This window comes from Nipponia nippon, unplaced genomic scaffold, assembly GCF_047370975.1.
Source record: "Nipponia nippon isolate SJK-2023a ecotype South Korea unplaced genomic scaffold, ASM4737097v1 scaffold_7, whole genome shotgun sequence".
Lineage (NCBI taxonomy): Eukaryota > Metazoa > Chordata > Aves > Pelecaniformes > Threskiornithidae > Nipponia > Nipponia nippon.
Window position 1 is genome coordinate 34725308 of NW_028262391.1, and position 72089 is coordinate 34797396.

General features: G+C 40.3%; 1 long non-coding RNA gene across 1 annotated transcript; it reads left to right on the plus strand.

Moving 5' to 3' along the window:
* The first annotated feature begins 23850 nt into the window (after positions 1–23850).
* Positions 23851–53137, plus strand: LOC148050997 (uncharacterized). The gene is made up of 3 exons (XR_015700727.1): positions 23851–23953; positions 34943–35078; positions 51326–53137. It is a non-coding gene; the product is annotated as an uncharacterized LOC148050997 (long non-coding RNA).
* Positions 53138–72089: the final 18952 nt, after the last annotated feature.

Here is a 72089-nt window from a genome sequence, read left to right on the forward strand (position 1 = left end):
AAGAACTGAAAGAGTAACCTAGATCTCTTTTCTCTTTCCTCAATAATCACTCTACAAGATATTTTGTCTATGTATGTAGACACTACCTCTGGATTAGCTACAGAAAATGAACACAGTTATAACTACAACTACAGCCTTTATGTATTTGTGGAAAAAATTAATTTCAGTGTTGCATATAGCTTCCATATTAGGTAAGATATTTATTTGATTTATCCGTTAATTTCTCTCTCCTAAGTCATAAAAAGCTCCTCTCCAGTTACCATGTTTGTTTCAGGTTAGAACCACTCCATATTGAAAATTTTAAACCATCTACTTTATGAGTAAGATGCCAGATTTGATTTTTAAATGCCTCCTTTCATGCATTAATAGGAACTGTATGGCAGAAACCACACAGTCCAAGATGGCAAATGCCTCTTCTGAGGACATACTTCAGTAATAACAGTAAAGAGGGAATCCTGATGTCTTGTGAGCTGTAAGCTACATATCTCGGTAGATCTGACTATAGTAAGAGACACATGAGCATGTATTAACATGCTGTTTTTATCAAAGGATTTTTCTGTTTTCAGAAAATTATTTTTTAAATGATTCAGGAGCGCTCAGCAGTTTCAGGATTAGACTTCAGATGGTGACCTGGGTAATTTGCTGACAGAGTAGTCATCCCTCCAGAAATGCACTGTAGTGATTCCTACTGTCACTAATTCCAAAATTTTATCAAAAGCTGATGATTTCCTGGTGGTTCCAGAGAAATATGTTAGGCAGAGTGTCAGTGGGCACAGTCCATGGGAGAATGATAGATTAATTCTTAGTGGGGTTTCATGTTTTAAATTGAAACCTGTAGCTAGACTGAAGAAATAAATAATCATCAGGACAATTAAGATCTCAAAAAAGCAGCTGATCATTACAGAGTCAGCTGGCAGTAACTGGGTGCAGTGGGATGTGTGTCTCCAAGTAAACTATTGCAGTATGTGTATATAACCTCTTCTTGTATTTGTTACTTCTTCCAGGTTCTCTGCTGTCAGTGTGTATCTTCAAGTTTAGGAAGCAAAACAACAGTTTGGTTAAGGTAGATGGACTTGAATTGATTTTAGCAGAGTCCTTCAAAAAGAAATAACAGATTAAAATTGTCAGAAAGAGCCAATGTGGTGTTCTCAGAGTGTTTCATTCAGAACTTCTAAGCGAGTGGAAAACCTGAAGCTCAGGTGGTGGAGAAGTTTGCCTGGGCTTCAGGAAAGGTGCCCATGGGACTATCCCAGGTCCAGTTTATCCAGGCCTTTGGGTCCTTTTCAGTTTGCCAGGCTTGCCTTGTGACTCAATCCCCTTTGCGTGGGTCCTGTTCTGTAATTTCTCCTGGACCATCATTCCAGTGCCCTTCTTTCTTCCTGTCTGAGGACCAGGAAACCAAAGACCTAACAGAAGAAAGCACAGGACTGGACTAAAAGAGGGATTTTGGTGCATTTTGCTACATGTCTGATTTGTAGGGCACTGCGGTAGAAAGTAGCAAGGCGACCAGCATGGTGCCAGACTGAAGTCCCACTGAACCTGAGGTGCGTATGTATCATTTGTCTACTCGCTGCTCTTTCTTAGTGGTACCTCTGCTGAAGATGGACCATCTATGCAAGTAATAGTATTAATATACTAAGGGACTACCTTCTTTCTGGTGTTTGGCACTGGTGAGACACTAAGCTCCAAGTACCTGCCCTTTGGTGCTTAGAACAGAAATAGTGGGTGTCTGCTGCAGTTGACTGATGGAGACGTGCCCCTGTAGGAACAGAGAAAGGCATAATACTAGCAGTTTATCTGTTTTAGTAAAGTTGTCTCCAGGAAACAATTATTAGTCACAGCAGTCCCCATTTGAGTTTAAAAGGATTAATAACTTCAGGGAGAACTCATTTATATTGCAGGCAAGTGAGCTCATCTAAGACATGTATCTTGAAGGGTTGATCCTAACAGAACGCAAGGCTTAAACATCCACATCATTTATTATCTGGATATGCTCTCTGCCTGCTCAGCGGCTGGCTCAGACTCCAGTGATCCAGTTCACCATATCTGACCACCACATGAGGGAGTCTTTAAACTGTTGGAAATCAGTGTGTGTGCATGCGTGGAGGGGTGAGAGGGGGACGATGTACAAAAGGTCAACAGTTGGTACCAGATGTGATTTTCAGCATTTAAGGTAGCAATTATATTTTTGCTTTTGTTTCTCTCATCCCTTCTGTTTTGGGAAGTTAGGTCCTAAGGATGTGAAGTTCCGTTGACACATGGATTTCATTTGTTAGCTTGCTACTAAATTAGAAATGAATTTTAAGTAAATCTCTTACTCTCAGCAAAGCATTTTCCATTGCATTTGTTCATTATGCTTCTGCCTAAACCAGAAATTCCTGCTTGTGTCCTCAGCTGGTGTTAATTGGCATCACAAAGCTTCTGTTGGGTGAATTAGTTCAACGGAAATACGCTGAACTACTTTGGGCAAAACCCAAGGCCAAGTTTACATGTGTCACCAGGACAAATTTCTTTGTGCCTTCTTAACACAGCCAGATAGTCTAGAGAAGGTTTAAAATGCAGACTACTTTGATAAATTTATCCCTTGTCCCTACATGTTTTCCCAATGTAATTCCTACCTATTTTAACTATTTTGATTCCAAGCATCTGGTAGGATAAAGTGACATCTGGTGAGTTCTTGTAACTTGAATTTGAAGCGTTCTGATTACTCATTGCTGTTGAACATTCTGCTAGCTAGTTAGTTCAGAAATCATAAAGCCTTTGTGAATTTGGTTAGAAACTAATTTCAAACACTTCTGTTTGAAGTTGGTCATTGCCCGCTTGTCACCCCTGAATTTCAGACAGAGAATAGATATAATAAAAGAAATACGTATTTTAGGTACGTCCATTTAGAGACTGATTATAGTAAGTAGCATATGCCTGACGTATTAACTGTTAAGGTCACTAACTGAAATATGCCTTCAGTGAAAATTATGTCAGTAAAATGGAAAGTATAGTGCTTTCACTAAAAATGGCGTAGTTTAATAATGTGAGGGATGTGAATGGGGAAATAGTCCTAAATTGCCATAAATGGAGCACAATATAAGGCAATTCCTTATGGTGAAACTGAAAATACTCAGAGAAATAGTTTCTATATGAGAACAATTAATTAACAATAGAGATCATAAATTGGACAACTGGTGTGGTATATTGTGAAAGTCTGTATTGATAATATTTTTCAGAATGAGTCTGAGGAACTCCCTTCTAGCTTATAGGGCTGTTGAATTTAAAGGAAATCAGGATGGTCTATTGGTCAAGATAAGCTGCTCGAGGAAGGAAAAGCTCAAGTGAGGAGATGGCTCGGGTGTCCTCAAGGGCCTTGCTTGTTACCTCCAACAGGGCTGGCTGCCCACACCACCTGCGGTTTGTGGAGAGAAAACAAAGTTCAAACTGCTCCTCAGCAGTGAGGGGAGAAAAAGTGTCAAGCTTTCAGCTGCAGAGGAGTAAGAGGAAACCTTTATTTTGGAAAATGAGTCAAGGTGATTTTGAGTAAGGATTTTTTAGTTTTGAGTGATCAATATTCTCTGAGGACAGTGCATCTGTAAAGGGCACAGAAAACCTGGGTTGTTTCCGATGAAAACCCAAGCACCCTGCTTAGAACATAAAGAAGTGCATCAGTTTGTATTATTTCAAAGAAAAACATCATGACTATCAGTATCTGATTTTTTACTTCTCCTTTTTCTCCCTTTTCACATATTGACTCTTCCCCTTATTTTCAAGCATCCAGTTCCACAGTTATTTACAGATGAGGTTATCACTTACCGTTAGTTTGCCCAGTTGGTTGCAATGTATGAAAACCACCTAGCTATTTTGTGTTCATTTGTATTTCACTTTGTGAAATGTCATCTGGCCAATGACTTCTCTGTTTGAAAATGAACTGGGTCTTGTGGATAAAATATGCAGAACTAATTTGCCTTTAAAAGAAACTCCAGATCACTGGTGGCTCAGCAGAAGAATGAGGTCTCAATACTTTGGTATTTGCTTAAGCTTGGTAAACTCAGCATGATCATAACTAGCCCTGGGGACAGATCCTGCCATCTGTATTGATGTTGGCTTGCATCGTATTTTGTCAATGGGCCCGTTGATCTTAATGAGGCACCTTGCAGTGAAAGATGTGAGTAAGCATGATGGGATCTAGCCCCTGGCTAGTAAGGTAGCCACTACTACACACATAGCAAAAGCTAAGTTGACGTGATGGTGTGATCAGCTCCTAAGCCCCATAGTACAGAGCTATGGGATTTCTGCTTTTCAAATTTCAGAGACAGACCCTAAGGAGTACCTCACTGAGTGACCCATTTCTCAGATTCTGAAAGAGGCACATTACTTACAAACAGTGCCACGCCAAAGCCTGACTATTCCCCACCGTTGTTCTATTTGTATTCATGGGAGATCCCTTTGCTGTAACAACCGGCAAGTGCGATCCTGAACATGTCAGAATAATAGTTCTGCTTGCTTTGCTGCTGCTGCCATGCAGCCGCTTGTTGATAGGCACTGTACATCTCACTTGTCATTATAATGTTAGTATTCAGACACCAAGGGGCCTTAATTAATGACTTTGAAGATCTGGTCTTTTATAATTCATGACAGAACTTTAATTAAAATCAAATATATAGCAGTTGAACTAGCAAAGGATTTAAAGTGCACCATCTTTGATGGAGACAGTGATTCCCTCTGACCACTAGTGCTGTACGCTGAATGCAAATTTGATTCATTACAGCAGATTCAGAGAACAGAATGGGCTTTTTTTGAAACAGAGACTCTGGAAAAATGGTAAGGCCAAGGGGCCTGCAGTCATTTGATTCCCCCTCCTACCCCCTTTTCTCCTTCTAAAATCCTCATGTATTTAAAATGTCTGTATTGGTAGGAAAAAAAAGAGGACAGAAATTTGTATGATGCTTACACGCTCATTTATTATTTGTAGAGATGGGGTATTAAAATGCTGTGTATGGATCAGGTAGCCACTCCAGAACTCTTGTCAAGGTAGTAGGAGAATTCTTACTTCACATAAAGGGAAACTGAGGCAGTGCTTTCACTCAGACAACGTAGGGGAAATTAATGTATTTTTGAAGAGTTCAGCCTGGTGCAGCGATCAATTACATCTCTTTCTGGCCTATGTTATGATAACTGGACTTAAGCAAATATGTAGCAGAATACATTGCTGTAGATTAAATCTGTTGTGCCAGGGAACGTGATTTTCTTATGGCAGTCGAATTTTTTTCAGTTTATTTGGTCTTACTGTACGCCTTGATTCACCTGAATTTCTTATCAAATATGTTTTTTATCTAGGGGGTTTATACTGCTATCCCATTACTGCAGTGACTTCCATGAAGTTCTTTGAATGCACTTCCTAGTCTTGCTGGTTCCTCTGCCTTCTCAGGATAAAAATTCAGAGGACATTTGTGGCTTTGCTCTTACAACTGTGGGTTGTATTTTAAGGTTTGTCATCTGGTTTGGTCTGCTAAAGGATGGGTCTGCCTTTCTGTGGGATTGGCTGATTGTTCAGGGTTGCTAAGTTTCCCCATCCTATGTGTGGAGGCCAATCTATGATCTTACCATCAGAAACAAACAAACAAAACAAACCAACAAGAATAACTACCTGCTACATATACAAAAGCTAATAAATTAAACAAAATTTACAGTTTAATAGAACTAAGGGAAATTGGTCAATAAGTCACATCAAGATCTTTCAAAAAAATTGCCTTGAGAGGGAAATGAATAATGGAAAAAATTACATTTGAATAAATTAGTCACTGCAAGCTGGCAAAAATTCAGAAATGTCTTATTTACTAGCTATAGAAATGGTTTAACAGTAGGAAAATACGATATACAATTTTTCAGCAGTTGCTGAAAAATGTGTTTGATAAATTTTGAACATCATTCAACCATCTGTAGTTACCATCTTTACCTTTACAGTGGCAATAATTTCTTAGTTATAAATATAAAAATATAAATATAACATAACTTCCCTGGAAAGGAGACATTACTTGATTTCTTCAGTGGTTGCTCTTGCTAAGGTTGCAAAAAGTTTGTTGGTTGTATATTACTAACTTTTCACATCGTAATTCAACCAACTGCTAAAAACTGCAATTTGTAAACTGTTAAAATTGAATTCCTGGCAATAACCATGGGGGAGTTTTATCTGGAGTTTTGGAGGTTTTTTTCTTTTGTTTTTATCGTCAATTTACTACAGTAAACTGTTACTCATATTTGATTATTTAAGGCTGTTTCTCTGATAGATGTATTTGTATATGAGTCTTAATAGCACTGGGCTGTTACTGCACGTCCATCCCTTGCTAGTAAATGTCATCTAATTGCAGACTCTCCTCTGGTTGAACAGTATTTCGTGGCATCATACTAGAAAAGCTTTGGATTATTTTCAAGCTCAGATGTGCAGAAGTATGTTCAGTGTCTATAACAAGATTATTCAGACAGTTACCGGGACTGTACATGTAGCAAGAGCTGTTTGAGCAGGCTGTTAAGTAAATCAGGCTCTCAGCTTTTATTTAGCGACTTCCTTTCTTGTATAATTAGGTATCAAGGTCAGCTTCTTTTCCTTTAACAAGGTCATTGGTCCATCACAGAGATCTCGGGAACAGAATCACAACCTCAAGGATGCCAAAGAGGAGAAAAAGCTAAGGGCACCATGGGAATCCCAAAGGGGAGAAGTGAGGGAAGTCTACCAGCCCTCAGTGGTTAGGCAGGGGTATTGAGTTCAAAGGAAACCTCCATTAGAGTGAAAACCTGAACCAGCAACACCACCTGCCTGTCCTTTAGTGGTCTGTGTTAGTTGTTAATGGGAATGACTGAATAAAGGCAGCATTTTAATGGTCAGTGAGAATGTTTCTATAAAGGGATTAAATTCCAACTTTTTGTCTTTCAACATTTTTATTACACTTCCTGTGCTTTTTATGAGCCGTTAATGTCTTTCATACTTGACCATTATTAATACAGGGCAAATAAATGGCTAAACTACTTCCAAAGGCAACTTGATGGGCCATACAGTATATCTACATTGTCCTGTCAGGAAAACTGATTCTAGGGCCATTGGCACAAGTTTTATACTGGGTTTTGTTCCTGATTTTAAGATGGTGTTAAATAATATTACTACTGCTGCACACAAAATCTGGATCACATATTTTTTGCCCTGTTTCAAAGAATAAAGTGCTTAAGGTTTTACACGCAAATCTAAATGGAGATTTACTTTGGTTTTATTTCTGGATTTCCTTTTCTCCCCTCTGCTGTGATGTAATAGAGAAAGGTTTGAATTAGGAAGTACGATCATAAGCAAATCAATACATGTTTTTTGATAATAAAAGCAAAAATAAAAGTAAAATAAGCAGTGGGAACTTCTGTGTACAATGATGGATTGAAAGGCATTACTGAAAACATGCCATCTTCTATGGTGCAGCAGCATCTGTACAGTATTACAGTTTCATTTATTTTATTTTTTTAGCATTACCATCTGTGATGGAGTCATTTTTCTGTTCCAGGAAGGGACATACTTTAAAATGCAGAAAGTCCTCTTGGTTTCAGCTCTTCATATTGAGAGTCTTTGCAGCCTCAACAGTCATTGTTAATTATCTTTTTCTGCTTGAACTCCTGAGTAGCTTTGGGAATGGCAGTCCACATGTACCTGCTGTTTACGAACAGAGAGGGCCTGGTGGGCGATGTGGTGGTCGGAGGCTGTCTTGGGCTCAGTGACCATGACATGATAGAGTTTTCAATTCTTGGAGAAGTAAGGAAGGGGGTCAGCAAAACCGCTACCCTGAACTTTAGAAGGGCAGACTTTGGATTGTTTAGGAGTCTGGTTAACAGAGTCCCTTGGGAGGCAGTCCTGAAGGGCAAAGGAGTCCAGGAAGGCTGGATGTTATTCAAGAAGGAAATCTCAAAGGCACAGGAGCAGGCTGTTCCCAAGTGCCATAAGTCGAGCAGGCAGGGGAGAAGACCGGCCTGGCTGATCAGAGAGCTTTGGCTGGAACTCAAGAAAAAAAGGAGAGCTTACCACCTTTGGAAGAAGGGGCGGGTGACTCAGGAGGACTACAAGGATGTTGTAAGGTTATGCAGGGAGAAGATTAGAAAGGCGAAGGCCCAGCTAGAACTTAAAACTGGCCACCGCTGTTAAAGATAACAAAAAATGTTTTTACAAATATATCAGTGACAAAAGGAGGGCCAGGGAGAATCTCCTCCTTTGTTGGATGCGGAGGGAAACTTTGCCACGAAGGATGAGGAGAAGGCTGAAGTACTTAATGTCTTCTTTGCCTCAGTCTTTAATAGTCAGACTGGTCATCCTTGGGGTTTTCAGGCCCCTGAGCTGGGAGATGGAGATAGGATGCAGAAGGAAGCCCCAGTTGTTGAAGAGGTGGCAGTCAATGACCTGCTCCTCCACCTGGATGCTCACAAGTCCATGAGGCCAGACGGGATCCACCCAAGGATACAGAGGGAGCTGGCAGAGGAGCTTGCCAAGCCACTCTCCATCATTTATCAGCAGTCCTGGTCAGCTGGGGAGGTCCTGGATGACTGAAAGTTAGCAAATGTGACGCCCCTCTACAAGAAGGGTCGGAAGGAGGATCCAGGGAACTACAGGCCTGTCAGCCTGACCTCGGTGCCAGGAAAGGTCATGGAACAGACCATCTTGAGTGCCATTATGTGGCACATGTGGGACAACTGGGGGATCAGGCTCAGCCAGCATGGGTTTATGAAAGGGAGGTCCTGCTTCACTAACCTGGTCTCCTTCTATGACAAGTTGACCTGCTTAGTGGATGAGGGGAAGGCTGTGGATGTTGTCTACTTGGACTTTAGTAAGGCCTTTGACACAGTCTCCCACAACATTCTCCTGGAGAAGCTGGCTGCTCACAGCTTGGATAAGTGCACTCTGCGCTGAGTTAAAAACTGGCTGGACGGCCGAGCCCAGAGAGTGGTGGTGAATGGAGTCAAATCCAGTTGGCGGCCGGTCACGAGTGGTGTTCCCCAGGGCTCAGCGTTGGGGCCGGTCCTATTCAATATCTTCATTGATGATCTGGATGAGGGGATTGAGTGCACCCTCAGTAAGTTTGCAGATGACACCAAGCTGGGTGGAAGTGTCGATCTGCTGGAGGGTAGGAAGACCCTACAGAGGGACCTGGACAGGCTGGATCATTGGGCCGGGGCCAACTGCATGACATTCAACAAGGCTCAGTGCCGAGTCCTGCACTTCGGTCACAACAACCCCATGCAACGCTACAGGCTGGGGGAGGAGTGGCTGGAGAGCTGCCTGGCGGAAAAGGACCTGGGGGTGTTGGTTGACAGCTGCCTGAACACGAGCCAGCAGTGTGCTCAGGCGGCCAAGAGGGCCAATGGCCTCCTGGCTTGTATCAGGAATAGTGTGGCCAGCAGGACCAGGGAGGTGATCGTCCTCTTGTACTCAGCACTGGTGAGGCCGCACCTCGAGTACTGTGTACAGTTTTAGGCCCCTCCCTACAAGGAGGACATCGAGGTGCTGGAGCGTGTCCAAAGAAGGGCAACGAAGCTGGCAAAGGGTCTAGAGCACAAGTCTTATGAGGAGCAGCTGAGGGAGCTGGGGTTGTTTAGCCTGGAGAAGAGGAGGCTGAGGGGAGACCTTATTGCTCCCTACAACTACCTGAAAGGAGGTTGTAGCGAGGTGGGGGTTGGTCTCTTCTCCCTAGTAACGAGTGATAGGACGAGAGGAAATGTCCTCAAGCTGCGCCAGGGGAAGTTTAGTTGGATATTAGAAAAACTTCTTCACCGAAAGGGTGGTCAGGCATTGGAACAGGCCACCCAGGGAAGTGGTTGAGTCTCCATCCCTGGAGGTATTTAAAAGATGGGTAGACGTGGTGCTGGAGGACATGGTTTAGTGGTGGACTTTGCAGCGATAGGTTAACGGTTGGACTTAATGATCTTAAGGGTCTTTTCCAACCTTAATGATTCTATGATTCTATGATTCTGTATCACCTGAGACGAAACATGATGTTTTACCCGGAACACTGGTTACATTCTAGGCACTGCTTTACTGAGCTTTTGTACACTCCTCTGGTGCTTGTGCCTGCAGTCTACAAATCTCTCTCAGTTAATTTGCAAATGACAAATCTGTAACCTTAAAAAAACAACTTTCTGTGTTCCCAAGGGGGAGGTAGGACATTTAGGCTTCTTTGGGGAATGAAATAAGTGATTTACATTTATTTTGGTCTACAGAGATCTCATAAATTAAGACAAGAAGCTTTTTCACACTCTTGGTCCAAGATCCAGTCCTCCATCTCCACTCCTTTCTGAACATAGTGACACTCAGCATTTGCTACTGCCAATTGTGTATAAGTTAATCTTTACCGTATTTCTAAAAGAACTGACCCAATACCTTTCCTGATGACAGAATTTAGGTTTTGCTTGCCTTAATAATACCTGAGTTTGGGGGAAGGAAGGCTCTTCAGGTGTCCCAGCTATTCAAATGCTTTATTTGGTTTTGCATTGTGTGTCCATTGGAGATTTTTACACATTAGCTCTTCCGGTTTTCTGCTCCAGACAGAACAGGCCCAGATTTCCCTCCCAGAATTCACCATTTGTGTGTAAGTTCCTCATTAATTCTATCTTACTATGACTTACCTGTAGACTGTTCTGTGCTAGCCTATTTCATAGGTACATTAGCTTGTATGCACAGAAACTTCCATTTTCATTTGTTTCCCTTCAGTTCATGAGGCTCTTTAAGGATCCCTGATACTGTGTGTAGACCTGGGGCTATGGTTGCTTGGCTTGTCATATCTCAAGATTTCAAAGTCTTGATATGAAAAAAAAAAAAGAAAGAAAGATCATCCTCAGCCTTCTGGATTTAATTCTGATCAAGGAAACCTTTTTATATTGAAGTCAGATGAAATCCTAATAATCCATAATGTTGCAGATTACAAACTGCAGCCCTCATCACAGCGAGTCTCTGACCTAATACAATGTCTCAGGAAAACCAGTCTTGAGTGAGTGCTGTTTATATTACTTTCTGGTTTATTGCAGATATCATGAGAACTGATTCATAGCAATCATTTGTTACTAATGTGAATATACAGATGTGAATGAATGAAATATGCATGGATATAGCTCATGTCACTGCATGTACTCTAGAGGAATTAATGAATTTACACCTCATAGGTTGCAACAAAACTCTTTATACTCTGGATCAATTTTTTGATTGAGTAAGAAATATAACTACTACTGATGTGTAAAACAGGAATACAGCAGAAACAGCCAGAGACACTGTTGGTGTATTAGATTCTCTTAGTTTTAGGAAATGCACCACACTTGATATATCTGCAAAAGAAAACCCGGTCCCTGTAAGGATGGTGAAGGGAAGAATCTGTCTGTTCCCTCAGACTTCTTAGACCTGCAGTTATTGCTGCTTTCCCCTCCAAAGTCAGAGCAAGATGTAGCAGGGGATATTGCAGCTCTAGAGGAAGAGTCAAAACTATGATGGGAAATTTGTTTGGGTTTTTTTGTTGGTTTTTTTTTTTAAACCTGTGTGTACAGATACTACACCACGTCCATTTTGCTGGGATGGCAACCAAATTATTGATAGTTTCTTCAAGATTTGGAAGAGAACTGTTTTCAAATTACAGGGTTCAACTGCCAATTGCTGCTTATTCTTGCAGAAACTTTTATGGCCTCCATTTGACAAAGCAGTTGAGCACTTGTTTTTACTCAATAGTCATGTGAAACAAAAAAGATTAGTCTTGTGGTTAAATGCTGAATTGGAATGTGTTTGCTTGAAGAAAATTAAATGCATTTATGTAAATTCTATACTGTCAAGTTCTAATGGGCTGAAGTTCAGTCAAAAGTATAGCTCTACTCATAAACAGTACGAAGAGGAAAGCAGGCGTAATAGCAAGAAGAATATTTAATACTTCCAAAGCACCTTTCACCCAATGAGTTCACATTGCTGTGTGCATAAAAATGATCAACATTTCAACACCTCTGTGAACTAAGCTGAATATCTCCTTTCTCAGATGGGAAAGTCAAAACACAAAGACTTTGAATGATTTATCTGCATGAATTGGTAGCAGAGCTAAGAATCAAATCTTGGCTTGACTCAGTCTGCCATGGTATTATTGCTCATCCCAACTATTCAGTCATTTATACTACATAGAAGTGACAAGCTCTGTCATTCAGCTGGATAAAAATAATTTAAAAATATGATTTCAGTACAGCTCTTACTCGCCATTCTCCAAGTTCCCTGTATAAGAAGTTTGCCTTTTTCTCTCCCATGACACCAAGCCTTGGATTTAAATTTTACTGCATTCGTTCTGCTTTTCACTTCCACCAAACAGTAAGTTTGGTCTGGCCAAGTCAACTTGTCCAGTGTTAGTACACTGCTATAATAAAAGTGTGAATAGGCAAGGCTATGTGGAAAAATCATTCCCCTCTTACTGGCATATAATACTAATCGTGAAGTCTGTTACTCGCTTCTTATTCCAAGAGCTATGCAGCAATGTATATTTAGAAGATGTGTAATATACTCCCGTGAAGCATGGGCAGAACCTTTTATCATACAACCCAGCAATGCTTCTCTCTCTCCCAGCCCCTGCGGGCTAAAGGTGCTGCCTCTCCTCTCTCCCTGTTGTGAGTCATAAGAATGGATTTTTTTACAGTCCTTTTTGTGTAGAATATACTGCTGAAAATAATTTTGTTCTCATTATGTAGTAAACTGGAATTCTAGATCCTAAGGAAAATTGCATAACTAAGAACCTTAACATTTTAAGTTCTTGACAAAAAACTTTGTGTTTTGACCGAGAGCTTTTCAAGTGTGGTAAAACAAATAGCTGGTGTTTTACTCCTGAAAGTTTTGATGGTGGACTCTTCCTCTTGTAGACCTTGGAAGGTTGGCCATTCACTTCACTGGGGAGCAGGACAGGGTTCCTTACTTTAAAGACCTTTAATTGCTTTAAGGTTTAAGATTTCTATTGTATGGAAGCCAGATGTTTTTCTTAGTCCAGCTGTCTCACACAATGCCCACATCCATATCCTACTTCTAGTTTACATGCTGCAAGTAACTTCCTAAATGCCATTACAGTGAGGGAAATGACTATAAAACAATGGGACTCACCCCCTAGACCTGCTCCCCATATGTCTGACGTATCTGCTTACTTAAGGGAAATGAACTCTTATCATTGCTAACAATTAAGAGACTATAGTTGTGGGAAAGCGAGCTGGTTTTCTGCTCTGTCTGGCACATTAACAGCATCACTCTCAGCTAAATTTCAGTTACCAGGTTTTTATTATTGGTGATGATACTTAGGATCAGACTCCTGATTGCAGGTTGCGTGTGCAGAGCTGCCAGCATGGAGAAAAAAAAAAAAGGAGAAAACAAAATCACTTGCTTTGTAAATTGAGTAGACTTTGCCTGGAAGACACTGAGAGACATTAACGGTTCATTAAAGCACATTTTCATCATTTTTAAGTTCAAACAAAGTTTGGAGAGGGGGGAAGAGCTGTTCATGGTGTTTGTAGAAAAAATGTGTCAAGTTGTGAGACATATCATGAGGGATTGTGGGTCTTTCTTTTTAAAAGGTGTGACATGCTCTTACTCCGTTACCTGTTTTATGATGTGTTTCTCCTCCAGCACTTCAGCCTCACCCCATCATCTGGTTGCACACACCCACTTTTCTTTCTGCCCTTCCAGCACACTCTCCAGAGGCATAGCTTGCGCTTGACATTCAGTATAAAACTCACTGCAATGGCATTTCTGAGTCCCATCATGGTCGTGCTGTTTCTACTTCTGGTTACTTTACTACAAAAAACTTTTGTGACCAGCACTTTTTTTAATTCAGTTTTTTTATTGTTGTCAAGGTCATAGTACAAAATAATTCAGACATTAATTAGTTGTTTCTGCAAATTTGGTCAGAACGTTTAGCACCAACTGTAATAATGAAATCCAAGCTGTTGTGATTTAACCACTGGGTTATTGGTGATTTAAGTCAAAGACACTTGCTAAATGGTTGTTAAGGTGAGTCAGGTGCCTCCCATCCCATGATTTAGCCACATCCCACTTCTAAGTAATGTGCACCCACTGTTTCATTCAGATGCGATATTTCCAAAATTACCTCTCTTCTTCCTCAAATGTGTATGTTCCTTGGAGGCTCCAGCCCGCAGGAAGCAGACACTGCTGCATGCTTTGCATTAATACCTCTCCTAAGTCTGAAAACATGGAACCAAATGAACTTTGAGGGGAGTTGAGCCATTCCCAGATTCTGGATATGCCAGGAAATATCTGCTGTGTCTTCGCTCTTCAGCACAGCTTTAATATACAGAGCTGGAGTTGGAAGGTTTGGGTTTTGGTTTTTTTTCTGCCTGGTAATGCAAACCAGTTGTCAGCACCCTTTAGCCAGCAAGTTCAGCTGAGATTACGGTGGCAGAGAAGCCAAGCCTGGTGAAATCTGTCCCAGAGTGTAATACTGTCACCCTAATTTGTGCCTATTAATATCTGGAGCACAGGAAATGTTGCATATTTTACTGGAGATCACTGCCTGTTCTTTCCTGCACTTTCAGTAGTTGAGTGAACAAGACATGGGGATGACAGTAGTGTGACAGGCAACAAAGGCAGGTTGGGAAGTGATCCCAGCTATGCATGTGTAGATATGAACAAAAGAGAGCGGAATGTGAAAACCCAAATTTTTTAACCTACCCATAACAATAACAAAGGAAAAAAACACAAACAATGGTTCTAGATGTTTCAAACACGACTCAGCGTAGTTGGGGTGTGATTAGGATAATATCAGTTGCCTTTTGGTTTGGTCTTACTAGCAATATTTGGGAAGGAACTAAATACTTAGTCAACAGGATGATAAAATATCCACTGTACTCATGTGGCTTGTTTGACTTGCAAGAGGTGATTTTTCTCCCTTCGTAAACTGGGGAGCTACCAGCTCCAGTATTGCTGTGTGGAGTGGTGAGTGTTGGTAATCTCTCAGGAGGTTGGTAACCCCTCTCAAACTGGACGCTGCAGAGTTGCAGTCCCCCTAAGATCACAATTTTATGGATTCTGTGACTTGAATGTGGTGTTGTATCCTCACTGTGGTAGGCAAAAAGCAGGCAAATAGGCAGGTCTTTATCCCTTTTATGAAGCCTAGACTTGCAATCTCAGACCAATTTGACTCCGTCTTCTGGGTCACCCGCGGTGAACAGCACAAAGCTGCATGCCCTTCTGACTCTTACCCCAGCACGTCTCCTGTGGCTGCTGCTGTCTTGTTGCCTTTTGAGACCAGTGCTGAGGGTCCCACTGCCACCCCTCCAGTTCTTTGACATCACCTTTTTAAGGCTTGCTTTTCAAAAGTCCCCAAAATATTTATAACTAGAAAGCTGTTTTTTGTATGTTTGTCTGAGGATGCCTGTGGGAACACAGTGGATATGTCATTAATCCTGGAGAAAGTTTGAAATGCAGCTTTGACTCCTGGTAAAGGCATGTTGGATTGGATAGCATTAGGTTATGTTTCAGTGGAATAGAGAGCACAGCATAAAAACACTTCTTAAAGATGTGCAAAAAGAAAGTTGTCACTCTTAGTGCTTTCATTTCTCCTCTAGGAAGTACACGTGATACTGAAAGGGCTGTACCATGTGGGTTTGCTCATTAAATAGTGTGTTCAGTTCCTTTGCAATGGACAGCGTTACAAGAGAAAGGTGAACTCTGAGCATCTTCTCTCTAATGCATGATATTCAGGAAAAAATACAGTACCCTACTAGTCAGCCTGGTGTCTGTAGCAGCTTCAGGTGGAAAGCAGCTGACAAAATGTCAGTTGATACAATAACGGATAGTTTCCTGTGGACTACCAACTCTTTGACAAGTATCAAAATTCTTCCTTTAATGAGACATGAGATTACTGACTGTATGACTTGTTTTGTTATCAGTATTAGAATACTGCCATGCTTCATTTATGAGTATTTGCATAAATCAACACATCTCATTCTTTAATAGGATGTACAATGCTAAGATCTTAACTTAGGCTAGAGTTTCTTCTTGCCTCATATTTTGTGGAGCGCATGGACTTGATTTCTAAATTTTTAATTCTAACACATCTTATTAAACGTGCAGGCATAGAGAAGCACCACCAGTCAAAGACATCATTATTATATGCATGGAGGGTTATCTTCTGCCTTTCTACCCTCATCATTCATTAATGATGCACAGAGGCTTGTCATTTGTCTTTTCAATTCTTTGACTTTATTTTATTGCTCATATTTTATGACACATGGAGAGCTCTGTAGCAAGCATTCATCATCAGCCTTACATATCTATGGAAATACCATCTCTGTTAGGCCAGAAAAAGTACCTTTTGTTCTCTTTGTATTTTGCTTATGAACTTAGTCTAACGTCACTTTCTTATTGACGCTGTTTCTTTCAGTCTTCAGTTTTCTAAGAAAACTACTAACACAGCTCTGCTGTATGCTGAAAAAGAAGCTAACCCCTACAGCCTCACCTTTATCTCATTTCATAGCTGCTCATATACCCAACTGCACACCAGGTATATTCATTTGAACCTCAGTTGTAACTCCCGTTTACCGTTCAGATAGTGACTTTAAATGTGATTAAGATGCTGCTTAGTCTTTGTAAAACTGCCAGATAGAAATCTCTTCTGCCAACTATGTTGGGTGTGTGTCTTTGCAAGGCAAGCCGTGGTCCACTGGGAACAGTGGGAGACTATTAAAGCAGCTCTGACTTCTACATGTCACTTTGGAAAGCCCCCCAAGATACTCTGATCATAGAGTGTTTGGAGTGTTTTAAGTTTTTCAAGCTCAGTTTAAAGAGCTTAATCAAACTTTCTGACACAACTGGCACACATTAACATTTTTCAGCTGTAAACACACAAAACCAGGAATTTCTAATTGCCAGTAATTAAAGTGTGTGTTGGTTTTGAAATGTTTTCCTATTTTGAAGAAGTCTGAAGTGGTACAGCTCCCCAGTGACGTTCCCAAGGAGACAGAGGCCTGCCTGAGGCTGCCTTGCTGACTCTCAAAAGGTAATAGGGGAAAAAACTGGGCTGTGTACTCATCTTGCATAAACATTCGAGCTGGGACTACTGTTGTGTGTGTTCATAGCAAAAATTTAGTTGGATGACTCCTTTTTATTAAAAAATTAATTAGCTCACCATGCAAAATATCACTCACAGCCTGATATGACATTTAAAAGTATCCTGGTGTGCATCGTTTTTTTGCTGAAATGGTTGAAGAGCTCAGAAAGACAAACCCATACTGTCCTAGCAGAATGTGGGTGGCTTCCATTGCTTTATTAAAAACATTTACGAATGAAATGTTCTTTGGACTAGAGCTAACCCTGAATTACTCTGAAAGGATCCAGAGACCTACCAGTTAGGGGCCAAGTTATACAAATTTCCTCTGAGCTCTTTCAAGCCCAGAGGAGGCAGTCCTTCTCTGATGCTTCAGTGCTTTATCCAAATGCTGAGTGTGGGAAACGGGGGAAAGGTCTCCTGGGGAATATGATATACTAGCACTGTCTCAGCTTCCTCTGGAGCATCTGGGGCTAATGACTGCTAAGAGGAACTTGATAGGGGGCATAGCCTAATCTAATATGGTAATTCCTAGATTTTCATGATAGCGTGATGCTTGACAAAAGCCATTGCTGCTTTTCTCTGTCCATGCACTCACAGAAGATTCTTGCATAATCTAGCTCGAAAAAAGAGCAGAGCTGCTGAGCCAGGGCTTGGCAGTCCATTCTCTAGGGATGCACTTGCAAGTGTTTCTGCTTCTGAGAGTGGTATTTCTGGTGGCCACATCACAATTCGGTTTTCAAGCGCTTGTCTTTTATTATCTCTCACAGGGTTTCATGATCTTCCTGTCTCTTCTAGTCAGTTCAAAAATACAGTAAGAGCAGCCTTTTTTGTGGTACACTGGCACTTCTGTTTTCAGTTTCAGCTGTAGTGAGGAAGCCCAGAAGGAAAAATGCCCCTTTCTTTTTTTTTTTTTTTTTTTTTTTTTTGAGGAGGAGGAGGTTAACCATTTGGAGCCTGAATTGGTTCAGCAACTGCAGAATGGGGTGATGTTTCTTACTCTATCTGAAGATTCAAATTGAAAAAGTTAGACATAATCTAAAGTTTCTGCACTTACACCAACATGAAATGAATTAAAAAGATTTAATATTTAGGTCTTTAAAGTGTGTTCCATTGCAGTGCTAGCAATCCAGTAACACAAGCAGGACCTTCTTCTACAGGTTCACCAGTCAGTAAGTGCAGACTCCTTTGGATTGCTGTCATGCATGTGCAGAGAATGGGTGCGCCCATGAGAAAATGTTAGGCAAGGGGCACTGTGGAGCCATCTGAATTTGATTCTTTATCTGCCATCTTTTATTTCTGCTTCTGCTCCAGGCCAAAGAATTACGCTTATGATACAGCAGAAGTGCTATAGTTAACATGTACCAAGACTATGATTGCTTTCACTGTAAATGTCATGTTTCCTGTGGATACATATCTGTGCCAATGAAATGAGTAAATATATTAATTACATTAAAAATGTATCTGACATCCTGACAAATGGAAGAGAGTAGCTTACCAAGAAGATTAGGTTTATAACTAAGTACTTAGAGGGAAAGTGTGTTGGGGAATTAAATTAAAACTGCTAAATTCCAGTCACTTCATTATTCTAAGCCATTCAGTAAGTATGTGTTCTCCAGAGCATCCGTTTCCTGCTAGCTACGCACAGTCACCTATCAAGAGGAAAGACATTAAACTGAGTGCATTTCCATGCAGCACGGATTGGAAAAGAACAAGAATCAGAAGCTTAACAAAGCATTTATTGCCTAATAGAGAAGAATCGATGCACAACTTTTATTTTATTGATTTGTATGTTATTTTGCATTCTTCAAACAAGGGAGCATGGGGTTACAGGTTTTGACAATACCGGATCAGCTCTGCTCTGCTAGTGGAGGACATACGTTCTGCAGTACTTTGGGTCACTGTGATAAAGTGACTCAGGTGTTAGCAATTCTGCTACTTCCTTTGGAAGACTGTTTCACAGCTGAATAAACATTACTACAGGAGTTCTTCCTGCTGCGCTTTCATTCAGAGGAGAAGTGGGAAGGAGCGTGGTCCCCCTCATTCTGTAGGGCAAAATCATACAGGGATCTTTGGGAAACAACCTGAAGGTGTTTGGAGGGGAAAAGGAGAAGGTCTAAATGTGTGGGAGAGAAAATGTGTACTGAGGATTTATGCTTTTAAAACTAAACCAGACGGTAGTAGAATGAAAGTAAAATGTCCATTCTAATGAAGGCAGCTGCAGAATATCAGAGAGGTGGCAATTATGGGATGGTGACGTTTTCATTTATACTTCTGCTTCCAGAAGATCCCACTTATAGGCAGAATCCGTTGAGTGGCAACACTAAGTACTCAGCTTGCAGTCAAGCAAATTGCTTTTTAAACAATAAAATCTTGGAAGACCAGGACTCTAAATGTCCTGCCTGGAGCTTTTCCATGGCATTTTTCAAATTCCAACTCTGACACTTGAAAGTCCAGACCAGAGTTCCCCCATGAGCCTTCCCGAAACCCACAGAGTAATTTTACAGGGATTTACTCAGGACGCAGCTGTGCACCTGCCCCCAGCTCTGTATGGGCAGGTTTTAGCTTTGGGGCTGGAAGCAAGTCCCTGAGAGTCTGAGCATATTGCTAGAAATACGGGATTACATGGTCTTGGTAAAAGTTGTTTGCAACAAGGATCCAGGGGGTGTCTGCCCTGCTTCTCTTGTATCCCAGGGTAATGAAAATTTTTCCACTTAGAGTATTTTAATGAGCATAATTACACACACTTGCTGTACGTAGTTTGTAATGTTCTGACTTCTCATCTCATGTTTGCAAAGCCACAAATCAGTGTGCTATTTTTAGATGGAGACACTTTCTCGGATTCATACAGAGTATAAATATTTATAAGAATATGGAGCCCAAATAATTCAAGAATGTTAAATTCATCTGAATACTTCCAACACATGGGTGAAGTTAGTTGGCAAGTAACAAAGGTGAAAGTTAATTTCTCCATTCTCTTACAGCAGAATTTGCTGAAGTTACAGTTAATATATATTTTCCAGACTTGTATTTACTCAAAGATCATCTATACTAATGGCAGAAAAAGAGACATTCTAAAGATTTGGCATTATAATCTGTTTTGTGTCCTCTCTGTCAACCAATGCAAGATAATTTTCTCTCTGCAGACAGCAAGTGCTAACGAAGGCATCACGAATGTCTGAAATGATAATAAGATCTATCAAAGTTTGTTAGAGCCAACTGTGAGTGACTTTCAGACACTTGTACAGTACACATCACCTGGAGCCGTGTGTAACTGAAAAGCATCAATGCTTCCACTCTGGAGGTATCTGAGTCAGGTTTTCTTCTGAAAAGGTTCCTTGCTGAAGTGTCAGGAGAAAGGAACCATGCTAAGTGTTATCAGACTTGGTAAGTGTGCATGGGATTGTGAAAAGAAGGAAAGAAGGTGAAAGAAGGAAATTGCAACTCACTCTCCTTGTTCCAAACTTAAAATTAATCCAAGACAAACAAGACCTTTACTCACACTGACAGCAGAAGTACTTATGGGAGTCTCATACATATGCTGTACATAGTGAAGAGAACACATTTGGAGGGCAGCTAGTGCTGCCCCTCAGTTTTGCAAGCTCTCTTGTGACCCAAATACTACATTAGTAACTCTGTGCTTCCTTTGACTGCGTACAGTCAGTGTGCCAAATACCACATCACTCAACCATGAGAAGAAGATCCAAGAGTGATGGCTGTTATAACTGCCAAGTAGGCTGTGTTTTCTCAGGTGCTTGAATTGCTCATTAAGAGCACATGTGGTGATGAAAACTCATGCTACAGGTCTGTGAGCTCTTACGAACACGAAAGATTATGAACTACCTCAAAATAAGGGTGTCAAGGTGAGCTGACTAACTATATATCATTCACTTGCATTAAGCAGTTCATGTTCACAGCCCACAGATGAGGTAGGAAATGTTAATGTCAATGAATATGCATACAGTCATGGTGAATAATGCCAGATCTGATCCTACCTCTAGTACGAAACTTACTGAGTTCACAGATCAATCAGTTGCTGTCAAAGTGGTCCAAAGGCATCCTCCAGCTCTGGCAGCCGCTGAACCACTGACTCTTAGAAGCTCGCCAAGTTTACACAAGGAACAATCATGCTATGCACTTCTTGTCTCTTGTGTTCTCCTCTAGACATGTACTCTTGACCCCAGGGACAGCCACACCAGAGCTAGATGGGACTTTTTCTTTGAACTATCGTGGCCTTTCTTATGTTCTTAAGCTAAAGGCACCCACTAAACTTAACTTTAGGTCCACGAAGGGATGCGAATACAAGGGTTGAGAAACAGGAAATGCCTCTTTGTGTGAACTTGGGAATGTTTTTGTGTGTGTCCCAGAGAATTTCATTGGGAGTGACACCAATTTGGAGAGAGATTCAGTTTCTCAGACTTAGCAGAAAACCACCACAGTAGTCTTTTTAGATCAAGATCATTTTCTGCTGTACCAATCAGTAAATTGGAAGCAGACCTGAAAGGATAGGTATTCTACACTATATTGGTTCAAGAGAAGCATTCTGCACTAACCGGGCCCCTTCAGGCTGGCTTACAGGGTCAGCCTTACACAGGGCACTCTGAGATTTCCAGTCTGTAGAGCTTCCTCAGCCACACTGCAGTAGGGGGGTGTTGTACAGCATCTGCATCCAACTCTTCTGCATTCACTAGAGTGGGTCCAAGCGGCAAAAGAAGAGATCAACTCGTAGTTTTTGGACATGCCAACAGTTGTTAAGAAGGATCTTTTTGTTCTACGGAAACCTAAAGGACAGTCCAACATCACCCCGAACAGCTGGCCAAAATTTAATGTTTGGATTTTGAGCTCCTCAAAGCATGGACTTTATGTCTGCATTTATCTGCAAAATGCCTTTCAGCACCCTATTAAAAAATGCAAACATTTATAGCTCCTAGCCATTCTGTTTGTGCTTGTCTAACCACGAACAGAACATTGCTCTCTCATCCCTCATTCTCATCCTTATTCTTATCCTTTCTCAACTTCTCATTCAGACATGGAGGAGCGATGGGCTTTTCAGGTCTTCTGTGGTAAGAAACATTCTTTCTGGCTCTTCTATTCTGCTGTATAAGCTCAGTGAAATTAATGGATAGGGCCATGTAGCATGGGCAAGAAATGAATGAAACAAAGGCCCGGCGTACTGCTTGGAACTGGCTGTGAGAGAAAAGCAAGCAGATGAACTCTAGGTATGCAGCAGAATGATGATCCCACTAGGTATTCTGCTGTCGGGAACTATCTGGGATGCAACATCAAAGAGGAAAAGGAGCAGTCACCACAAACAGATGATTATAAAGTTGTTTTATAACTGCCTAGCATAGCTTTTAGTAAATTAGTGTGAGAGATCCTTTTCTTTAATGCTTGGTGACACACGCACAAAACCCCCAGCACATCTGATTTCTAAGGCTTCAAATGATGGCATGTATTTCTCTGCCATCCAGAACATAAATAAATATGAAAATGCCTCTTTATCTAATACTGATTATGGTCTCAGTTCTGAGGAATATGGAGGAGATTAAAGCCTGATGCTTCTGTGTACAGCCTAAGGCACTCTCACAGTGGGAGGACAGTGGTCCCCTTGTTCCGTGTACTGTTCCAAATTCCATAAATGTCTCTGTTGCTGCTGTCACCTGCTACCATGTAAAGATCAGTCTAGTTCTCTGCATCAACTTTGCTAAGTGCTTGTTCTTATTAGCCTGAACAGTGACAATTTGTTATTACAGGCTGCTCTGGGACATTTCCCTCTCCAGTAGTACACTGTTTGCCAAATCTACATGTTATTGCATTTGTCTGTGCAGTGCAGACTGCTTGTGAGGATAAAGCTAGATTTTTAAACTCGAACACTTTGTAGCTGTAGGCCAAATTCCGTTCTCAGTTACATCTGATCAGATCAAGGCTAGCTTTTAGTCATGTCAGACAAATATCCCCACTCCTTCATTTACATCAGGATAATTGTAGGCAGAATTGATCACTCAGCCTTGGATGTTTTTTGGTTATTGAAATGTAACAAAACATATTTTCTGTTAGTTTTATTTGCAGAGTTTTATATAAACATTAAAGCCATCTAGGTGTTTTGAGCATCATTAAAGTCACTTAAGAAAACAATAAAGTTATTTTCCAGGTAAAGGATAGCAGGGCCATTTGATGGAGCTAACCAAATACTTCTGGAGTCACTTCTATCATAGGAAGCCTAGGGCAGCTGCATTCCTAAGTAATGAGTTTTGGATAGGTGCATGAAACTGGACCACTGAACCTCACAGAGGCATACGGAGGCTTTATTATCTCTGAGAGCACTCTGTTGTGGCATCTGCTATGCATCCTTAGTAATCACTGGGGAGGGAGATGCACTTAAAATCTCTGTGCCTTCTTTTGTTACCTAGTTCTCTGGAGAAATAGAACAATTCTCTTACAAAGCAACAAAGCATTGTTTTTTAAGCAAGCAAGACATTTGTGAACCAAATAGGATCAAGAACTGAACCGCACAAATTACTTCAGTTCCTGGCCATCGCTATGGTCGCTGATAGGCTTCTGACCTACAGCCGTGCAGTTCTCTCAGAGGGACCATCATTCCCTAAATGATTTGCTGCATTAGGTCTCCATAAGTAAATGCATCTACAGAGATGTCCTCAGCTGGTGTCACTCAAAATAAGCTCCATTAAAGTCAAAGGGAATTGAAGTCACCTGAGCTGCCTAGATCTGCAGCAGCTGAAAATCTAAGTGATAATCTGTATTTCAAATGGATCTAAGGTTTCTTTTTTCTCGCTCCAACAAGGTTACTTTTACTTAGGAGGAGTTAGTCTTTATAAATGTTGGAGTGCATCGGAGTCTTTGTTGAAAGCGTTATGTGCTACAAAGTAAGTTTTACTCAATAATGGATGTTTTTTAGTGTCAGTTTCCCTGTGTTTCAAAACCAACGTGAGTGATGTAGAATTTTTCAGAGTGGATTTACTCTCCTCATTCTTTTCTCCCATTAGAGAACAAAAGACTTTTACAAATTTCTGTTACAAAATTCTATTTCAAACAGAAATACTCTCCATTTTTTGTTTAAATATGTAGCTAGTTCTTCTGTGGCTAATTGAAAAAAGGTTTTGTTTATATTTGGGAACATGTTAGTATCAATATTATGTATTGAAAAATGTTATGAAAATGAAGCTACCTGACATACCTTCACTGAAGGCAGCAGCCCTGTGATAGTTTATGCTAGTTAAAATTCCAGTCTCAAACGTGTCCGGCAAGCACAGGAATTAACTAACTAGGTATTCTTCCTTTAAATAAGATGTAATAAGCTTTATGGATCAACATTATAAAACTAGTAGACAGCTAGTTACTAGTTTCAGGCTACTGAATAATAAAACATGTTTGGGACTTAAAGGAATTTTGTAGTAATTTTCTCTCTCTCTCTCTCAAAAAGAAGTATTTTTTTGTGGGTCACATTTGTAGGTATCTTGTATCTTTCTCTTACCTAGCAGGTCATAGACAAAACCGTGATACTGGAGAAGAGGCCAGGAACCGCACATTTCTGGGTCTACATGCTTTTGGGATGTCTTGATGATAAACTGTTGGCAACCTTAAACAGACCTCAGAAAGTAAAGAAAAACTTCTGACATGGCAACTTGAAAATTTGCAGGATTTTTTCACTAGGTTAATCAAATGTTTTGAGGTGTGCAAGTCTGGTTAAGGATAAATCATGATTGTGCTATTTCTTTAACACACTTAGAATTGAGCCTGGGCTGATTATTATTATTATTAGATATTGCAGTTCTGCCAGGAGACCCTGGAGGTACTGTAGACACTGTATCTGGACTTTCCAACATTTAAGAACAAAAGAAAACAAATGTGTGGGATGGAATGTTTCCTAATGAAATATAATGTCTCAAGTATTTTGTTTCGTTTAAAAATTGTGTCTTATAGTGGGGATTGATGTAATCTCAACACAAAGTTGTTCAGACTTTAGTCAAAGCAGCTGATTCTGAACCCCTGTGTTTTGATTAGCAGCTATTCCTCATTCCCTCTAGGCAGTTTATTTGGGTTACTTCTAATTGCGAAGAGTATCAACACTAGGCTGCTTATGTGGGCAACATAAAAGATACTATGATGAGGGTTTTTTTTAATTTAATTTTTTCAATACTTCCAGCCTTAATGTAGACTCCTCTGCCTTTAGCCTGTTGGGCCTTTAGGAGCCAGTTTGGCTTTTCAGACTCAGGTCTCTGCTGAGAGAACGTTGTAATAAATTACTTCAGGATTTTGGGAAACACAAATTTGAATGTATATTTCTTAATGGCTGTAAGGGATGAAATTCTCAAACTGAAATGGACATTGCTAGGTGTGCACAACGGAGAGAATTCCTGACTGTATTTTCAGTTTTACTATATATGTGTAAGGGAAGACATGCTTATTTGTGAAGCCAACTTTACCTAAACTACTGTCGGTAACTGTGTATCTGCAGCCGTGGAGCTGAAATGAGTATTTTGTGTCAGCTCAGTTTGAAAACCAGAAAGTTTTGAGAGTACTTCTGGCATTGTCTTGGGAATTGTCTTGAAAGTTATTGTGTACTATTACATTTGCAGTTTACAGTGTATAAGTATTAATCTCTGCGAAACCTGGGGTGTGGATTTCTGTGCAGATGTAGAACATTGCTTAGTTTAACTGTGAACGAATTGAAGAGTATTTTTTGTGTGGTTTGATAGTGGATGCAATGTGCATTAAGAGAACTAGAATGTGATGCACAGCTCGCTCGTTTACACTACCATTTAAAATGGTTTTGCCTGAATCCAGAAGTTATGAAACTTGGTTGACGGAGAGGGAGAGAATTCGGGAATCTGAATTTTCAAAGTTCTGAAAGTTGACAATTGCAAACAGTTTTCTGAGTCTGAAGAAAATTCTTTATTTTGGTCTTTCGAGGCAATAAAACATCCCATCTTGTAGCTGTGGAGTCGATCAGTAGATTTTGGTTGGTTTTGGTTTTGTTCATGCTCCCCCCACCCCCTCCCCATGCCTCAAGATCATCCAGGGCTGAAGTGTACCTGGAACTACACAGTTTATGTGGGTCACCTGTATCTCGTACCTGAACAAATCTGGTATGCTCCAGCACAGAGGGTTTATATTCTTCAGACAAAAAGCAAGGAAAAAAAAATCCCAACTCTTCTACAATGGTTTTCTATATTTAGATTTTTTTTTTTTTTTAATTTATTTTGGAAAGTTAATTGTGGCCTTTTGGGCATATAGGTGAATGCCAGTACAGTTTGGGAAAGTTAACCCACTCAGTCCATCAAAGCCCTTGACGTGACCTTTGTGGTTTTTTGCATCTTCTTTTATTGCTGTTGCTGGGCCAGTAATAGTAGTTGGTTTTAGATTTTAGATACTAGTCTGTGCAATTTCTGTTGTCGGTACCTTACAATTTTTTGCCTTTTCCATGTGAATCCATTTAGATTTGCACATAAATTATGCTGCTGTTGTGCATTATAGTGCAGTTTTATTACTGATCTGCATGTTAGAGGAGTTTAAGTGGCCATGATGTGCTGTGACAGGTTTTGTAGACTACTTTTTTTTTTTTTTTTTAAAAAGGAAGATCCTATATTCAAAAAGGAAAAGAGGGGAGGGGGGGGAGAAGAAAGGTTAATATGTCAAATGGCCATATCCATTAAGAAAGTCTGGGTAATTCATTGCAAGTGAAACTAAACTCTAGGTTATAGCTGCCCACATACACAATCAGAGGAAGGAAAGCCGATAGATTAACTTGACCCTAATAGCTCACCAGAAATTTAAGCCCTTCTGAGTTCATAACATGAAGATGTCCTCCAGGCTCTGGTTAATGCAGGTGATTGCTGTGCCATGGCCTGCGAAGCAGTTTCTGGCCTTACACCAGCTGCAGGTAGGAGGTGACAGCATTTCTCCCCTGCAGTTGCGCTTTGCTTTTTGGGGTGGGAGGGTTAAGACAGTATTTCATTGGGAAGGGATGTCCTGGTGGGAAGCTGCTTTCAAGCAATGTGCGACAAATGTCTAGCTAAATAAATTGCTGTACGCTTGTTAAAATTGCAAAGCAATTTAATGCACCTCCGCAAAGCTTGGAAAGTGTTAAAAATTTATATTCTCAACAGCAACAAAAAGAAGTGTGAAGGAAATTAAATGGCACTTTTCCATGGCTGTTCACATGTGAAGGGGATAGAGGAATTGAGATGTCTTATAATACCTGTATATTTTCAGTAATTGGCCAGTACAGCTACAACTCTCTCTTCTCTGAAATTTAGGTCAGTGCCTGACGGTTCAGGGTCCTGTAACGGACACCCTACACTGTGGCTCTGTTTAACATCAAATCCAAACACTGTGATTTAGGCCTGTCTTTGGGCTTCTGGAGTTTGTTATTCCAGCCCATCAGACAATTCAAGTCAGATGGGACTTTTTCTGGTGTAAAACTAGTATGGGATAGAGGGATTTAGTTTATCTGCAGGATTATTTTATATGTAGCCTTGACTTTAAAGACAGGGCATCTTTAAATATTTTACTACAATGCAGAGGAAAATATTTGGCATAGTGACTATAATGGAAGTCAAAACTTAAAGGGCTCTGTACCCAAGTGTTGTCTTGTTACACAGTAGTCGATGCAACTTCTGTGCCTCTGTTTCAAAAAACTATTAAAGCAGATATAAGGGCATTTTAAACTTAAGGTACTTCATGGTATAAACTGAGCAGCTCAAAAAGGGATGCTGTTGAGCATGAAGAAACACTGCAGAGTACGATGCTCACCATGGGAACCAGTACTTTGAAATCCTAAGCTGAAAGACATCATATAGCCACAGAGTTGTTTTAGTAAATATTTATGATCCAAAGTTGTTTTCTGTTTGGGTATTTTCCCCCAGACCTTCAAAGAGCCTTTCTGTATATTTATTTTCTCTTTAAAAGCAAAAAGCCTTTGTGTGTGTTTGTTTTTTGTTTAAAAGGGAAAAAAATAAAAGCAAAATAAAGCATGTTTGAAATGCTGTAAAACAGCAGTTTCTCCTTTGCTCTTGTTGTGATGGTTGGTTTCTGTTCCATAAGCCTCTTGATACCAAATGCAGGCAGACGGGTAAGTGCTGAATGAGAGGAAGAAATAGTGCTAGGGCTTTGCTGTTTGACTTGGAGCTCCCTACTAGCGTGGCACAGAAAAACTACGGCTTGGCAGGTCTGTACAGTGTTATTTAACACATCATAAATGCTCTAAAGCGCCCTTCCTAAGGTCAGGTATCTGCAGTCCGCTCCAGGGTGATATTTCACGAATATTCTGAAAGAATGAGTGTGAAAAACAAAGGCTGGTTTTGAAAGGGCTTTAGTAGCCCCAATTAGTCATAACTCCCAATAACTGTGGTGCAGTATTGCTTTGGGGGCTGGATTAACTCTGGATATGAGCAGCTCTCCTGGTTTTCAGATTGCCAGCTGGCTACAGCCCATAGAAGTGTTCCTCGATCTTGAGCTAAGTCCTGGTTTGGATGTTGCATTTTAGGTGGTGTTTGATTGTTTCTGTACTTAGTACGTGGCTGTAAGATTTGGGCTCACTGAGACAGCAATACTGCTGTGTGCCCAGCTGGGGGGCTGGCAGGATGGAGCAGTCCCTGCTGTATGGGCGCAGTCCTGGCCTGCAGTGTGACAGAGAAACCCTTCTGTGAGCAGCCTGCTCTCACTCTCCCACTCTTATCTTCAGGCTTCACCAATAACTGTAAAAAGCTTGACCAGAAAACCAGCAGAGTTTCAGGAAGAATTTTGATCTCAAGTATGAAGGCAGTTAGGCATCATGGTGTCGTGTAAAATAGTACTTAAACTTTTGCTTGTCCCAAAGATGTCAGTGGGGTTTCACTTCTTACCTGGATCAGGATTTGTAGTGTGAATGTCTCATTCTTCATATCATCTCCATGTAAGATACCTGACCCCCCAGAAAAAAAAAAAAAAAAAAAAAAAAAAAATTGTCAGTGGCACTGTGAACTTGCCATGGGGGTTTGTATTGACACGCGGCTCTGGAGTACCCCATCTGCGAGCAGGGGGCAGAGAGGGAGTGACAGTTGAAGGCCAGTGACACACAGTCAAGGAGCACCACAACGCTCATGCGTTTGGGCAAAAGTGTCACAAGAGATGCTCCGTTATGTTGAGTTGGCTCCATGTGGCTGGCGCTCATAACCCTTAACAGATTTGGTGGAGCTCTCGGTCCGTTTCCTCTTACCATGGCAAACATCTCTGCTAGCTGCTCCTGCACATGGGGAGAATGTCAGTATTGAGCTTGTAACGTTTGTAAAATTCAATATTAAAGTCATTCAACTTAGGGGATAAAACTTATTGTGTGCACACGTCAAGTGCTGTAATTCCTCAGTCAACATAATGAAACTGAACTTTTTCAGCATTTGATCAAAGGTTAACTGCACAGGTTTCACTTTTTTTAAATTAACACGTTTTCTTCTTTACACGTCCCCTAGGGCTTTCACTAACAAGATGTTTCAAAGTATTTAACAAACCCTCAAATAAATAAATAGTCTCAAACTGACAGATCTGGTCAACCTCTAGAAAGAAGTTTTAAGAGGGTAAAGACCCTACTGCCCCCTTGTTTTATTTATGACCTTCAGAAGAGAAGAAAATATTTGGGAATCTTTAAGGGATTTTTTTTTTTTTTTAAGAGTTGTTTCTGCTGCTTCTATTGGGGGTACATTGCATTTTCTTTTGAGACTCCCTGTTGAAATCCACTAGAATTTGGCTTTTAAATGCAGCTGGAGAAAGAAGAGGCATAAGATCCATGTGCAGAAAATGCAGAAATAGATAGAAATAAAAATAATCTGGGAACAAGGAGGAAGTTTGGCCTCAGTGCTGGCTTGTGACAGATTTTCTCTCCAGAAATTCATCCTGACTAGAGGTTGCCATATGTACGTGTGTAGTAGCGCTGTTCCACAGCAGGATTCTAAAAGGATTTGTGGGCACAGGAGAACTAGTTTGGGGGCCAGCTTGTTTAAGAGTTCACACACTGTGCTCCACTGAATTGTAGGACTGGCTTGTTCCTGAACTATTCCCTTTTGGAAGTGCTATTTTTACACTTGAAAGGAGTACTTAGGGCCTCCTGGGGAATATAAGCTCCTGATTGCATAAATCTGAAGGAGAAAAAAACCCTAGAGTACTGGTCCTATGCCCTCCTTCTGGCTTGATACTACTGAACTCCCAATTTCTCCTGCCCTGTTGCTTACTGACTTGCATCTGATAGTGCCTTTTTTTTTTTCCTTTCTATTTTTTTTTACTCTTTACTCTTTTTACTTTTTTTTTTACTTTTTTTTTTTACTATTTTGTTTCCACCCCCCTCCCCCCACCTTGTCAAGAAAATTCTAACCTTTTTCTCTCTGATGTTGTCGAGAAGCATGACAGGATGGAGCCAATATTGCAAGAGACTCTAAAGCATCTTTCTATATTCCACCACTATGTATAAGATAGGAGTGTTGTAAAAAAAGCTAGTAACTGTAGGGATTTTCTTAAGTTACATTTTCAAGGAGTATAATCGACTGGGTTTATTGGTTTGCATAGTTGGGTCACATCAGAGGAATCACTGCATGCTTTGGATGGGTGCAGACTTAGAAAAATGTGTATGGGACCGATCCCTTTTACTGACTCTTCTCCCAAAAGTCTGACTTCAGTCTACAGTGAATAAATTATTTTACCCGTGGGTACGGTATGGAAGCAATCTCTTACTTGCCAAACCATGCTATCACTGCTCTGAAACGAGGAATCATTTAGCAGCACAGTTTATCAGGTCAAACGTCACATGAAGCCTTTATTACTTCCAGTATTTATATCACTAAATCGATTTTTATTCTTCCGTGATTTCCTTCCGAAAGTTAAGGATTTAGTAATTTACATGTTCAGCTTAAATAACCATAATGAGATCGCAAATGTATCTGCAAAGCCAGTTGTGGTGTGGTTTAGGTTTTTTGTCTTGTTTAAAGGATTGATCTTTTGCAAAGTGTTCATCTATTAGGATATTTTGTTCTGTCATTCTCTAATGACAGGTGAATATCAGATTTGGAGGTATGATAACAAGCATTTGGGATTCTTCTTTGAAATGCACCAACATCTTTGATCTTTCAGAGTAATCTGGTAATTTTCTGAAGACAGTCCTGATTTTCTTATAGAGTTAGCCACAACCAGGAATAGAAATTGAAGAAAGTAGCTGGCTAGATTTTGAACTGCAAATAAGGTCTGGTTCAAATTTGGATCAAAATTTTAGACTTTTCATCTCTGCTCTCTCTTTGTTGAGATTATAGGAAATGGTTAGCCCCAAAAGCCCACTTCCTTTGAAGCAGTAAATTTAACTGAATAGAGATAAGGGTGTGATCTAAAACTTTTACAGGAAGATCACGGCCACCGGTGTGTATGGTAGAAACACGGCTAGGGCTCCTCAAGTATCTGCCCAATTTTTTTTGCATTTATGTTAGTACTTTAAAAAAAAAATTGAAAGAGGTGAATGTAGTATACTGTTCAGACAAAGCTGTGCTGAGTCTCCTACTGTGGGTGAGACAGGAAAATTACACACTTCTTGGATAACCACAAGAACTGAAATGGATAAGGTTTTAATAGTAGAAAATGCACAGATGAATTGCAGGAATGCTTGTTATACACTTAGGTAGCTCAGTGACCAGCTGACTGGTGACATCTGGACATCTTTGCACATCTAGCAAAGTCTGCCTGACCAATTGTTTATGTGGTGTCTGATGCAATATTGTCCTGAATTTAGGAAAATCAGGGAGAAACTTGGGTGTGGCAGAACCGATTCTTGGCAGGAAGAGAATATGCGTGAGTTGGTAATAATCAACTGGTTTATTTTAAACCCAGTAAATAAACTGCGTTTATTGAAGTTGATTTCAGAATTTCTTTATAAGGCTTCACCAAAACTATCTACTGTTATAGGGAAACATATATCCAGTGCTGCAGATCTCCTGGGAATGAGAGCCAGCCGAGTGTTTATTTAGGCAAGCCTGTGCCTTCAGGTACAGCCCAAAGCAAAAACCAGTTAAGTGAGCTGCATCAGACTTCCCAAATGTATTGCTTGCACTGTCAGGAGCAAAGTTGCAGCTTGGAGAGTGGCTAATGCATATTTTAAATAAGTGTCTATATACAATTTACTAGCTCTTCAGAAGCACATACTTTCTGCTGTATTGTAGAAAAACAAAATTATACCATTTTGCAATCACCCTAATTAGGGTTTGAAAACATGCAGTGTTCAGTATCATCGCACTTTGGGTCATAGGATAGAACTATAGGTACGTCATTGCAGAAGTAAAGAGAATAAGGGGGGGAACTGGCACTCCCCAGAAACCTTCGTTAAATGCTGTGTTCATAAAGACAATGGAAGTGTTTAGGCCCAAATCTTGTTATTTGCTACTCTGATTTCATAAAGTTGGACAGACCTGAGCACAACTTGGCTTGGGTCTTTTCTTAAACTACAATTTCCTCCATGTTTAACAATTGGCTTGTGGCCTTTGGCCAAGAAACCAATGTGTTCTGAAGTTTTAAATGTGTGCAACGATGTTTTTGTTGGCCCTAAGCATCTTTTACTGTTGTAAAGATTTCTGCAAGGCTAGCCCAATCTCTGAAGGACTGCGCAGTGCTGTTGTTTTATATCTATGGTAAAAGTTGCATGTGATGAAGCTGAAGCAACACCCTTTGTGAACATATTAGTACTGGCAGGCAGCCACTCCAGCCACTCTTAGCTCACTTCCAGTCCTGAGGTTCATTGCTGACGTGAGAGCACTTGCCTCCACTCGCAACCCCAGCACCTATAGTGGGAATATAAAACCTGGGTTATGTTATGATGACCTTTCTAATGAACAACACTCAATCTCAGAATTCCATCCGCATGGAGAAGCAATGTGAATCCCCTGCCTATCTATGTGGAACACCTCTTTAACCAGCAGTAGTGGACCAGGCTGCCATCAAGCATCACAGGGTCTCACTCTTGTGATATGGGATGCACAAAAACGCAGGGAAACAACAATTTATGGGTAATTCTATGTTGCAGACTTATTAAGATATTTTTTTCCAGAATTACTCTGGGAAAAAAAAAAAAAGGGGGATATTAAACTTTGTTTCTGGGTGTCTTCTCAGTTAAAGGGAGGCTCACTGCTCTGTGCATGCAACCCTACCTACAGTGCTTCAGGGCAGCAGGACTGGTGACTCTGCCCAAGCTGCCTCTCCTCTGGGGCCTTCTGTTGCTTCTGAAAACCTTCTAATGTGCCCTCAGGTTTATGGCCTCCCAGGTTTTCCTTCTGGAGATGCTTTCTGCAGGAACTTTGCATGCTCTTTCCTAAAGAGCTGCTTCCTTCCAGGCTTCCCCATCTGCATCCCTTCCAGCAGAAGAGGTTGCTGTGCGGCCCTTCCTGGGAGGATGGTGGTGGGACCTGGCTAACAGGGCCCCAGATGCCCAGCACTGTTCTCAGCTCTCTGCTCTGGACAAGTGGGAAACAGAAAGAGAAGTTGATAGAAAGATTATATAGGTTCTGAAGCCCAGTTGCAGTTGAAGTTTTAGGGGAAGATAGTTAATATTTTTTCCATGGGGACCCTTTCAAAAAAGTTGACATTTAAACTGGGCGTGTTTTGGTTTTTTTTTTTTGTTATCACTTTTCAACAGCCTTCAAGTTGCAAACTGGCAAGCTTGCACACAAAATTAAGTTTTATTTCTGTGATATTATACTGAAAACATTTCACATCTTCCCCTGAGCCCTATGTTTTGATTTTTGCGTTTTGTTCAAATGACTTCATTTGGAATTGGAACTAGATTTCTGCCACAAAATGCAGCTACCTATTCTAATGAAGCCTTCCCAGATAAGCAGACGGCTATCTCCCTGCCTGGGATTACTCAGTTTCCTGCTTGTGATCAGGCAACACTTAACTTAAAGGGGCGCTGTTGGAAAGCATCGAATCAAACTGTTTTGAAGTTTGATGAAAGTCATGTAGGTGGCAGCAGGTTTTGTAGAAGCTAATCTGAATATCAGTCTACTCATGAATGTAACAAGTGGATCCTGGAAGTTTAATACTGAACAGTCATTTAGATAACTCTAAGGAACTTATTCTGTTGCAAAATGTGAGCATATCCCATATATCCACAGGCGGTGGATCTGGGACTAATTGCTCAGATATTGCTAACCCAGGGCATTCACAAATTGAGACTCAGCCCTCAAAATATCATGGAATTTTGAAAGCACTAGGGGCTTATATCTTGTAACTTGCTTCCAGGTTTTAATCCTTCACAATGCATGCTTTCAAGTTTTCACAAATATTGACATTTTAATTGCCTTGAAAACAACAACAACAGCTAAAACGGAGCCTCATGTAGTCGCATAGCTGTAGAAGCTAGGTCTTCTTAGAAAACAAATATTGCCATAGTGACAATCAAGTTGTGTTGGCAACTGAATGAGCAGATTTCCTTCAAATGACAAGCCAAGTAAACTAAGCCATGAAAAGTTTGAATTGATTCTCAGTTAACCATTCTTCTGCAGGGTTGATTGTTTATTTGCTCAGTCCAGTTTTGCTGGCATTCGAGACCAGTGAGTAAAAATGACCAGTCTAATTTTGGCATTCATTGAGGCTGAACAGTACATCTACAAAGCATATGGCAAAACACAAGTTGGATTTTAAGAAGTTATTTCCATTTTAATAATCTGGAATGATAGGATTTTTAAGTGGTTTATGTTGATTGAGCCTTTAAAATTAAATCAACTTGATTTGGTAAACATTAATGCCTATTTAAAGCAGGTTTACAGAACGTATAAAATATTTCTGTAGATAAAACTACCATATGTGTTTTGCATATTTTTAAAATCTTAACAGCTTGTTGTTTTCCCTTCTAGGGAACCCTTTCTGGATTAAGTGTGGAAACACAGAACATACTCTCAAATCTTGTATGAGTTTTGTCATATACTGACATTTTGATCAGCACTGGCACTTCGGTGATATGCTGTTGAGAAACAAGTACGTTCTACTAAGGTAAGGTGCCTCACTCTGAAAATAACTCACTTTAGATGGGTCCACGGGCTTCATAATTGACTTAGAAAAATTGTCACTGCACTTTCAGCAGTTTCCTTTTCTGCCTCATTTTTTTTATAAAGGTGACGTGTCAAAATTTGCAATATTGAAAAGCAGCAATGACTGAACACTTTCTGGTTCTATGTATAGACATTAGATAATGTGGTGGGTCCCCGACAAAATAAACAGAGAGAAAGCAGTCACATAACAGTGATACCAGCTGCCAGCTTTTTGGCTGTGTTCACACCAGCATTTCACTTCAGTGTATTTTACAGTTCTCCTTTCTACTAAAGTGTGTGCTTGAGCTTCTAAAGGTACTTATTGCTGCTTAGAAAATCAGTTTCAGGAGGAAAACAGTTGTGTTTTCTTTTTTCTCCTCCCCCTCAAGAAGTAAGAGCCAGCCTATTTAACATTTCCAGCCTACTGGGTAACTGCTGTTCATGTTGCTGGACCACGGAGAGCTGATCTCTCCCACTTCTGTAAGGCTGGCAGGTGACCTACCTGCCCTGCTGTCTTATTAATAAACTCCTTGTTTATGTAGTGACAAGAAGTCAAATGTCATCTAGACTTTGGAAGTAATCTTTGCTTTTCCCAAGTCTTAGCTTTTGACTGTGGCACTCCTTGGGCAGGACTTTCATGCGTTTGTACTCCAAGCTTTTAAAGAACTTGGCAAATATGACATCAAATACATGGGACAAAACTGGTTCACCTACAGTTGTTAAGAAGTAAGGCAGCTCTCAGCAAGTAGCTTGTGGTGAATTAGGGCATCAGTTATCTAAACATGAACAGATTAGTCTTGCTTCATGTAGCATTTGATCGGTTCTAGGCTTTCCTTTTGGTAAGATTTATTTCCAAGCTGTTTTCAATCCTGATTCATGCTTTTTAATCTCTCCGATTCAGGAGTTAAAAGCAAACAAATAAAGTACTGTTTATTGTAGTAAGACTGAATCTGTTAAACAATAGTGAGTAAAAAAGTTTGCTTCTTGGTTTTGTGCAAATTATGTTGAACAAAACAAGACATTTTTTACTACCTACAGCCTCGTTTTAGACTTGCTAGACATGGTCTGGACCCAGCTTGGCTCTCCAAATGTAGGAGACTTCTTTAAAGCTCATGTTTGTCTAACCATTAGAAAAGTTATATTAGATACGTTGTGCACATTTGATAGGAGCCTGAGGAACTTTTTCTAGGCTGGATGTAACCCTCCGGCTTTATAAATTGTACCAATATGAAATGACAGCTTGGTTTGAGGTGCCCTCTAGTGGCAAATGGGATTTTGGATGAGGCGTCTGAAATAAAACAAGCTAGAAGGAAAGCAAGCTTCGAAGCTAGGTCACCTTTTGAGAATGGCTAAGATCATTTTTGCCCTGGTATGTTAATTACTGCTCCAGCAGCACAGACAGCGGGAGTAAGGATTGCACGTCAGGATGGGCTGACACTTGCCAGGTATTCTGGTGAAGTTTGAGGATATAAGGAAATAACCTGAAAAGAAGCATCTAAAGAAATCTGTGCAACTAGATCCAATCAGAAGGGAAACTCTAGGCAGCTAGAGATGCAAAGGTTTCCCGTGGCCACATTCTGACTGTTATTGAGGAAGATGTTTGCAAGTAAAAGCTATGTCTGTCACCTTCCTCAGCTGCTACAGTTTAGAAAGATACTACTTTGATTTGCATGTGAAATTTGATGTCAGACTGGGAAGGTAAAGTGTTGCAGCGCTACACTTTGCATGGAGCAGCTCCCAAGTTCCTGCAAAGCTGCATGGTGCTGCTGGTAAGCCTAAAGCCAGAGCATGTTTTCCCCCGGTGCCCTGCTGCAAAGCCAGCTCTGAGGTGTCAGAGAGCAGACTTCGTTACCTGTGTAGGTTTAAGAGAAGTGTGGTTTCAGAACTGCTTCATGAGGGTACTTTTGCCGTGAAATGACACTAGTGAATTGAGTGGACTGTGGGGGGAGAGACGTGTTGTTTGCTGCGGACAGTGGTGCCAGAACTGAGCTCCGGGTTTATCCCCTTCTGACTTCTACTGCCTTTCAAATAACTTGTTCTCAGGGGTGTAGCTTTAAGGTGGTTACTCATGTGAGTCCTGTGCTTCCAGCTGATGCATGCATAGATAGGGAAAGCATATTTAGCAGCGTCAGAGCACAGTAAAAGAAAGTGCACTCTCACTTTTCATTAAAGGGATGCCAAAGGGCCTGTTTTCTTCTTGTAAGAGTTGTCAGTACAATAAAATGCTTACTGGGATACTTCCACATACATTAGTGTGAATAGTGGACGCTTTCCAGTTTGCTTATGCCAAGGGAGGCAGGTACAGAAGCTCCGACTGACCCATGTGAATTATGTGCCATTAACAGTTATGCAGATTTCTTTCTTCTGTGGCTTGAGTCCCACCTGAAGTGTGACACCTAACAGGCAGCACACCCGCCAGGCTCCAGCTAGGGAAACCCTTCCCGGACGTGCTGCTAGTCATGGTAATGCAGTGCCTACTTTAAGAACTACTTGTATGTTTTCTGTTTAGAGATACCTTAATACTGAAAACTTAGGCCTGAAGTATTTACTATGGGGGGGTCCTCAAAATACACGAAAGAAGCCTTTGTAACAGTAACATTGAAGGAATAGTAGCATTTAATTTATTTTAATGTAATGAGAGCATGGAAATGCATGATTATACAATATTTATGATGTTTATCAGCTAAAATGAGGACTAAGAATACTTGGAACCGATTTTTTCAGGATACCCAGCATTAAGCAGTGGAGTTCCAAGCCCTTATTTTTATTTCATTGCACCATCTAGTGGCCAAGTGCATCTAAATACTCGAACTGGGTAGCAGAAGTGCAGTCACACAGGCCTGTCTCGGTTCCTCCAGTGTATACATCCACCATAACTCCTCTTGTTCGCTAGGAACCTGCGGAAATTAAAATAGACAAGTAGAAGTTCAAATGTTGTGTTTTATACAAAATATTAAATGTGAGAAGGACATGTTCTGAGGCACCAAGCAGCACCGTCCTGCAGTGTGCTCCGTAGTCTGCCTTTGAATGGGATTCTGCGTGAGATGTAACGGTAGAAAAACATTTTAATTTTATCTGCCTAGCTATGATGATAGCTGGGCTTCCTGATGCAACATGATAGATCACAGAAATCTACGAGTAGAACTGTTACTGAAGTGTAGACAGATAAGAATGAAGTTAATGTAAACACTTACATTTTTGTAAGATGTTACTTGTGTTAGCTCACCTGCCAAAACATACAGAGTAAAATTGTCATGAAAATAGGGCAGTTAATAACTTTCACATAAGTTAGCTTGTGAAAATAGAGATTATGGGGGGGACAACAGGCTAGGAAAACTTTTTCTTTTTACAAAGGTTAGGCTTCGAGTACATTTAATGAGGGTCTGTAACCATTGTTTCTTGCTATGACTTGTTATAAAATAGCAAGTGCTTTTTACCTAGGGATCTTCAAATGCTTTACAGATGAAGCAGTTAATATATTTTTGTAATTCTGCTGCATTCTCTTATCTGTGATGTCTGTATCTTTTTCTTCTTTTCTGGAAAAGATAGCATTGAAAATTCAATTTACCATTTAGTTAAAAAATAAACAATCCTAAACCAATGATTTCTGTTGTTTAAGTAAGTTACTGTCTTGAATTCAGCTTGGAAGAAGACAGAGTACTCTGCATGTTACTATAATAGCAAGTAATGCAAAGTATTTCTGTTACCATGGTGTAGAATATCTCAGGGCCAGTCTGGGTAACAATGGTTATGGTGGAAACTGGATCATATAAGGAAATTTATTCATCTTTGAGAAAACCAGAGGCCAAATTTAAGTTAGTTTGCTAATTCTTCTGTCCTCCTTTTGCACACGCTGCACTATTCTTTCCAGCACTTTCCTTTAAAGGATTATTCTTAAGGAAATGTATATATTTCAGAGGTTTCTTCAGATAAAATGGACCGGTTCCTCAAATCAACATTAATTTCATCTTTGTTAAGTTGTGCAGTCACAAACTGGTGGTGGTAACACACAGGAAATCAGTCAGGGTCATTTCATGTTCCTACCTCAGCTAAAAAGCTCTTTTAATCAGAAATAGGTACATCTAGCATACATGGCCTCTTGCAGAAAGAGGAAAAAGTAGATTCTAAGAAGATGGTCTTTATTCTAAGAACACGCATCAGTCATGGTACAGAGAAGTCTGGCTTAGCAAACTTTTTTAGTAAAGCATCCTGGGCATGGGGGGAGTCTCAGGCCTTAAACCAATGTGCTTTACCCTACTAGTTTCAAGGAGGGGAGAAGAAAAATTATTAATGGCTTGGAAGTTGCTTTCATTGCAGTTGCAAAGCACACTAAGAGGTGTGCACTGAAGCATTAATACAGGTAGGAGTACTTTTCTTTTAAATTACTGATCCCTCTAATTTTCTGGTCAGCTAAGTGGAGGGATACTTTCTAGTAAAAGAGGTGAAAATTCTCTTTTATCTTCTGTTCTTTCCCATGTAACAGCACATTTCTAGGTTTGATAAGGGAGAAAAATATAATGTAATTGGTGTTGGCTGGAAATAATTTCATGGAATGTCTCCTGCAAAAAGATAATACGATCCAAAATAAAAGACTTTAGGGCATTGCTTAATGAATTTCCTATTTTTAAAGGAGGTAGAATAAAGTTTTGCCTAAGTTTAACTTCATAACAGCTGATGTTGGAAAAGTCTCATCTGGGTTTGCAATAACTTTTGGCTTATTAGTTAATAATTAAGTATTGAAATGAAACATTTCATGACATAATGTTCAGTTCATCTGACCTACATTTTGGGTTGTTGTTCATTTTTTTGTTTTATGAAACCTTCATGTCTTCACTTTTAAATCATCAGTAAGGTTGGGGATGGATAGTTGTCTTTTTGTTGTTGTTTTACTTTTATATGGGCTTGTGGGAAAGAGAAAAGGAGCGGGGTAGATGTGGCCAAACCTCGGTAGCTATTGATACTACTGCTGCCCAAGTAGCAGGCTCCCCAGGCCATGGTGGTACTGTAGGAACTGGAGGTGCCTGGAAGCAGCGGCAAGAGATGGTGAGTAGGAAATGCTGCGCTCCATTGAGGAAACTTAACATTTTGTTTGTTTGCTTTACCTTTATAGTGGGGTTTTTCTTTTCAAATTCCTAAAGGGCAGGCAACCATTTGTAGTGTTTCTAAAGGGCCGCACCTTCATCTTAGCTTCATTAGCGCTGGTTGAGCAGTTCAGTGGTAGCACTGATGAGAGTGTTTGGTCAAAAAGATGTGCGTTTGGCTCTTCACTTTTCCCGTGGTTTCAAGTCTTTTGAAATTTGTCAAATGGTTTTCAAAGTTGCCTGAGCACCATGTACAGAGCACTGTCTGGTGAGCAATAAAGTAATAATACCTGTTCTGCATACTTTGCTGTATAAAAGAAAACATTACATTTTATATCTGCGAGTTACATGACTGTCCCAGCTTTGCGTGACTCTGGGCTGAGCTCTTCTGTCAAATGCTCCGCTCTGGATGTCTAGATTCATTTCAGCATGAAACCTCAGGATGTCAAGCCCATATTGAATGCATTGGAACCAAAGAAAAACATTTCTGTGAACTCCTGTGATGCACAAACAAAGTTTCACACACGGTTCTACTCCAGAGCTTAACAGCTTCGCATGTGGTGCCCCACAAGCAAATCCTGGTGTGTGGGTGGATGCAGCTCTGCCGGGGATGGGGCTGGGAGCCGCAGAGCTTGTGGCTCTGCACCCTGCCAAGGAGCTCATAGTGCTGTACCAGGTAGTCTTGGTGGGAGACAATACTTCTTTTTATCTTCTGCTTTGTGAAAACCATGTCTCTGGGTAAAATGCTCTCTCACTTTTACGTTGTGACTGAAATCAGTTGAAATAAGTAATCGAATTATCCATACCAACGAGTAGACTATAAGGGATTTCTGATCAGGTTACATAGTTCTTCAGTCTACCTGAAGAACTCTCCACCAGCTGCTGTGGTGGAGAAACAATCCGAGTAGCTTGTAACTGCCCTGTCCCTGCTGAGTAACATCTTGTACAGGGACTGCTTGATCCCAGTAAGTTGCTGGTGCTCTGCTATGACTTGTGCTGGAAGGGGTGTTTGCCACTGGGTTTCCATGTGGTCTACTGATAGGAATCTCCTGTTGTGCTAAGGACCTTCATAATGTGTTTAAAGCTTCTCTTGCTCAGAAAATAGTCATAGGCACAAAAGCTGCAAGCACACAGCTGAAATTAGAGTGATACTGAAATGCAACAGGAGTAAGATTTGCCAGAGCTGCTTGATACCACTTTGGTCACGTCAAGCTTTACAAAATTTTAAAATATCCTCCACTGTTTTGAAGTGTGTCAGTGGTTTAGCAGGGACTGCCACTTTTGTTTGTGCTCAATTTTGCCCTAGCCTTTTCTAAATTACTCTTTTCCCTTATTTTTGGGTGAATTTCACCACAGATCCTCCCCAGGGCTTTCTTTTCTTGGCAGTGTTGCATTAATCGTGCTTCTGCCTAATACTGCCCTGTGGGGCTCCGGCTTAGGGTTTTGCCTGCACCCCTGTGAGCCACAAGAAGCCTTAAGTTTTGCCTTTGCCCAGGCATGTGCATGGCAAGCAGCCTATCTGGAAGACATGAAATGAGATTAGCTCAAGCAAGTGGGTCTTGCTTGGAAGAAAGCACTGCAAGTTAGGCTGAAGATGGGGAACCAGACATACATGCACCACCTTGAGAAAGCTTTGGCTACTGTTTTAGCAGTAGTCCATACATATGTACATAGAGAGAGATAAAAAGAAATATTCAGGCATCTTTGGCATTGTAGAAGCCATGATAGTAGTAAATACACAGGAGAAAGTAGCTATGAGGGTGGAAAATGGCTGTCTGTAGCAGATAAGTAGTGGCTAGAGAAGTCTTATCAGAAATCCTCTAGGATAAGCAGCCAAACACCCATAGGGCTGGGAGAAGTCTGCTCTATCAGTCAAACTAACCCAAGAAAATTGTGCAGTGAAGCCAATGTTCAGTTTTGCCAGATCTCAGCCTCCTCGTCGGCTGTTTATTGTATAGAAATGCAACTGCATACAATGGTCTGAGCAAAGCAATTTGTGCAGGGAAGGGAGGGAGAGATGCTGGGTTATGCTAAGAACCGCTCATCCACAAAAAGCCCCCAGGCCCTTATAAATCTGCCTGGCTCCATATGCACATTTATGCCCAGCTGGCATTTGTCTCCGCTGCAGCTAGAAGCCAGCACTACTGGTAAGTTAGTTCTAGAAATGGTAAAGTTAACTAACACGTAAAGAGGAAAGACCCAGCTGGCCTTCATGCTCCCATGAGTTTCACTCCAGTGAAAGTGCCACAGCTATGCTGAGAAAACTCCAAATGAGAGTAGTTTTGAGACACCTCGGGTGTGAAATGGGGAAAATCTCAGTAATATATTTTAGTTACGTGATGTTTTCGGTTTTCCTATCCAGTTTGTCTGGCAAAACTTCTCTGCTGGAAATCAGAGCCGGCAGTTATCATCATTACGGTGTTTTGTTTTGCTTTGGCTTTTCAGTGATATTAGTAACGAGAGCCTTGCAGAATGCTCGTTTGGGCTTTGGTCTGGTCTGACAGACTTTGTCAATGCTAGATAAAAATGAACGAACAACTAGTGAGCAACTTTTACTGATACCTTCATTGAATGCTTGGCCTGAATGCTTCGGGAAGGTTACTTGTGAAAGTAGTGCTTATTCAAAAGATGCCGGGCTAAGAGCAGAGCGCTGGCTTTAGGCGTGAAAACAGGCAAGTTCCGATGGGTCCATCAAATATCGAGTGCTCCCATCAGCTGACCTCGTATTGCAGCTGGACCCAAAATTTTCAGGAGGAACTTGACACTTGACAATTTATTTCTTATTGAAAGGACTGGATTAATAGAATGACAATATCACTTGTGAGTGAATGTTCCTTGATATGTAGCTTTAATATGGGTTGATATAATGTTAAGATATGAAGATTTAATGTCAGAAATACGCATTTCTCACAGTGAGGTAATTTGGTTGCAAAAAGATTAATTTGGAACCCAAATATAGTATGCCTGAGAGTTTCTGAGCCAGGTTTCAATTTGGGAAGAGCCCACTTAACAGCCAGGTCTGATTTGAGCAGTGTTAGGAAGAGAAATGCCCAGAAAACTACTAAGCATAAATCTACCAAAGGATTTTATTTTGCTTTTTTATAGATGATCAACTCTATTTTAAGAATGAACATGCCTTTTAAACTTCTAAAATCTTTCAGCATGTGAGAGACTCTCAGTGGAAGCACTGCCTTTCTCATCGTTTCTATTTTTTTGTAGTTACACAGCAGTGTTGAGGGCTCACAGCACCCGCCAGCCATCTTCTTTCTGAAGTACCACATCTGGAAAAAAGTTCAGACAAGCACTATCGTAAAATGGAGTTAGAGGGACCTCTGTCCAGTGCCTTCCACACCCTTAGACTTTAAGGCTCTGCTGGGAATTTTGGAAAATTAGCTTAGAGTGGTTGAGCTTGCTCCTGCCCCTTGTTATACTGCTTACGTGCTGCTTCTCACATCACCGCTAGACCGTTTTAGATTAATATCTGGGCTCTCAAATGGACTATCGTCTAAATTAAGGGCCACAGAGAGAGTGTGTATTGACTAATACAACGATCAGTGAGTTCTGCTCTGTATATTAACTTCCACTTGAATAATCTTATAACTGTTTGACATCTACTAAGAATCCTGTATCTACCGATAAATACATCCAAAAGGCAAGGGAGACTGACAGTATGTGAGGGAGCTGAATATAAAACATATTGTACCTCTTTGTTGATTCTGTTCCATTATTCCTCACTCATTTGTTTTCTTGATAGGAGACACTGTATTATCACTCCAGAAACACATTTGCAGATGTTACTGAATCAAAATTAGAAACTAAATCTTTCTGGTTTGTATCTAGTGGGAATTCTTTCCTGCAATCAAAAGCACTGAATGTTTCAAGCCCTCGAAACAAAGCCTGGAAAACTATGTAACCTGTATTAATCTGTATTAATCATTTCCTTTGCTTCAGTCCATTACCCTTATTTTTGGGGTGCATCTGCCATTACAACGCTCCACGTTCCCTTCAGAGGAATGCTCTTAAAATCATCAGTGGTACAAACCCTGGGGTATTGGCCAAGTGACGGTATAGGAACAGTCCTCTCAAAATTGCTCTTAGGACACTGCATATGTCACTGGTGTAGCAAACCCCAATTGGCTTCATTAAAGCTATTTTTGAGAAAATAAACTGATTTAATAGACAGCAAGCTTCTCTTCGTTCCTACTGTCACTGCACCTTTTTAAATGTAAAATGTGGCTTCACTGTAGAAACCCATTAAAGAGAGATAATATTTCATTCAGGTAAGTATTGCCTTTCTGCTTAAAGGGAAAACACCATTGTGAGCTTAGTAAAGAATTTAATTTGATGTATATCTGCAGGAAGTAAGCCTTACATCAAAAAGTAAGTACCAGCAGCTGGGTTCAATATGGGATTTGACACTGTTTTCTATAAGCTCTTTACCAAATGTGTGCAGTTTCTGAAATAGCCACATGCCCACCTTATTATGATTCTTTCCTGGAAAGAGAAATACCTTTAATCTTAAATATGACATTCACATGCTTATTTTTTAAAGAATTGATTTAATATGAAGGATTTTATTTCCTGTTTTTTATTAAGATCCAGGTTCCTTGTCAAAGTACTGCCGTAAGTAACAAGCTATTGCACATCCTGTTCTTCATTAAAACAGGCAGGATATCAAAGTAAAAAACATAAGAAACATAAATGTAGAGGAATTTTAGGATTGAACTGTAATCTATACCATGCAAGTGACTTAATAAGGATCTCAAATGATAAAGGAATTCAAGTCTGGGCAACATAACCAGAGCAACTTTTTTTTCCCCCCTAACTTATGATCTAAACTATTATTTTCTTTTTTCCTCTACTATTAAAAACATCATGTTCTTGAATTAATATTTATGTTAATTTATGAAGAAGCCTGGAAGAGATACACAATCATTAATTCCTGCTAGTGCTGTTACTCTCCTTAAATTCTTTTTTTTCAGGATGTTAATGTTTTCCAGTCGCTATAGATGAATGCAGATCTCTTTATGAATATGTCGTTGCTTCAAGGAATTACTGTTGGCCATTCTAATATTATTTATGGTCATTTTCAGCAAATGTTTTGTTTGTTCAATTTGCTGTTGGGAGTTTCCATGTGGAACAAACTTGAGCTGTCCAGGAATTGATATACACTTATCTAGTCAGGACAGGCAATAATACACAAATGTGATTTTATTTGACCAATTGCACCTAATTAATGAACTCCTGCTGAGTATGATTACGGTGGATGTGAAATATGAAATATCATCAGGGAAACAGAGAATTGTGGGTATGTCTGCAGATAAGGATACATCAGGTTTAATCTAGACATCATGGCTAACCAGAGCAATGTAGGAATAGCAGGCCAGGCTTCTATGTGAACTAGTGACTAGAGGATATCTTCAGCAGCTCTGGTGGGCTTGAATTAGGTATTTTGACTGCCTTGTCACTAATACTGTTAGTTATTTTGGCTGGCTGAAGCTGGCATGAATGTATGCTTACCTGGAAGTGTGGCATAGAATACAAGTGAAACTGAATTTGTCCATGAACAAATTATTTGCTGTTTATTTCTGTATTGCTTACCAATAGAGTCAAGTTAAATTTCCATGAATATAGTAGAGGAAATGCAGAGAGGTAAAACGAAGTGGTGTTAGATTGGCATTATTCTTGGAAAATATACATGTGAGGGGGGAATGCCCTGGATCAAACAAGAGTAAGTAGACTTTTTGGATCCACAAACCTAGAAAAGATAGGGAATTTCCTTCTGGCATAGGTATGTGATGGACCCAGGAGACCTCATTGTATCATGTAGCTGGAGCTTAGTGTTGCTTGTAAATCACCCTCACATCTGAGGCAGCTGGCACAATATGAAGGCAATTACTTCATGAAGTGTTTTTTATGTAAAAAACACAGAAGGTGAAGGACATGAAGGACAGACCAGAGAGGAGCTAAATATACAATTGGGCGGGTCCTGACTTTATTCTGTAGTGTAGAAAATAAGCCACTATTCATGTCTATTGAGACAAGTGTGAGCACTTGCACTGGAAATGCGTGTAAAGCATGCATGTAAAGCCAGCACTCCCTGGGAGACACAGGCTAGCAAGGACTTAATCCTCTCTAATCCCTGATTGAAAAATTACACAGATAGCACAAACTTTGAAGAAAGAATATATTAAAAGAAGCCTTGGAGGGGGGAAAAGAAAAATCCCAAGCTTGAAAACCTACCGGGGCAATGGGATGTCTTTAGCAAATGTTTCCAGCAACACCCAAGTCTGTTTTGCTCCATTTGCCCTTCTTTCAAAGAGCTCCTCCTCCCAAAATGCAGTGAAATGACTCTGAAGTGTGGGGTAATGCAACCTTGTGAGCAAAAACACTGTTCTGGCTTTTTCTTTCTGTTTTGGGAGGGGGTGTCTTTACAGCTTGCAAGCCTAGGGCAAGCTGCATTTAAATCAGTGGGGGATTTGAAAGTGAGGAGAGCTGGGGGAAGGAAGAGCTGGAAATCAGAGCAGTGGCGAAGAATAGAAGCCCCCTCTGTCCCGAAGACGGAGGGGCTAGCTGGCAGGCCTGGCTTGGTTGAGGGGATGGGATCTATGAACAATCAGGTGTGTCATGTACCGGGGGGATTGCAGCAAGGCAAGATGGAGGGTCCGTGCCAAATGACTCACCCTGTGTCACCAGAGCCTGATAATTGCAAATGCAGTTCACTGCCTTGTTGTGCGTTGGCAACAGGAGATTGGAAGTGGGAATGCCAACATACTGCTGCCTTCTCAGGCCGTGACTGTGCCTTGTCTTCATCCTCTCTCTACATACAGATTGAATTTAAGTGAAGGGAAGGAGACCAAAGCACAGCTGTTCATGATAACGTGGGCAGAGCAGCAAGGTGCTACATGCTTGACATACCTCCAGTGCAGGGGTCCTGTGAGTGTTCAGGCCTTCACACACAGTGTTTTTCAAGACTGGGCCTAGGCTCTGCTGCAGGTAATGTCATGAGTTGCCTCCAGCCTCTGGCTCAAGAGAGGTAGTAAAGGAGAAGTTGTCTTTGTTCACTATCCTAATCATCTGATACAGATCAAGAAGTTATAGTACTGTCTATAGGAAGGGCTTCTTATCTGCAGATGCAATTGGCTTTTGATGAGAGGGTGGCTGGGATATTAACTGAGCTGAAAAATGCAGCAGAGCTCCCCTACACAGGTCAGATACAAATTCTCCCCTTGGATATATGCATGCTGCCCCTATCACGAGGACTAGGGAATGCATGTATTAAAGTGGAATGAGCAGATGCCAAGGGAAACATCAACTGTTGGGTCTCCAGTTTTTATGGATATTACACTATTTCTTAAAAAAGTGCAAAATGCAGCCCTGAGAATATAGAGTTCTGATCTATTTCTACTGCCCACATGGGAAAATAAACAAAACACCTTTGAATTGTTTTCCTTAGATCATTTTGCCCATCTGCAGTTTTTTATACACTAATAACGTTGTACAGCTTTCATAAAGCCCTAAAATAGGTCAGATTTTGCAACCAGAAGATGCTCACCAGTGTTCTGCTTACAGTCTTGTAGCAGCAAATGTAGACAATGTATAAAAACATGGCACATGTGTAAATTTGCCATCTCATTGCTTTTGCTGCTCTGGCTCTATTGTCAGTAATAATACCACAGCAAGGACGGTTGGAGGGAAGCCAAACATTTATTTGGTCTTTAGGCTTTGATAGTATGTTGGCAGCTGTGTGATCTTTGTTAAATTCAAAAATGCAAAGTGTAGCTTGCTTGTAAGAATCAGATGAGACTGTTGAGACAGATGCTTTTTGGAGCGATACCCGGTGAGCTGTGACACACATGTAAATGGGGCTGTTCGACCACTTCCCCATGTATATTGAGATTTGCCTGGTCTCTGGAGCTATTTAATTAAGTTGGGATTCGGTGTTACACAAATGAAACATTGTGAGCTTGGACAATGGAAATATGCCTTTCCACATGCCTGCTAGCTGAGAAGCCCCTCTTCTGGAGGCAGCGAGCACACTAGATAAACGTTTCTCCTAACTGGGACTCTCATAATGGTAATCCTCTAAGAGAACATGGAGGTATATTATTTTCCAACTAAGTTAGCTCTCTCTGTGTTTTATGTGGTACGTCCATAATTAATCTTTTGCCAGCAAGCTTGGGGTTGGTGTCAGCAATGGTTCATAATAACTCTGTAAAAAAGCAGTGAAGGTGCTGCTCCTTTCCTTTTTCAGTTTTTGGTGTGGCCACACTAAGCAAGGATTTTTGTCACCATGAGCATACTGGAACGTGAATATTATATGAGTGACTAGTCTCTCTACTTATGTGACTGAGGATGTGGTTTCTTTTGCCATCAACAGGACTGGAAAGCATTTTTTAATGTTGTTTTCAAGGTTTTTTTTAATGATGCAGAAAAAGGGGGTGGAAATAAGTAAATTACCGAGTCCAGGAGTGTGGGTGCTCCAGGTCCTGGTCCTGTTTGAAATCTGTTCTTTTCCAGAGCTTCTCCTGATGGGGGCAGGTGGAGGAGAGGAGTAGGTTTTCAGTCACTTGCATCTGCAGCGGACCAGCCAACAGCAAATAGCTCTAGCTCCTGCTGCAGTCAGACTTTTAACAGAAAGTTCGAATAGTTCTCTTTAACTTTCTTGCTACTCAAATGCAAATGAGAAGGAACTGTACCAAAGTATACATACTTCTTTTCCATTACACATTTGCAGCCAGCTGGGTATGCTAATAGCCAGAGTCACACAATCAAGCAGATAAGTAGATCAACAGAATCAGACTGTCATGCAACTGCTTAGCATTTATTTGTTGTTCTTAGTCTATATATGTAATTTTATTGCTCTAATCATTTGGGGGATTGAAGTCAGATTGAAATATGATTAATTGCACTGATGGTTACTTGCTGTGTCCAGAGTGCAACATGGAAGAGAGTTCAAATGCAACCAGCTGCATAATAAACTGCATAAACTAAGGAAAAGTCCATGGAGTAAATGAAACTATGCAAGCAAGATTAGCTCCACCAATCACAGCCAGAATGCTGAATATTAAGAGGACCAGAATACTTTTGAACTGAGAATGACCAAGATAAAACAAACAAAAAGAACTTGGCCGGGAAGCCACTTATCTGTGGGGTCTTGTTAGTCCCCATGAGACTCCCAGAGTCACATTTCTTTCTTTGAAATAATGAAGTAGCCCAGAGTCACTATCTTGCAGAGCTGCAAGGTCAACTATAAAAAGCTGCAGGCTGCTGAACTCAGCACCTATTTTTGTTATTGAGGTTGGTCTCTACATGCCAACATGTTCAAGCTGAAATGTAACTTGCCCGGGAAATTAGTTAGTATGCACACAAATACAAGATTATAATTACAGCTACAGAATGCTGCTCACTGGAGAATTGAGCTTGGATGGGAAAGCTAGTCTTTTTCTTTGCCCATTTTATTTGGAAAGAAAAGCAACAATGAAAGCTGCCAATATTTTGATGTCAGCATCCTTTGTTTTTTCTGGCTATCTGAGACCTCTTTGATCCTCATGCTGCCAGAAATGTTTGCTCTGGCTATGCTCCTTCTTTCTAGCAGATCAACTGTTTTGCCACAGGTTGTGAGAATCAAGGTCTTTAATTTGATGAACTTTAGAGTGTATGTCTCTCAGGCACCTGTTTCTGTCCAGACCTCTCTGTGTTTTTAAATGTGTAAACTAATTTGTAAACCATGACAATAGGTGGCACGTGTAGAACCTGAATTCAGGTCCTCTGCCTTTGCTCAATGATGACACTCTATTCGGCACCGCAAATGTTATTGGATGTATAAGGTTAATTAAATTCGCTGACCAGGGTATGTTGACACAAAGTATCTTTTCAGATAGCAGGTTATGGTGCTGAAATATGTAATTCATGGAACTGTCCTGCTGTTGTCTTTGGAACTTGTTGGATGAATGTGAATAAAACTCCAGCTATAAATAACTCTCATTAGTTACTAAGCTATATCCAGGCAAAAGCAAACCTATGCTTTGTATTTTGTATCGTGTTTGTGTGCTCTGTGGATCTCCTGTGTCTTACAATAACTTTTGAGCTGGGACAGAATGAAAAACTTCCCACAAAGCAGAGGGCCCATATTGGTTAGTCTAGTTATTCTTGGTACTAGAAGCTCCAGCTATAATCTTCTAGGAGACAAATCATATTTTATATTATACAAGAAGAATTTATTAATTTTTCATATTTGTCTAATTTTTCTTGTCTGACCATCTGTATATATAAAGTATTAGTGAGATTAATCTTGTGATAGTTGAAATCCAGTTGGATGTTTTTAGTTGAAACACATATAAATAACTGAACTAGTATCACACCATAATCCAAAGCACTGATTTACATTATAGTCATCTATCAGAATCTTTTTTCTTTTATCAGATGTTTTATAACATTTAATGATTACAACAGTGTAGGTGGTAGGATGAAATTGCACACTGTGCTAAGGGTACTGCTGATGTAGGAAATTGCTTTTTGTATCCACAGATCAGAATACTAAATCATTTAAGAATTGGTGCATATCCAAAATGCATCTGTTGACCCAGATTCTGTCCTCTGATAACAAGACTGAAGTGATTGTTTTTCCGAGAACCCAATAGATTTTATTTATATCAGTGGAAGTGCCAATAAGCGCTTGTTGCGGGATTTGTAGGATACTGCTTTTCTTAAAGATTGTGTTCATGAAACTTGCCTTTGTGTTATCTCCGCTTACCTTTCTGATTTGGGGAAACATTACACCAAGAATTTAATAACAGTATGAGCATTCTAGTGGAGCCAAAAGGGGGAAAACAGGTTCCAAAAAACCGCCCAAAAAAATGTAATGCTTCCTGGGCAGCAAAAGTAACGTAAACACCGTGAACCGGATGCTTATAATCCCAACGTTCTCAAAAATAGAAGGTAATTTACACTTGCACAGAAAACGAAATGGGGAAGGAGACCTTGAGCCTACCGCGTAAATCCTCTTGATGTATGTTTTATTCTGTGTAGTAGTAAGTGTTTCCAAGGATGGGGTTCCACCCACATTCTTTATTTTCCCCTAAGTCAAGAGTCTCTTCTGTTGATCCCTCTGCTCTCTCCTTTACAGAGTGAACACGTGTTGTGGTACAATTAGTCCTGGCATGGAGTATCCATACTGTGATCTGCAAAGAGTGAGCTGGCGCACAGTCATAGTTCCTTTCTGATGTGGAGACATATTTCTGCCTCCCTGTTCTTTGTAGAAAAGTGTAAGCTCTGTATAATGAGGATACCAGATGTTTGCCTTTAGACAGGACTTGTATTATCATGGCTTCCAAGCTGCCAGGAAGGTCTGGACTCCAGCAGTGCGTTATTTCCTTACTGAGAGAGAACAGAGTAGACACATGCATGGGATAGTTTATCCTGGTCTGTATGTATTCATAATAATCTACACTTCTGTAGATATAAAATACTCCAGAGCAAAACAAGTAGAGGTTACAGCTCTCAGAGCTGAAGAAAACACATGTGCTTCAGTCTCCAGCTGCTTAGTTTCTCATTGTAAACTACATCAGGCACCGAGACTCAGATCAACTGCTCCAAGAACTAGATCAAAGTAGTAATTACAGGCAAACCTGCAGCATGGACCTGAGAGGAAGGAAATTTGAATTGCATCATGTTTCCTTGTCCTGCTTCTGGGAGAATGGTGGTGACCTGGTGCTGTCAGAGGACCTGAGCAGCCAGTGTTGCTCTTGGGGTGGCCTTATGCTCCCCCATCAGCTCCGTCTGACCCCTCTGGCTTGCTGGAGGTGCTTATCCACCAAGGGCTCTCCTGTGCAGTGACAAGCTCTGGAAGCTCGCTCTCTTCTCTGCTGACACGGACAGAGCACAATTGTCCCATTCACATTGTGTCTCTAATGCCTTTCCACAGGGAGGTGTAAAAAAGGGACTACCGAAGAAATTGGGGATCTGATGTATGTGTATAACATGTATGTGCTTATAGCTACTGTGTATATATGTGAATATATAACATTCTTTTGTATATGTGATCACCCTTCTTGTCTCCACTTACAGCATATCTTCATCTGTAGATAGCATTGATAATTTTTTGGTAATTTACTTGGTTCTTTCTGTATTTCATGGTTATTTTCTGTGTTCTGTCACTTTGTACAGTTGAAACAATGAAAATTTATGGCATATTTGTTGAATAACTTATAACAAATGAGACTTCTTCGAAGAACAGAAGCACTCCCATTTTTCAGATTAGATTTTTCCAAGAGGCTTTTGGGCCCAGGGTTGTGTTAATGCAACTAATATGGCTTCTGAACTGGTGCTGGCTTGGGTCCAGTCCAACTCTGAGTGTGGGCAGAGCTGGCTGGCAGCTGTCAGTACCCATCTGTGGAGGCATAACCAATACTATTCATTGTATTTATAAAGACCCCTTGCTAGCAAATGCATTCAGCCTTCTGAAACAATAGTTCTTCCAACTAATTAAAAACAACATTACCCCAACAATATTACATACTCAAGAAGTAAACAAACCATAAAACGATCAGCAAACACAGCAGTATTCTTTTAGAAGTGTATCTGCTGGAGCACAGGGTAGAAAATGACCTCAATTTTTGTGCTGGAGAGTATTCCGTACTCCTGGGATCGCCACCCAAAAGCTGGGACCACTTGCTGATCCTGGCATGGTGGCAGAGCTGCAAAGCAGCAGGTGGCAGATGAGTGAAAAATCCTATCTGGCAGGAACCAACGAGGTGGTACTGAGAGCTTTAGACTCCAGCAGGTTCATCAGAGTATCCATTTAACAGGCAGCAATTACAAGAACATAAATCCTGGTGAACATGATCACCGTTACTCAAGGCTCTGATCTAGCTTGTCTCCGAGTCCTTTGTAACTTATAAGTGAGAGTGGGCTGAGCAGTAACAGTGTGAGACGGAAGCTGCAGCTGCTGAGACCTGAAGTCAGAAGGCCATAATGCCACTGGCCAGCATTAGCCATTCTGCAGACCAACTTGAGAGAATGAACGTTTCTCACCGACTTTCTCATACACAGGAAGAACCAAAAATGTATTTTGCCCATTATTTTGTCATAAAATAACCTGCAAAAAAACTGCAAAGCTGAAAACTATTTCCATACCTTGTTTGGCATGGGACCTTGTTTGGAGGGGGCGTGATCTATACCAAGAACTAAAGATTTATTCTTGCTGCCTAAAGGAGTCCACTTGGACTGATCCGATCTGATCTGAAGGAGGAGTGAGTCACCTTGTCAGAATGATCTCAGTGCAGTAACATTCCTGTCTCCTCTGGGACGAGGACAAGGCAGCTCTGACCTACCCAACTAGCAATTACATGCCAATAATTGAATAAGCAGAGAATGCAAAGCACATTTCCCTGCTGCAAAGTTGTTTTGCAGATTTGGACATACCTCTTCACCTTTTTTCTTCCTGCTATCATTTATTATTATTTCGAGTTGTATGGCTGCTAATATTCTGGTCTTCTAAGGAGGAGAAAAGAAGTCAGGTCCTAAATCCGTGATTGCGTGCCACTGTTCATTTGTTTGTTTGTTTTTAACAAAGTTATGGTTGTGGTATTGAATGAAGTGTTTTGCACAAATCATAACTTAAGCACTCTAAAAATGTCTGTAGTACGAAAATGTAACTCAGGTATATCATTTGAGCAGGGGGGAAAAAAACCAAACACACTTTGTCTGTTAGTCTTGTCTCTTGCTGTGTCTGTAACATGCCTCCACTGTGATTGTCTATAAGCAACTGTATATATGCCACATTGCAGAGATGACTATCATTGCATCCACTTGGATGCAAGTAAGTCAGTTCTTATCAGTCTAGCTTTCTCTATGTTGTCTATCAGTGTATCTGAGGACTAATCAATAGCGGAAAAAGAAATAAAATCTATAATCTTCCTCTATTTCTGAATAGCTATTCTTTTTCTAATGTCAGGTGTTGCTGGAGTTACTCTTGCCATTACCAGATTCTAATGGATTTTCACCTTAAGACTAATTTGGACGCTGACTTAAGCAGTATTTCCAGGAGGAAAATAGATTTGCCTGTGCTGATAGGCCATTGGTGCCCAGGTAGTATCAAATGCCTTGGCGCAAATGACACAGCAAGGCAGGTGATCAGAACCGAGTCCTCATTCCTGCGTACCTGTAGGGTAACATCCTAAATAAGACAGTGCTTATAGGAAAGGGTAAAGTCTTTTGTTAAATGGACCGATGTAGTTGCAGGATACAGACAAGTCTTTGGACATGTAAAAACTTGTGAAGTCCTGACCTTGAGAAAACCTTGTGTTCCCAGATGCTGGCCTAATAAAACACATTACTGCTCTTCACCAGCCTTGTCTTGGGTCCGTTCACCATCTGGGTTACAGCAGTCTGCAACAGGCAAAATTTAGGAGTAGGTGGTGTTCCACTCTTAAATTCTATGTCCACAGCTTATATTTGTGTTGAATTAATACAGGCAATTACCAACAGGGGGTGTTAAATGTATGCTTTGTTAATAACAAAATATAATGTACTATTTATTTTGCTCATCTGAAAATTCCCTTCTGAAGTTGAGCTCCCCGTTGGCTGAATTTGCTGTAGCAGTGTCTGGTTCTTAATAGCAGGGCTTTAGCGGTAACTGCAATTTGCACAGGAACAATGAACTCTTTGTCACAATGAAGCATTTTGATTAGATGAGCTTGGCTGAAAATGAAAATAAATTCTTCCAACTTAGGAAAGGTATCATCTGAGTTATAGCTGGGTCAGGTCAGAGCTGCGTGTGTATTCTAAGTAATTCCTCTATGGAATTATTACCATCACCATAATAATATCTCAATGGAATAAAAATGGAGATATTTGTCCTGATAGCCTTTCACTTTTTATTTGGAAAATCATTATAGTTACATTATTTCAAGGTTTATGGAGGAAAGATAACACCTGCTCCAGGAATCTACTGAAAAGTTATTTCAAGGGGAAAACTATTAAATTAGAAATTAGACAGATATTAAAACCAGAACACTCTTTTCCTTTGTGACAAAACTCGGTCTTGAGTTGCATAAAACTCCAAGTTAATCACAACTGGCCTTGCCGTCTGTGGCAGGAACTGTCATTTCCAGCACACTTTACCCTGCATCGCTCTGTCTACCCACAGGAAAGTACATGTCGGGTGAAGCAAGTTTTTAATGGGAAGAGTTATTAGTTATTACGAGACAGTCTGGCATCGTGTGTTCTTGAATAGTTTATTTTCCCCAGTATGTCAGCTGGAAAGGTAGAGAGCCGTTACCTGTTTGTTGCTTTTTCTGCCACTGTCTAGAGTGATACATATGTGAGTCTTTGAATGTTACGGACTTTGTCTTTGCACTTCCACCTAAAATTCAATTTTAAGAAGGTCTCCTGTCATTTTATGTCCCCTATTTTCCTTCAACCCCTGGAAAAATGTGCTCACCAGCACTTCGCTGTGGGCTTAAAACGTCTGCAAGGCTTCAGCTCCATGTTGGATGCATTCCTTGATTGACAGTGTCTATTTACGTGTAGGGTGTGGAAAGCCATCTAGGGTCCTTCAAAATAATATTTTACTCCGTTGTGACTATTTTTATTTTTTAATGTAAGGTAGCTATGGGTTTCAAGCCACATTTCCATTTTAAAGAAATATTTCTTCCTGTGTCTCCAATGTGCGCAGGTTTCTTTTGGAGATGTTCTACTTCTCATCCCACAGATTTCATATAGAATTACTTTTCTGTGGACTAAGAGAATATTTTTAGATTTCCATGCTTGCATTTCTGCTTGCCCTAGTTTTCTTTGAACATGAAGAAGTTAATCCTCCCCTGAAAGAAGTCATATGCATTACCTTGTGGAGAGAAAGCTGGTTTTAATATTGCTTTACTTCCCAGCACTCTGGAATGATAGTTCCAGTTTTGTTAGTACTACTGTTTTTGGAGATAGAGAAAGGCAAATCTGGGGAGTTAATGCTTTCTTTTCATTGAAAGCCAGAGGAAATAGGTATTTTTGATGCCCAGTGATTTGATGGTGACTGATCTATATTAATAGGCTTTTCTTCTGAAATTCTTGCATCTCTCCCTTTAAATGAACAAAGAGAAAAAAAAAAGTTGTCCCAAACAAGTTCTTAAATGCCTGCAACATCTTGGTACCATAGTGAATCTCCTCACCACAGACTTACGCAGTGCTGATGACACAGTTTTCTGTACCGAAGATTTAGATGTGGGAACTGGTAAAAATGCATTTTCTTGCAGGGAGAGAAGATCTCTATTAGCTGTGCTGACAAACCATGGGAAGGCAAATCAGCCGTAAGACTCCATTAATTTGATTTTAATCTTTACTTTATAAACCTGAGATTCTGGATGATAGGACACAACCATTTTAATTAAATGGCTTGTACGTCTTTTTTTCTTTTTTTTTTTTTTTTTGGCAAGAGCTTTACATAGTTAATGAGGACAGGATTACTCTACCTGTACATAACTGATTTGTGTAACTTCCAGGTTATTGTACCAGATGCCGTTGTTCACCATGAATCATCTACAAATGTACAGCTTTTAAGCAACATTGAAGCCAATGGGCACTTGTGCTGATTGGCAGACTGATTAAAAACTAAATATAACATTATCTGTCTATATTTTCAACCTCCTAAAAAATCCTTTGGATTAACTTTTTTTAAATTTTTTTGCACTTCACATTAACCACTAACATTGGGAAGAAAATCCATTTCAGAGAAGTGGAGGTGTCATGCTGCTTTCATACAAATGCTCTTAACATACCTTCTTATGGGTCCTGGCATTACTTGAAGTAAAAGTAGTGTGACCTTTTCTTTTTTCTCCTCTTTCTGAAAGACAAGCAGGGTTTGCAGCTCTGCCTGGCTAGGTAGTTTCCTGCAAGTAACTTTAAACATTAGAAGCCAACTTGAGCTTCTTTCCTATGATAAGGAACGCTTCTCAGTTTCTCAGCAGCCTGCCATTAATTAGCCCAACTTATTGGTAGCACGTGTTGACTGAGTAGATGGTTTATTTTCTTTAGCACAAAAGGTGGCAAAGAAATCAACAAGTCTTACATCGTATGATAAGTTTTCTGGTTTGTTTCATTTAATTCTTTTTTTCAGTGGAACTTCTCGCGTAAGCCTGCATGTGTGCATGGGCGTCAGCCTTCTGCAAACGGAAATAATATGCATGAAATTGTAATCGTTGCCAGCATCCAATAAAGTGGCTCCTATCCAGGGCAGTGGGATCAATTATTTTTCTAGGAGGCTATGTATGTGGTGCTGTTAATTTTACAAATTAATTACAGGAAGAAAGAAAGAAGGAAGCAGATCTGACGGATCGTTATTGATGAAAGAATTTATTTTGCCCAGTAATCGTTCGGCATTTGTTTGTGAGGAGGAGAGGATGCATTTTTAGTGTAACTGGTGCTCACCCTGGAGGCTGAGACAGAGAGGTTTGTGTTGTTCTCCTGTGTAAAATTGCTTTTGCGTCATCTCCTACAGAAATTCCTGAAGTGTATGGGACTGAAGCATGGAGAGGGACTGATTTTTTGTTATTTTAGTGCTTACTGATACTTTTTCAAAGCAGTTATGCTGCTGTCTCACTGAGTCCAGTGTGTAGCTGGTAGGACCCAAACCCAGAGGTTTTATGCAGATGGATTAAAAAAAAGTATGCACTGATTAATTTCTTAAATGAAGAGCTACAAGCTTGTATTCTACTGGGGCTTGGTTATTTGTTATAAATCGGAATTTTAAAATGTAGACCCACAGTTTTCTCCAGTTTCTTTTAGTTTCCTGTCAGATAAACGTTGCAACAGTTCTGAAACATTGTCCTTAAATGATAAAGTATAAATTTGTCTGAAACCCTTGATCACTGTCCCACACTGCTGTTGGTGGTTTTTTTTTCTTTCTCTTTTTTTTCCCCATCTGAACACAGCAGTAGCACAGCTGGAGTGATGTTTCCAGATGACCCTTTTGAAAAACTGCCATAAAATAGCACGGATGAGCCCCTCAGCCCCTGCTCCTCGCAAACTGTGTCTAGGCAGTAGGAAAAGGATATAGCATCTGAAAAGCCCCATGTCCCTTTGGGGAAAGATCCTCTCGCTGCCACGTGCAGAAAACAGCCCGAGGAAACAAGCAGCTAGTCCACATCCTTGCAGTGCAGAGCAGCCCAGGGTCACAGAAGCACAGAAATAGTTTAAAGTCATTGAGGCGTAGTAGTTTCCCTAAGAAATCTTAAGCTTTTCTTCAGAGTGATTCAAATTGACTGCCAGCACTAAACAGCTTCAAGAGGCATCCCAGCTACCTTTGCACTTCATTTATTCTGGCACAACTAAACAGAGCCTTTCTTCTCCTCTATTAAGACATGAGAGCTTGTGAGCTTTGCACTCATCCATGAGATCACATACTGGGTCTCAGTTTCAGACCTCAGTAGTAGCAGCTGGTGGAATAAAAGGATTCCTTGAAATAGCACCAGGTCTACGTGGTTGTGCCTGCGCAGAGGGAAGCACAGGCTTTTGGGTAAGCCCTGTGATCTTGGGCCTCTGCCCATCCAGACTGCAGCACCTCTGGGAGCATGTTGTGGTTTCCTGCCTCTCTGCACCTGGTTTCTTTCCAAAAGAAGTCAAAGCACATGAGGAGATGGTGCGCCTTTGTTTGCGTCCCGGGATGGGGCTGAGCCGCACACCAGTACGGTGGGCTGCACACCAAGCAGGTCTGCTCTGCTCTGTAACTAGATGCTCTTGGACTACATTGTCACTATGCTGTCCTGCTGCTCTCTGACTTCTGGGGTCTTTGGCTGCAATGCCTGACGCTGGATATCCTTACTTAGAGATAGTATAAAATGCTTGAGAAATAAAGCCTGTAATCTATTTTCTATTGCTTAATACACTCACTATGCTGGTCAAATTATTCTTCAAAGCCCAAAGCTTTCTCAACAGGACAAGAGGAATGCTCCAGGCTGAGTGTCCGTCCTTGGCTGCTGAGGTGTTCCTAGAAAGTGTGGTGCCTTCACTGTGCATCACATGCCAGCTCCAGGCATATTTAAGCTAGCAATAACCTAACTGCACTCTGCAATCACTACGATGTAATTGTTAGAATAGGAATATACATAAGCAATGAAACTGTGCCGAGCTCTTTATGGGCATGGCTACATGTGTAACTGGACCCAAGAGATATTAAAGCTAGCTGGTGTGTGTCTTGGCAACTGTGAACCTGCTTGCCCCTGTCCACCCTGTATTTACTTTGTTCTTGATGCAAATAGTCTTGACATGATTTGGTGCAAGATGTGCACTGAAGGCGTACCTCGGTTTGAAGCAACAACAGGCTGTGAAGGTCCAGCGTAGTGCTGACCTGTGTCCTCGCAGTCAGTCACACACGGTCTGTACCGGCAGTTCTGTGCAGTGGCGGTCGCTGTATGTGCGCTTTCTCCAGGCGGTGACGCAGAAGCCCGTGTGAGAACTTGTTGTCTGTTGAGGTTCCTGGTTGGTGTTGGGGTCTGCGTGTTCTCATCTGTGGCACTGGGCATTCGGGGAGGGAGAGAAAGCAGTTGCAGAAGCAGAACAGCTGATTGAGCTTGGTTTTTTAGTTCACGCTTTCTATCCCACTTTAAACAGGAGTTTGATGTTTTAATAGTGGAGAATAGTGGTTTGCTTGTTTGGGTTTTCAATTTAAAAAAAAAAATATTTTATCTATTTTAAAGAGAGGAGTGGCAGGGAAATCTTTTAATACGTGAAACACACCACTTAGATTCTGTGTTCCCATGAACAGAGATTGCAGGTATATAAAACCAAAAGAGACTGGGATTCATTCAGTCCATGGATCGAGGAGGACTGGGGCTGAACTTCCCTTCCAAGTTCTGGCTACCTGAACAAACAAAGGAATTTCAAAATAGGTCAATCAAATTAACACATAACAATTTATAGTTTCATAATTTGTTCTAATGTTCCTTATTTTTAATGATCTTTCTGTTGAAGTAGGGTAAATTTCAGAGATACATTTTCACATTAGGCGCTTTAAGTATGAAAAAAACCCCACAATTGTTACATCAGCTTTTTTTCTATAAAGCTAGTTTCTTAGAATGCAAATTTGAGCATGTTGCCAAAGTTACATAGAATTTGGCAGTGCTTTGAATCTCCATCTATTTCTGCTATAAGCATTTAGGTTAGGATAAAGTCTTGATGGTAAGTTTTTGGCATTTCCAAGCACAGCACCTCTAACAGAACACGTGCAGAGAAATCATGCTTCCTTCACAATATTTGTTACCAAATTTAAGGCACTCTTCAATCACACTGATAGCATGCATCTTTTGAACCTCCACTTCAGATAAAACCTTGCAGCCCTGACTTAAATGATCAAAATAGTCCAGCTGCCCAGGGTGAGGCCAGAATATTATTAGATATGCGTTTCTGCAGTGTGTCTGCCCCAGCATGGAGGGCTCAGCCATTTGAGGACTGTAGTATCATGGAATAACTCAGGTGAAAAGGGACCTCAGGAGGTCGTCCAGACCCACCTCCTGCTCCAAGCAGGGTCAGCTATGACTTTTGGTCAGCTGAGTCAAGCCTGCAACATTTTACCCAGAGTGGGGGTTTAAAACATGTATGTCATCTGCCGCAGCCCTTCAAAATCAGCAGATAGAGACCCTTTACCGGGGGCTGCTCTTGCAAAGCAAGAAGGGCTCATTGCTTGAGAGGAAAGCAAATGGCAATCATCTAACAGGGTATTTATTGCATTACTGAAAATGGTGTCTTAAGAACCACTGATTTGGACCATGATGAAACCTTTAAAGGAGAATTGCTTTCAGCTGGGGAATCCTCTGGGACCTGATTCTCAAAACAGGGAATTTACATAATCATTGTCAGCATGCAAATTCCTGATTTTTGAAGCATAAAGGGCACATAAATGTTTAGTAAAGAGGGCCGATGTGAATTTTTTTTTGAGTCTTCCTCAGTTGCAAGAGAAATATTATAATACTGTTGGTATGCTGCCTAAATTCAAAGATATTCATAATAGGAAGAAATCTATTTTCTGCATATTTGTATTTTTATGCATGTGTAGCTTTGTGTGTGTAGGTACAATACATATACATGGTTGATCCCTACCTTATAAGGTTGCTCAGCTGCTAAGTTATATGCATTGAGATCTACGTTGTCAACCTATACCTTGTACATTTTATGCCTTCTAGAGACAGTTTAATAAAAACAGGTGCTTTTCCATAAGAAAAGTTCAGCAGCCATAAAGAAATATGCACAGCGTGTTTCCATTTCATCTTTACATATCTTGTAATTAAAGATGTGCCAAACTCCTTGAAAATAATTCACTTGGTCAGTGAACCACATTATTCAGCAATTTGCAGATATCACAAAAGAGAAAGCTTAGGCATTTTGATTCACACTGCAAATCGACACAGTATTCCTCCACATTATGTCTCAGTGATGCCCAGCAAATTGACTCTCATTGCTTCACACCACATTACTATGCATCAGGTCAAAGTAGCACTTTTTTTTTTTTTTTTAATCAGATGTGAAATGTTAGGTGGCAAATACTAAAGCAAAAGAGCTATTTGTGAGGTAATTCTCAGGGAATTTGTTCTCAGTAGAATTATACTTTATTCATATGCTCTAAGAATATAATCAATGGATTCTGAGGCAAGTAGTAAAATCAATCTTGTCTCTCTTTAGGGCATGCCTGGCGTGCTTTTTAGGAGGCTCAAGGCTTTGTTTATGTTAAGGAAAGCGGGGTCACTACACTGATGTATTATGGCCTGATCTACTGCAATGATACGTAAATAGGGGTTCATCCCACTGCAGCTGAATCCACTGAGATTTCTGCACGAAGTATTCATCCCTGCTGCTTGGGGCTGCAGCACGCAGACTGTGAAGGAGAGAGAATGACCCCCCCTGAGGTCCAGAGCAGCCTACCACAGGATTACTGCGTTGCCTGTTGTCCAGAGTTATAGCAGATCATCCCGGAAACCTCTGTTTTTCCCCTAAAAAAAATTCCCATTTTCTTCACTGATGTCCTTATGGCCTCAGCATACAGGTGAGCCCTGTGTAAGCTCATGTCCTCCATGCGCCCAGCTCTACCACAAATGCTTTTGTCAGGGGCTCTCAACACCTGTGACAGCAAGACGAAGATTTTCCCCTGATCATACAGTGATTTTCCATCATCTTGCTTTGCTTGAACATTTGGAATGTAATTTTTATGTCTCTGCCTTACTAAAGAGGTGAAGTGGAGTGGATGATCTCCTTTCACTTCCCAGCAGCACTGCATTCTTGTAGTTCAGCTAGCGCAGGCTGAACAATACCTTATGAATCATGTAGTCAGCAACAAAGCTTGTGCTGTATTTTTGTATCCCAGCAATTGCCTGGTATTTAAAAAAATATATGCTTTGTTTACATAATATAAGTAGAAATGTTCTTCTGTTGTAACATTTGGGTGTTTCACTGTGGGATGGCTTGATCTCTGTAGGGGTGGGCTGCTGCACTGTGCAGCCAGCTCCGCAGTCTGGCAGAGGTTCGTAGGAGCCTCCTAGGAGGAAAGTGAATTGCACCGTTGTGTCTTCGCTGGCCTGAGCCCAGCCACCTTTGAAGTTTTCTTGCTGGATTTGTAATCATTAGAGGATTGTGAACTGAGAGCTCCTTGCGCTGTTGTGTGCCATTCAGACCAGTTATGTTGCTGTAAACACAGAATACGGAACAAAAAAGCAAATTAACATTAGATGTGATGGAGAGAAGAGACGTCCCGTATTAATTCACATGCCTCTTGGTGCGTGAACCAAGGCCTCCTGCCTGTAGCGTCAAGTGTCAGGCAAGTGGGAGCTGTAGTGTTCTTCAGCATTTCAGCAGCCGGCTGATCTGATTCAGCATAAATACGATAGAAAATTGGTTTTGACAAGATAGGTGTCTACTGGTCAGTGTTATCCCACAACGCTTGTGCAGTATCAGCTGTACCTCTCCTATTTTAGGTGCTATAAAACGTTTGTTGTCTCCATGTTCACTACATAGTGGGGGAAACAAAAGCTTTGGGGCTCCTCCATTGATTTCATGAGCTCAACCATTTTTCATTTTCTGGATGGACTGTGTTGCTGATGAGAATCATGAAAACTTGTATTTCTGTGTTAAATATTCTGGTTTTATGATGCAAAAAAAAGATGCTAGCTGTACTTTGTGGCATTTTAAAATTTTTCATAGAATTTTACTTGATCTTGTCGAGGGGAGAAGAGGGGCCCTTGTCTTCTCCCAGCAGATGTTGGATCTTTTTGAGAGGCTGTGCTGCTAACACCATGTTTACTCCACGGTTGTGGGTGTATGGCATTCAGTGGTTTTTAAAAGATGGAAGGAATATCCTAAATGCTAGGTGGGATTTGGAATATTTCTTAGCTGTGGACCTGGAAAGGTTGGGGTGGGAGGTAAAGAAGGCAGCAGAGTGTTTCAGTTGCTCAGAAGGTTTAACGCTAGTCGCTTCAAATCTTCTTTGCTGATCTGCTGAAGATTGTGTAATCTCTCTAGCATGCAGATGTTGAACAAAAGAATATTACTGTAACATCCTTAATCTGTCTTTCCCTCTTCCCTTCTTTCCTTATGATCCACTCCTTGTTCTCCTGGGAGTTGAAAGTATAAAATGGAATTTGAGGAAAGGTGCATTTCTACTTTCCAAGAACTAATTCTCTGCAAAGAGATTATCTGTATTACTGGGAAAAGCTACTGCTCATTAGAAGTCTAGCTGTAGATGCAGTTTAAGGCAATAAATGAAGTATTCTGGATCACAGCACACAAGAATATAATTAATCGGGTATTTGTTCTAATATGACTGCATAGGGATTTAACAGGAGATCGGCTGTGTTTAGTAATTTCACTGATAGCTTTTTTCCTTCCCCAGCTGAAGGTTTCTACCTTTTTCTGGAATATCAAACTCTGCCCTAATTTACATAATGTAGAGTCTTCTTTTGTATACCATGGAAGAGAGGAAACAAACAGGAAATAAAGAATTTTTAAATTATGCAAATATATCGGTAGTTTAAATCTTTCCACTTTTTTTTTTAAACTGTCAGAGCTATAATATGTTTGAAGAGAGACACCTGAGCTCTTGAAGCATTCATAGGGTAATACTATGCCTTTACTCAAACAAAACTGAAGTCCAGAAGCAAGATGTTCATGCCCTAAAAATGAGGAGTAGCGCTTTAGTAAACTAGTGAATAATAATCTGCGTGTAAAGGTGTTATAAATGCATCTACTGAGGTAGGAAATGGATGAGGTTGTACAGGTGCAGTGAGTTGCAAAGATAGTCTTTCAGAGCCGCAATTTGCCATTCCAGGCTAGTTCAGCATGTCTGGGTAGCCCGTGGTAATGCGCTTTGCAGGCGTTGGAGGTATCCCAGGTGTAAGATGCCTGGGAAATGGTAGGTGTCTCTCTCCTGAGCCCCAGCCAAACTGCTGCTCCCAGCCCTGCGATGGATCCAGGAAAAGCTGCCTTTCCTCAAGACTCATATGTGAACACTTAGGTCCGTCTAGCTCTCGCCCATGTGCGAGCATGCATGTGGTGCTAGTTGGGGGGGGAGAGAATAATCCCTTTTAATGAGTGGCAAACTGTCTATCTAGACAATTTGCATGGATAAGCGCAATCCATCATAATACATCACCAAAGATTAGCCTGCTCATAAGACTGACGTGTTTTGAAAGGAAAACACCAAAGTGAAATTTATTTTCAAACTCCTAAGTCTGTGGCTTTGATCAAGAAAACAAAGCATGATGTTGTTTTAAGAAGACACTAATGACTGAAAAAGAAGTGATGTGTTTAAAAATCTTGATCTGCTGCGGGTAATGGTTGCAGGGCTTGCCACCAGCTTCCCATTAGTGTCTGAAAAACTCCCATGCTGTACCCTGCTGCACAAAGCTAGCAGAAATTTTGATACTTATATCTCTGATTTAACTAGAGCACATGTCTATGGAAGATTTATTTTTTTAAGATCAACAAATATATTTTATATTGCTTGCTGCGGAATACAAAACCTTAAGATCTGCAAGCATCAATGAACAGTAAAATATATGGCCAAATGATCGACAGGGCAAGAAACAGACAGGTATTGTGTGTAATAGGCTAAAACCAGCCTCTGGAAAAAACATGAAAAATGGAAATTAAAACAACAGAAAAACAGAGAGCATTTCAAATTTGTCTTAGTTCAATTTTTATAGCTTTGCACATGATGTTACCCAGCCAAAAGCGAGCATAATATTTTATGAATTTAATAGTTCACTTCTGTATTTATATGCTCATGTCTTTTATTCTGTATCAAAGTTAAATGAAAATGGAAACATAAAAGAGTTGACTGTGATAACATTCAGGTGATCTGACTATGATAACATTCAGGTCATGTCTCAAACATATATTTGAAATGTTAACTGCACCAGTTTGCTTACAACTGATAGTAATATGAAGCCTTTAGTATTTTCATTAACAAGTAAAACGTAGGGATGAGCACCTGGTCCCCAAAGGAGAAACCCCCTTGGTTTTTATGGGATCATCAGGAAAAGAAATCTCATTTCCCCATTGCAACTTCAGAATGAATATTTGCACATAGCTTTCATTTTTATCTGAGCTACTGCTAAACCCTGACTGTTGGGTCTGTATCTTGTCTGAAGTTTGGGTTCTGTACAGGCAGTCTAGTTGAAAGGAGCCAGTAAAGTGAAACTGTACTTTCCACAAATGCCACAAATCCGAATGTTTCCTTCAGTCTCATTGTAGCTGTTGCATTTCCGCACACAATCATGGCTTTTTTCGTCCCTGACTGCCTTATCTCCGTATTGCATGCTAAGACAGTCAACTAGAAAAAATAAAATTGGATGGTGAGTTGCAGGTCTTAACTGAAGCAATTGGTGTTTTCTCTTCTGTGTTAGGAGGATATTCACTGATTTCATAAAAGTACCAGTTGAAGTAGCCTTTTTGAGCAATGCAAACACTATATTGAGTGATCTCCATCAAGTAAACAAAAAACCTTTCTAGTTGGTAACAAAGTGGACATAATTAAGGTTTATAAGGTCCGTTTGAATTATTACAGCATCTTTTGTAATTAACATTATCATGAAGCCATAAGGACTAAAGGCTGCAACAGGTCTTGCTTTATTATTAGCAAAAATGCAGCAAGTAAGATGTAGTTTGAACAAGTAGCACAAAAAAAAATGTGTAGCCTTTCAGCCTTTTTGGAGCAGGAAGGCACTCTCGGAATAGGTGATCTCTGTCACTTCGGCTTCCACTCCTCTTGGTCACGTGATGCCAAGAAATTGCTCAGCCATCAAATGTTTGGTTTGAATTCAGTCATAATGTGTGTACAATCATTCCCTTTGGATTGCTCCTGCCAGAATTATTTGTCAGAGAAATTAGTATACATATGATGTCATTGATCTTTCTGCAGATCACATCTATATTTCAGTGGTGAGTAAATCCTTTTCATGCTCTGTATCCGAACACTGATCTGGGTCTAAATATTGAAGAAGACTGGGAAGGGCAGTTACAGGTCATCACTGCTCTGATCATCACTGAGTTCCTACCATAAATGTTTCACCCTGAGTTCAAGACGCTCTTTGCCTGTGTATCAGTAGTGTTGTAACTCAATTCAAAGGTATAAAACATCAGGAGATAAATGGGCATCCAAAAGACTGTCCACTTTCTTCATCTCTGTCAGCTAGCCCAGTATTGTCTTTCTACAGCTATTACTTCTCTTATCGATGTATGGCTTCACATTGTGTATATAATCACATCCGTTAAAATACAAAGATTCAAGTATAGGCAAATTGCTATGAAAGTGGTGAAAAGAAACATTCCTCTCTGGGGATTTGTTTGCTTTCTGGTTTATTGACCTGGGTGTCTCATTTGTTGGGTTCCTTTAACCATCTGTATGTAACTTGTACATTCTGGTGGGATTGAAAATGTGAAATATGTGAATTTTTATGACTCGGATGGATAGTTGCTGAGGTGCTGACTGCTCTGGTTGGCAGATGTAGCAGTAGGCCAAGGAGGGGCTTTGAGTAATATTCAGAAAGGCTGGCTTGCCTGGCACTCGATATAAAGGCAAACATGATCACAGGAGAAAAGGCTGCCAAAAAAGCAACATCTTAACATCTGTCCCATATAAAATACCTTATTTTTCCTTCCATCATACAATGTTCACTTTCTGGTTTCAGCCTGCGCAATTGCAAAGCTGGTAGGGCATTTAGAGTTTCATGAATATCTGTGTTGAAAAGCTCAAACCTATTTTAAGAGCTCTGTGTTCCCAGCTAACTAGTACTTTAGCTTTTGAATTAAGTCTTTTTTTCCTGCAACCGGTATAAGATATTAATTTAATTTTCACTGAGAAACAGGGCTGTTTTTATTCTTGGGAATTAAAATCTTAAGTGCTGATATGTTTAGGCCACACTAATTACCCAACTTCTGTTTTTGAGACAGGCTTGGTGGTTTGTTTGCATTTGAAGTTTCTAGTCTCTGAAAATATTTGCTCACAAGATTATATATATATATGTACATATATATACATACATATATAAAACATCTAATTGGCTGTTTTCAGTCTGGTATGGGTCACCCTTAGGGTGCTCATAAAAAATAACCAAAATAACAAACTCAAAGCTTAATTTTTCTGGGATCTGGATCTCCCTTGAAAAATATGTTTGCAAATCAGAAGGTTGGAGACCATTAAACTAATTTGTTTGCAATTGCCTAGAAAAAGCATACGTCTGTGACTATTATCCAAATACTCAGTTCTTCCCCCGGCGCATACTGAATCGCGAGCAGCAACCAGCCTTCTGGAGACTGCCTCTGACATGGGGGAGGCTTCCTTAAAACAGGCGGGTGCTTTGGGTCAGGCACTGAAACACCGCAGGCCCGAGCCGCGCAGCTCCTAACCCAGAGGTCATCTCTCTAGGAAGATGTTAACAACAAAACCTGACGCCAGGGCCAGGCAACTCGTCTGACAGCGACTATATGGTCGGTTTACAGCTGGCTGCATTTTACACAGTAAACAGTGAGGACGCCTGGTTAAACCATAGCTTTATATGTGGTGCTTACTTTAAAGAAACAGAGTTTTTAAATCACAGTAAAACAAAGAAAGTAGGTAAAACATGGTATTTTGACAAAAAGAATTTGCTGTGCATGGCCATGAAGTGTGGAAAGATTTTGTTTTGGAGCAAGCAACCAAAACTAACAGCACAGAGGTATTAGATACTTCAAGGATGCCAGACTTGATTTTTCTAATAATGGGGTTCGGGGAGAGGTAATATACTTGGAAATGAGAAAGGACGATGCTTTTTCTTTCTACCTTTACCTTTGCTAAGGTGAGGTCAGTGGGAATTATATCCAATTATATCCAGTGTGCCTGGAGCATTAGAAAAATTGTCGTTGGTGGTAGGGTGGGAATAGCAATCTGCTAATGATAATAAAATCATGCTGCTTAGATCAGAAGCTACCCAAAAGTTAGTAGTGTTTGTAACGATGAAAAAGTAATTGTTATGAAAACTTGAAAAATAAAAAAAAAAGTCAGATTTCCTTATATAGTTATGTTAATTTTTTTGGTTTGTTTGGACTCTTTCTCAGTGTTCTGCAGAAGGTATCACTGAAATGTATAAAACTGTCATGTGTTACTTTCTTGCCAATTTTTTTATAATTAGTTCAACATGGCACGAGACCTCTAAATGACCCTTGGTGCTGTGTCACAGATTGCACTTTGTATGTTTATATGAAATACCGGGATAAGAGTCAGCCTGGGAGCACTCTGCTGTTTTTCAAAGCGGAAACGTCTCAGTGGGGCAAATGTTTGTGATAACTACAACTTTATTAAAACTTTTGAAGAGAGTGAGTAAAACGAGACTGCAGAACTTCATCAGTGACTGAATTTTTCCCAGTTGCTGTCTTTTTGGCTGAAAATAGAATACAAAAAAGAGCCAGGCCTTGTGTTTTCATAGTGTTAAACCTCATTTTGTTGATTATGCTAGGGTGCAAATCATTACCATTTTGGTTTAGTGCTCTGTACTATTACGAGGGACTGAGTGTGATATAAAGCCAAGGTGGGTCCAGCCCATAGTCTATTGAACATACTGAGGCGGCTTGAACCAGTTGTATGGCTTAAGTAGCTACATGTCCAGCTACGGTTGCCAAAGCCCTTTAGATCTTTGGGAATGGGCACAGTGAGTGTTTGTGCACCAGACCTAAGCTCCAAATAAAGCGAACTTAGTGTAGAAGGCTTCTGAAAGTTAAAGGAACTGCATTGGCCCCATACAAGGAGTTTGCCCAAGTGGAAGAAGCAGGACCATCGATCATTATAGTTTGGGGGATGTGGTTAGTCTCTGTTTGGCCAGTGCTAGGAAGGTCCCTCAAAATATTCAGGCCTTAAATGTCCAAATGGACTGCAGTGGCCTTGGAGCATCAAAGCAGAAACAAAGTTCTTGCCTTCTCCAGCGGCAAGTGCACCCCTGCACCATGCCAGGCTCCATAACGTAACTCAGAGAGTCAATGTTGTCATCTTAATCCTAGTCTTTATGTGTATTTCAGTACCATTTTTCCCTTTACAGTGGAAAAAAGGCTAAGAATAAAATACAGTAAAAAGATGAGCTAAAGATCAGTCTTTTTTGATGGATTTATTTTGCAAATAAAACAAAGCCGGTTTAGATTGTGAAAAAGTCATAAATTTTATAGTCCAACTGTACACAAAAGACAAGGTCTCCTAGGCACTTCGCATCCTACCAGCTGTACCAGAAATGTGCAGAAACACGTCATTTAAACAAGTCATGTAAATAAACAGACTAATTCATTAAAATACAGAATATTATATTTAAATAATGATAAAAAATAATCAGTTTTCTCCTAGCGGTTTCCATATTTTCTGGTAGGTGACTGTAAGAGGAAAGAACAAACAAACAAACAGTTCCAGTAAACGTGAAAGTGTGGTTGGAGGCTGCAGAGTCAAGTCATGGCATAAATGTGTGGTGCAAAAGTAAGGAATATCTGAAAGACTGATATTGAAATGGTGCCTTCTGGTCAGAGTGCCTAAAGGGGACAAAACAGGTTTCAGGTAAAACAAAACTCTCAAAACAAGGGTGTTTTGAGGGTGAGCCTTTTAACGTTATCATTAAACCGAATTAAATTGAATGAATTTGATTCAACAGAACTTTAAAGCCTAAGTTCCTTAGGTCTCAAAATCCCAGCCTTAACCTTGGTTCCACTTTCTAAATGTTAAAATCTTGCCTTTCACACTGGGCATATAAAACTTCATATATAAGAAACAGTTGTGTGGAGTCGCTAGTACCTCTCCAAGTTTTGGGATCACTTTGAGAAGGAGGTTGCTTCTGAAAATACATACGGTCGTGCTTTGGGAGCAAAATTTTTCATTTTCTGAGGAAGGAGAGACTGGGGAGTGAGAAAAAAGATGCTGATAATCCAGTCCTGGATTTCACTACAGTTGTACTAGTTCAACCTTGGCTGATCCTTCAGATAAGTTGATTTCTCCCTACTGTAAAGCTTTGTTCCTCTCTTTTCACTTAATGGCAGTTTTTCCTGCATCATTAGGCCGTGATGCACCACTTTCATACTAACAGCAGCATAATTTTAACCAGAATTTATAAGTTGTTCATATATTCCTTCAAATAACTCAGTGCCTCTTGTATACCTTTGGTATGGTCTTTTTAGTTATTTCTTACAGCTGTACAGGCCATTTTAGTTGGATGTATTTTGTAGTTCATAATCTTTGTAATCTTGACAGAATTGTTTTTGCAAATTCCTTCCTAGTTACTATCGCTGAGTGTCTCCTTTAAAGACCTGAACCACTTCTTGGCATTTAAATGACTGGCATTAATAGGATAATTATTGGATTGAAAGTAGGAGAGACATCTCTAGATAATATTTCAATTTTTACTGAAGTTTGTTCACGTGAAAAAAGTGAAAATTTGTTTAGAGAAACACCAAATCACTCCTGTTGGTCTTGTTACATATTTTTCTTTCTGAACGGCATTTAGGGAAAAACCTGCAAAAAGAACCCTCTGCCTACCAAGTCAGAAAACTCAAGTAAGCTGATGGGTTTAGTCATTAGCTTCCAGCCTGACGACCTGGGAGGAGGTGGATGAATGTCTAACTGGTGCTGGAAATGTTTCCTCTTTGAGCAGTTGAAGATGTGTCCTTTACTAAATTAACAGTCAGCCTTGAAAGGAAAGTATATGAAGCATGGATCAGCAAATTAATTCAAATTAAAAAGAGAAGTGGTATTGAATCTCTGCTTTAAACTCAAAGCCAGTATTTGTTCTTTTCTTAAATTTAGACTTCAAATGCTTTCAAACTGTGGACTACATCATAATGTAGTTTTTCATGGTCCAGTCCCATCTCACTGCCTAAATCATAAAATCCCTCTGGCAGCTGAATTAATAGAAAAGTAGAAGTTGGAAAGTATTTAATGTTCTTTGCTGCCTTTTTAATGGAATTTAGGAGCTGGGAATGGGAGCTCTCCAAAGAAAACAGTTTCGGAAGTTTGTTGTAAGGACTGACTGGTCGGTAAACCTTCGTAACCAAACAGCGGTTTATTAAGGAGTATCAGTCAGTTTGACTGGCGTGCACAAAATATAGGGTTTTCATGAGATAAGAGACATGATGTTTTCTTTCTGCTGTACCTTACAATGAAGACTTAAATTAATTGTTTGGGTTTTTGTGTACTACTATCCATTCTTGAACTCTTGCAGTTCGGTGTATAAATGACAGCTAACCCAACTATGATATATTATTAGAAAGAAACCTTATATGGTTCCTTATCTGTCAGAATTGCATCATTTGGGCATCTAAAGTTTGCTGTTAATTCTCAGTGAAACCCCAGCAAAGTTACAGAAGGTGAATTTTGGCTTCTTGCTTAATATAATGTGAATGTTTACTAGCTTTTT